Source organism: Aquarana catesbeiana, linkage group LG07 (genome assembly GCF_042186555.1).
Source record: "Aquarana catesbeiana isolate 2022-GZ linkage group LG07, ASM4218655v1, whole genome shotgun sequence".
Lineage (NCBI taxonomy): Eukaryota > Metazoa > Chordata > Amphibia > Anura > Ranidae > Aquarana > Aquarana catesbeiana.
In genome coordinates this window covers 200,821,169-200,893,257 of record NC_133330.1, presented here as the reverse complement: position 1 = coordinate 200,893,257, position 72,089 = coordinate 200,821,169, and positions in this window count along the sequence as shown.

The window sequence follows — 72,089 nt, the reverse complement described above, 5'->3', positions numbered from 1 at the left end:
GTAGCTTATTTAGCTGCCTGCGGTAGTGATAGGATCAGGAAAACACCACCAACCTTCTACAGGTAGCTTTAGGTGAACACTGAGCAGAGCTCGCAAAAAAATAACTTGTAGCTTATTTAGCTGCCTGCGGTAGTGATAGGATCAGGAAAACAACACCAACCTTCTACAGGTAGCTTTAGGTGAATACTGCACAGAGCTCGCAAAAAACTAACTTGTAGCTTATTTAGCTGCCTGCGGTAGTGATAGGATCAGGAAAACACCGCCAACCTTCTACAGGTAGCTTTAGGTGAACACTGTGCAGAGCTTGCAAAAAACTAACTTGTAGCTTATTTAGCTGCCTGCGGTAGTGATAGGATCAGGAAAAACACCACCAACCTTCTACAGGTAGCTTTAGGTGAACACTGTGCAGAGCTCGCAAAAAACTAACTTGTAGCTTATTTAGCTGCCTGCGGTAGTGATAGGATCAGGAAAACACCACCAACCTTCTACAGGTAGCTTTAGGTGAACACTGTGCAGAGCTTGCAAAAAACTAACTTGTAACTTATTCAGCTGCCTGCAGTAGTGATAGGATCAGGAAAACACCACCAACCTTCTACAGGTAGCTTTAGCTGAACACTGTGCAGAGCTCGCACTACACTAACTTGTAGTTTTAGCTGAACACTGTGAGGAGGATGCACTACACTAACTTGTAGCTTTAGCTGAACACTGTTCAGAGGATGCACTACACTAACTTGTAGCTTTAGCTGAACACTGTGCAGAGGTCGCACTACACTAACTTGTAGCTTTAGCTGAACACTGTGCAGAGGTTGCACTACACTAACTTGTAGTTTTAGCTGAACACTGTGAGGAGGATGCACTACACTAACTTGTAGCTTTAGCTGAACACTGTGCAGAGGTCGCACTACACTAACTTGTAGTTTTAGCTGAACACTGTTCAGAGGACGCACTACACTAACTTGTAGCTTTAGCTGAACACTGTTCAGAGGACGCACTACACTAACTTGTAGCTTTAGCTGAACACTGTGCAGAGGTCGCACTACACTAACTTGTAGCTTTAGCTGAACACTGTGCAGAGGTTGCACTACACTAACTTGTAGTTTTAGCTGAACACTGTGAGGAGGATGCACTACACTAACTTGTAACTTTAGCTGAACACTGTGCAGAGGTCGCACTACACTAACTTGTAGTTTTAGCTGAACACTGTTCAGAGGACGCACTACACTAACTTGTAGCTTTAGCTGAACACTGTGCAGAGGTCGCACTACACTAACTTGTAGTTTTAGCTGAACACTGTTCAGAGGACGCACTACACTAACTTGTAGCTTTAGCTGAACACTGTTCAGAGGACGCACTACACTAACTTGTAGCTTTAGCTGAACACTGTGCAGAGGTTGCACTACACTAACTTGTAGTTTTAACTGAACACTGTTCAGAGGACGCACTACACTGACTTGTAGCTTTAGTTGAACACTGTGCAGAGGTCGCACTACACTAACTTGTAGTTTTAGCTGAACACTGTGCAGAGGTCACACTAAACTAACTTGTAGCTTTAACTGAACATTGTGAGGAGGACGCACTACACTAACTGTAAATAGTCTAGCTGCCTGACTGTGGTACTAATAGGATCAAAAGAACACCAGCAATTTTCTTCAGGTAGCTGTAAATACTGTAACAAGACAAGCCTGCCTGTCAGTAGGAAGATAACAGGAACGGATCTAGCTAAACTGAATACAGTGTATATATATATATATATATATATATATATATATATATATATATATATATACACAACACCTGGGATGCATATATATACACAATACACTGTAAGTGCAGCTAACTCACTGACTGTCCTGCCTAATCTATCTAACTTAAATCAAATGACACTGTCTCTCTGTCTATCTCTTTCAACGCCGGAACACACACTACACAGGGCCGCCATGCAGGCGGCCTTATATAGTGTGGGGCGTGTACTAAATCCCCTGAGCCATAATTGGCCAAAGCCTCCTTGGCTTTGGCCAATTACAGCTCTCTGTTCAGACTGGTTTGGCCAAGCATGCGGGTCATAGTGCATGCTTGGCCAATCATCAGCCAGCAATGCACTGCGATGCCGCAGTGAATTATGGGCCGTGACGCGCCACACGAATTTGGCGCGAACGGCCCATATCGTTCACAATTCGGCAAACGGGCGAACAGACAATGTTCGAGTCGAACATGGGTTCGACTCGAACACAAAGCTCATCCCTATTCATCACACTGGGACTCTGTGTGTTATTGCTGCTGCACCACTCTGCACCCCACCTACAAGCAGCACAGAATTTAACCTAAAAATATTTTTTAAAACGGCCGCGGCACTTTCTGAGAGGATGTTATATAACGTCCAGTCAGGATCTTAAAGCCACCGCCCAGTCATCAGAATGCTATAGGCCGAACGGGAAGGTGTTAATCATCAGTGGTCTGTAGTACATACAGTACTGTGCAACAGTTTTAGGCAGGTGAGAAAAAATGCTGTAAATTAAGAATGCTTTCAGAACTAGAAGCGTTAATAGTATATTTTTATCAATTAACAAAATGGAAAGTAAACAAACAGAAAAAAAATCCAAATCAAATCAATATTTGCTGTGACCACCCTTTGCCTTCAAAACATCAATTCTTCTAGGTACACTTGCACACAGTTTTAGAAGGAAGAAATGTAGGTAGGTTGTTCTAAACATCTTTGAGAACTAACCACAATTCACCTCTATTTCTGAAAGCATTCTTATATATAGTACACTATATTACCAAAAGAATTGGGACACATGCCTTTTCACGCACATGAACTTTAATGGCACCCCAGTCTTAGTCTGTAGGGTTCAATATGGAGTTGGCCCACCCTTTTCAGCTATAACAGCTTCAACTCTTCTGGGAAGGCTATCCACAAGGTTTAGGAGTGTGTCTATGGGAATGTTTGACCATTCCTCCAGAAGCGCATTTGTGAGCCCAGGCACTGATGTGGATGAAAAGACCTGGCTTGCAGTCTTTGCTCTAATTCATCCCAAAGGTGCTCTATCAGATAGAGTTCAGGACTCTGTGTAGGTAAGTCAAGTTTCTCCACCCCAAACTCGCTCATCCATGTCTTTATGAACATTGTGTGTGCACTGGTGCACAGTCATGATAGAACAGGAAGGGGCTATCCTCATACTGTTCCCACAATGTTGGGAATATGAAATTGTCCAAATTGTTTTGGTATGCTCACTGGAACTACGGGGTTAAGCCCAACCTCTGAAAAACAACCCCGCACCATAATCCATAATCCCCCCCACCACCACCAAATGAGTTGGACCAGTGCATAAAGTAAGGTCCATAAAGACATGGATGAGCGAGTTTGGGGTGGAGGAACTTGACTGGCCTGCACCCAATATAACACATTTGTGATGAATTAGAGCGGAGACTGGGAGCCAGGCCTTCTCATCCATATCAGTGCCTGACCTCACAAATGCGCTTCTGAAAGAATGGTCAAACATTCCCATAGATACACTTCTAAAACTTGTGGACAGCCTTCCCAGACGAGTTGAAGCTGTTATAGCTGCAAAAGGTGGGCCAGCTCAATACTGAACCCAAGGACTGGAATGCCATTAAAGTCCATGTGCATGTAAAAGCAGATGACCCAATACTTTTGGTAATATAGTGTATACATACACAATGGGTAAAGAAAAGAATCACCCCCCCACCTTAAAATACCATTAAATTCTTCAGGAAAATCTGCTGCCCTCTGCCAGAAAGTTGTCAATGGGAAGAAGGTGTACCTTCCAATAGAGCTGCATGATTCTGAAAAAAATTTGAATCACAATTTTTTTGCTTAGAATAAAGGTCATGATTCTCTCACGATTCTCGGCATAACATCTTTCACATTATACGAAAAAATTGGGCTAACTTTACTATTTAGTTTTTTTAAATTTCACTAAAGTGTATTTTTTCCCCGAAAATTGCGTTCGAAAATCGCGCAAATACAGTGTGACATAAAATATTGCAGTGACCGCCATTTTAATCTCTAAGGTCTCTGCTAAAAAATATTTATAATGTTTGGGGGTCCTATGTAATTTTCTTGCAGAAAATACTGATTTTTACTTGTAAGCAACAAGTGTCAGAAAAAGGCTTAGTCTTTAAAGAGGGGCTCCGCCTGGGTAAAAAAATGTTAAAGTCAGCAGCTACAAATACTGTAGCTGCTGACTTTTAATAAATGGACACTTACCTGTTCAGGGAGCCCGCGATGTCGGTACCCCAGCCGATTTTCGGATCGCCTGTCAGGTGCTGCCACCGCCATCCCCGCTCTAAGGGAAACCGGCTGCGAAGCCGAAAGGTTCCCTACTGCGCATGCGCGAAGCACACTGCATTTTCTAATTGGCCCAGTAGCGGAGGAAGAAGGAGGGGGGCTGAACTTCAGAGGGACGGCGCCGCAGCGCCATCTCCCGGAAGTGGGGACAGGGACCTATCAAAAACAGGAGCAGAAGCAGAGGTTCTACTTTTGGATGGAACTGCGCTTTAAGTGGTTAAACTGACCTCATTTACAGACCGAAGTTCATCCCTTGATCTAAAAGAACCAAATGATACAAAGTTTTTTTTTATCTCAGCGCCTAGCAATGTTGTTTTTGGGGTTTTTTTGACAGTTGTGAGTGAGCAGAGAATGGCTCTGCACTTTTTACATGAATGAATCGTGGAAATTCCAGATTAAGATCGTGATTTTTTCCTTGTCAAAAGAAGTTTATTGAGTATACAATGTTATAAAGATACATAATGTAAGTTTACAAGGATCTATAAAGTAAGCTCATTGTTTTACAGTAGGGTTTATATAGGTAAATATCATGAAATTTCAAATATTAAACATTGGGTTCACGTAAACCTAAATTAAAGATATATATAATTTCCTTAGTTACTTTTGTAGGTATTTAAATGATTTATACCTACTATATATATTGTTTACAAGTAGAGTGTATATAGGTCAAATAAATTCTGATAATGAGCTTTAATCGTAAGGTGGAGAAAAGGAAAGAGAAAGAAGAAAAAGGGTTGAAAGGTAGAGGTATGGTCCACAAGGTTGTCCCGCTCGTCAGTTTATTATTCTTTTTAGTTCTCTTTGAAGCCTTAGAATGGGTGTCTCTGTAAGTCATTTAATCTGTTACCATGGCAACAGGACAGAGTCATTGAAGTTTGACAGGAACTGTTGTTTTATCCAAGGATGCCAAAGTTTTTCAAATTTTGGAATTTGATTTTGATCGATGGCTACCATCTTAGCATGGGACATTGTATTATTCATTCTGTGAATTGTTTCTGCTAGTACCAATGTAGGAGATTTCCATGCCTTGGCCACTGTTTTGTTTTGCAGCCGTTATTAGTTGGATCATAAGTTTGAATTGAGAGAGTGTTAACCATTCCGGTTTTAGATTAAGTAAAGTTAAATATGGATCTGGTTGTATTATTTTTTTAAATATTTTAGATGCAATCACGAACACTTCCTTCCAGAAGGTTTGGATTACTGGGCACGTCCACCATATGTGTAAATATGTGCCTATTTCTGGGCATCCTCGAAAACAAAGAGCTGAGGTATTAGGTGAATATTTTGCCACTCTAGCGGGTACAAGGTACCAGCGAGTTAGGACTTTATAATTTGTCTCCAGTGCTAAGATTTTGGGTGAAGATGACTTAGATGTGAGCCATATGTTAGACCAGTCCGTGTCTTCTAAAGTTCGTCCCAGGTCCTCCTCCCACCTCTGAACGTAAGAGGGTCTATTAAGATTTGCTACTCCATATAATTGATTATAAAGTGATGAAATTGTACCTTTAGCAAATGGATCTTTTGTACAGATTGATTCAAAAATGGATAATTGGGATAATGGTGTATCCCCCTTTAGGAATGGTGTATAGAAATTTTTGATTTGGAGATATCTAAATATCTCAGAGTTTGGTAGATCATATTTTTCTCTAAGTGATGGGAATGAAAGGAATGATTTAGATGCTATGAAGTCATTTAGTGTCTGAATGCCTGATGTTGTCCAAGCTTTAAAAGAATTTGGGTAGATCCATGCCGGATAAAAGGCCGGATTTCTGATAAAAGAAAGGAGAGGATTGTGTGGAGATTGTAACTGATATTTGGTTTTTAGTTTATCCCAGAAGGATAAGAAGTGTTTAGTTATGGGATTATGAATTTTAAAGCGGTCTTTAGGATCAAGCCATAATAAATTTGATATTAATAGAGGGTCATTTTCTGAAGCCTCTATAAATACCCATAATGGGATTTCCTGTTTTGCATGGTATTTGGACAGACTGGCCAAATGTGCTGCTCTGTAGTAGTTAGTAAAATTAGGGTATCCCAGGCCTCCTTTATTTTTGGGAAGATGTAGTGTGTGTATAGGTATACGTGGTTTAGAAGAGCCCCATATAAACGAAGTTGCTCTTTTTTGTACTATTCTCAAAAAATAGGAAGGAATTGGAATAGGGAGGACTCTGAATAGATAAAGCAATTTGGGTAGAATAGTCATTTTGATTGCAATAATCTTCCCTATCCAGGATAAAGGGAGTTGCGACCATTGTTTTATTAGATTTGTGATCTGTCTTAATACAGGAGGATAATTGGTTGAGAATAAGTCAGAATGAGATGCTGTTAAATGAATTCCAAGATATGGGATTGATTTTTCTGCCCATGTGAATGGGAGTGCAGCCCTAGCCGGGATCAAATCCATGTTTGTGAGTGAAATATTAAGCACTAGGCATTTCTTAGGATTAATCATAAGGCCGGATAGGGCTGCAAATCCATCAAGAGCTGGTATTAAGTTAGGACCAGAGACCTGTGGTGATGATAGAAAAAGTAATATATCATCTGCAAATATACATAATTTGTGTGTAATACCTCCTACTTCAATGCCAGTTATAGTTTGGTTTGTTCTGATGTATTGGCCATGGGTTCGAGTATAAGGGCAAATAATAAGGGAGATAATGGGCAACCCTGTCGGGTACCTCTTTCGATATTAAAGGCTTCAGATTTGTATCCAGCATATTTTATCTAGGCTTTGGGTTTATTATATAATGCTTTGATCCATGTTAAAAAGTGGGGTCCAAAACCCCATTTTTGTAATGAATATTGCATATATTGCCATGATACTGTGTCAAATGCCCTCTTAATATCGAGAGATAGAAAACATAAAGGGATTTTCCGTTTTTTAGCAATATGTGCCAATAACACTGCCCTGCGTATATTATCGCCTGCCTGTCTATTTGGCATGAAGCCTACTTGATCTCTATGTATTAATTTTCCTATAATGCTATTGAGGCGTTTTGCTATTATTTTTGCTAATAATTTAATATCGAGGTTTAACAGAGAGATAGGCCGATAATTCACACAGGAAGTATCATCAGAAAGGGGTTTTGGGATCATACAAACAATTGCCATTAGTGTTTCTTGCCGAAAAGAATGTCCATCTAGAAGTTTGTTAAAAGTTTCAGTGAGAATGGGAGAGAGTATTTCTGAGAATGTTTTATAGTATAAAGCCGAGTAGCCGTCTGGGCCTGGTCTTTTGTTAAGTTTTAGGTCTTTTATGGCGTTAGCAACTTCATCTATAGTTATAGGCTCATCCAAACTGCTTTTTTGATTCTGAGATAACTCAGGTAAGGTTATTTTTGAGAAGAAGGATTTAGCCTCTGTAGGATTAAATTCATTGTTTGTCTTGTATAAAGTTGCGAGATGTGAGTGAAATTTATGGACTATTTTAACTGGATTACAAGTGTAAACATTTTTTGATAATTTCAAACGTATTGGTTTGAAAGATTTGTTAGTTGAATTTAATGCCCGAGCCAGATATGTACCTGGTTTGTTTGTATTCATGTAGAAATTGTGTTTGGAGCGTTTGAGGGATTTATCAACTGACTCAGTGAGAAATAGATCGTATTCCAATCTAGATTTTTCCAGATGAGATTTTGTACTCTGAGATGGATTATCTTGAAATGATATGTAGGCTGCATTAAAATTGAGTTCTAGTTTTTTTGCTAGATTTTTGCGTTCCCGTTTAAATAGTGCCATTTGTCTTTGTATTGTACCACGCAAGACAGGCTTATGAGCTTCCCACAGTGTTATTGGGGAGATGTCTGTTGTATTATTAATTGATATGTATTCCTTTAAAGCTTGTTCAATGGCCATCTGATGTAGTGGGTGTTTGAGCATTATGTCCGGTAAGTACCACGTTGGGTCATGCGCTTTTGGTATGGCTGAGGCTATAGTAGTGTATACTGCATTATGGTCAGACCACGGAATCGGAATTATATCTGATGCAATAATTTCTGGTATCATTCCTATTGTTCGAAAAATATGATCTATTCTGGTGAAGGTTTGATGAGGGTGCGAGAAATAAGTGAATTTCTTTTTCATTGGGTTACTTTCTCTCCACGAATCTACCAGATTGTATTTGGAAAGAAGTTGAGAAAAAGGTAATCTAGAGGTTATTTTGGATGGTGTAAAAGGTGATTTATCTAGAAATGGGAGGAGGACCTGGTTCGAATCCCCACACATTATCACTGTTCCTATTTTGTGTGTATTAATCACTTGTAATATATGTGAGAGGAATGGTGTAGGTTGTTTGTTAGGAGCGTAGTAGGAAATCACCGTGATTGCTGTATCCATTATATAACCCATGAGTATCAGGTATCTACCTTCTGGGTCTTTAATTTCTGATGATAAGGTGAGTGGTGTGGATCGGTGAAATGCAATTAGAGTTCCCCTTTGCTTGGTACAGGCAGAAGCCGTGTAAATTTGTTGATAAAAAGGAGAAATATATTTTGGAGTAGAATCTTTGGTGAAGTGTGTTTCTTGGAGGCATACTATGTGAGCCTTCTTGTTATGGAAAGTACGGAAGGCTTCGGTCCTTTTTTGAGGGACATTTATTCCCTGAACATTCAGGGAAAGTATATTCAGTGGTGCCATGGCAACAGATCAATTAGTTTTGACTTACTTTTTGTTATGCAGAGCTGACTGCGCAGATCAACCTGTGTGGACTGAAGAGATGAATAGATAGAAAAGAAACCAGTGAATTCTGGAGTAAAAAGTAAACAAAAAACATATGAGATTAGATGATACATTGTATAAATTATTTTTTGCAGGTAATCACAATTTACCCGTGAAAGAGAATAAATATCTCTCTCAGGGGAATAAGTGCCTTCGTCACACTCTCACATAATATGGTTGGGAGAATGAGGAGGGCTAATGGGGGTACACGGATCTTCCGCTTACAGGAGAGAAGTGCTATGTCAAAAGACATCAAAATGATGTTTCATTAATTGGAGTGCAGAATATAGTTTTTGTTGAAATAATTTATTCCAGGGTGGTTGTATATGGTTAGTCTTGCCCTAGGCTAAATAATTCAGTTAGAAAGGTACTGTTAATAACTTTGGTATTGATGAAGATAGTTTGAATTATTTTGGGATTTTAACCCTTTTAGAGTAAACAATTACATATTTTATTCATATGTAACTGTTTAGATATGTTAACTCATAAAATTGAGGTTGTATTGCTTCAGATTAGAATAAACAAAAACATAATTTTAGGAATTAGTTAGGTAATAATATATTTGTTTTAAGAAAAGAAAGAAAAAGCTTCCATTACTTCTGGATTATTGAACATATTTGTCCTAAAAAGTAATAAATCTATTGTTATTACCTGATAATATATAACTGAACAAGAATTTCCTTATTTCACTTATATATTCTAAGGCTATATGAATCAGAAGTAATAAGAAATATAACTGGAATGTAACATGATCCCACACAGTGTGTGACTATCAGAATGCAGTTACATTCAGTTATAAATATAGTTTTTTTATAGAGAACCATCTCTTAGTATAATAAATGAAGAGATATCAGGAATTAGGATGTCAGTCCATTGAATCTTCTTGGTCCATGGATGATGTGGCATAACGGCCTCTTTTGTGAGAATGATGATTCCCATTTTGTTCTGAAATTTTCTGAGTGCTGCCTGAAGGTGAAGATGATGCCATTCTTCTGCGTGTGGGAGAGTTGCTGCTTGTGGGTTCTGTCAGATTTAATTTTAAAAGGGTTTGTTGTAGTTCATCTGCTGATCTGCTTCTATAAATTGTACCTTGGTAGTTAAATCTGACTGAAAAGGGGAAGCCCCATTGATACATAATGTTGTGGCGTTGCAGTTCCATTAGTTGGGGTTTCATGGATCGTCTTTTAGTAATAGTAAGTTGGGATAGGTCAGCAAAAATTTGATAATTGTGTCCTTGAAAATTAAGTTCCTTTTTTTCTCTTGCAGCAATTAGTATTTGTTCTTTCGTTCTGTAATAATGAAATTTTGTGATTATATCACGTGGGGGTCCATCTTTCTTTTTGGCTGTGAGGGCTCTGTGTACTCTGTCCAGTTCTAAACGTTCAATAGGGATATCTGGCTTTAGTTCTTGTAATAGAGCAGTAATAGTAGATTGCAGGTCTGTCACAGTTTCAGGTATTCCCCTTATGTGCAAGTTTGAACGTCTGGCTCTATTTTCGTAATCTTCGAGCTTAGTTTGAAGTATTAAATTCTCTTCTTTTAATTGTTCCAATTCTGTTATATTTACTTGGGTTGAAATTTCAATTTCATCCATTTTTATTTCTAAGGCTGCGGTGCGGTTTCCCAGCTCTCTTATTTCTTTGGTTAGGGTTTTTGTTATTTGATCTGAGGTTTGTTTTAAAGCCTTATGAAGCATCTTTTCAAATTGTAATAATATTACTGGGGATGCTGAGGAGGCTTGTGGAGAAGTTTGTGAGAGGATTTGTTCTGTATCTGACTCAAATGGAGAGTCTTGCTGTGACATTTTCTGTCTGTGAGAGCGCCCTGATGCTGTATCTTGTGAGGTGACTGGAGCTGCTTTAGTTGCAGTGAGTGCCTGTGAGCTCTTTGTGAGGTGATTTTTATTTCTGCCACGGTTTCCTCCCAGTACCATATTTCCTGCCCAAACTTTCACAGTTTGTTCCCTGGGGCAAAAAGGTTCAAATGGATACCTTTTGAGCCTGCAGACTCCGCTTTGTCCTTCTCTTCTCTCCTCAGCGGTGCGGAGCTCTAACAATGCATGTCTGCTCCGCTAGGCTCCGCCCATCTCCAAGATCGTGATTTTTTAACAATCGTGCAGCTCTACCTTCCAACATGGCAATGACCCAAAGCACACAGCAAAAATGACCACATGGTGGTTGAAGGAGAAAAATGTGAATGTCCTTACATGGCTTAGTCAGAGTCGAGACTTAAACCCCATTGAAAATCTGTGGAATTACTTGAAGAGTGCAGTCCACAAACAGTCACCATCAAATTTAACTGAACTTGAGCAGTTCTGCAAAGAAGAGTGGGTAAATATTGCAAAGTCTAGATGTGCAGTTAGTAGAGACATATCCCAACAGACTAAAGGCTGTAATTAAAGCAAAAGGTGGTTCATCAAAATGCTGACATAAGGGGAGTGATCCTTTTTCCAACTCAGTGATTCTGTTTTTGAATTTTTTTATTTTTTTATTTTTTTTGACATGTTGGTATTATATCTTTCACTTGGATGTTATAGCTAGTAAATACAGCTACAACTAGTAAATACATCTTCATTTAAGGCTGCAAAGCAACAAAATGTGATTATTTTAAGGAGGGTTTTTGACTAGATAGTCCTCGGTGCTGAAGAGCCAACCGTTCTCAGTTGGCTCTTCAGCACTTTGAGTTCTGCAAGCCCCCTTAGATCACCTGACTTGTCAGGTGATCCTGCACAGATCCCTGGGTCTTGTAGGCCCACGGAGCTTTCAGTGGGCACATGCGCAATGGCTCCTTGTGTCTGCTCACACGCTCGGTGACATCAGACGCCGCTCGCGTGTGGGGGGCATAAAAGGCCGGCTTCTCCGGCCATTCCTCCGCCGGTGGACAAGGATGCCCACACTTGCTATCTTGCTCAACTTGGTAAGCTTGCGCTTTATCCTCTTGTTTTGTGCGAAAGATATCCTTGCCAGCTTAGGTTTGGGACAACAAGTCTGACTCCATGCTTTTTCCCTTTTTCAATGCAGCCTCACCGTGCCTTATTTACCACCTATAGTGGCTGTATTCCTAGAGCCCTAGAGTATCATCATTTAAGTCACACTGGACCTACTGGTGAGCTTTTTTTCATTACTTTTATTACTTGCCCTACCATGTAGGCTTACTATGCCTAGTTAGATAATGCCTTTGACCCCATTTCTTATCTTTAATAATTATTTTTTGCTAAAGACAATCAATTTTATTTTCCAACATGTTTTCATTATCTTTCCTCTTTCCCTTTAGTAATCATTCCTTTGTGACTATTCTCCAACATTATTGTCAGCATACGGGGCACCCTTGCATATCTCTCATTGTTTTTATTAACATAAATTGTAAGTATTTTTGAGACTATGTTAGCCCGATGTTATTGCAGTTGAACATTTCTGGGTGCTCACCAAAATTATGCTATTCATACAATTTTCCTTTATTCTGCCAGGCTCCTTTTTTCGCCCCCTGCAGCCGCTTACTTGCGACACGGAGCCCTGATTTCACCCTGGGGGACTGCACGGGTTCACCCTGTGTGGCCAATTGGTAGGTTATTTACCATCTTTGGGACTGAGGTTCCTCTGGTGGGTGGGGATAATTGTCTTTGATGAGTAATTGTTGGGGTGGTCACCCCCTTCGGCGGTCTATTGTGTGGGGAAGCTTTTGGCCATGTCTGGTAACCTTTGAACAAGTATGTAATTTGGCTCTGTTTCGTGTGTTAATTTTATTTCATCTGTTTGAAATATACTCTGTTATAGTTTTTTTGACTACCTGTCTTTTTTATTTAAGATTCAGGTAATTAACACAGGTATAACCAACTATCCCTGAGGAAGCCAATGTTGGCGAAACATGTAGGATTCTCATACCTGTTAATAAGACCCGCCGCTACGTTACTGGCTGGGTTCCTGTTATATCGCAGTATATGACGGTTTTGTATCTTTTCGGTATTTGTTCACACCCTTGTTGTATCTATTTATTTTATACTCCTTTTTAACCTGCTTATTAATAAAATATATTTTTTATAGTTCTGCATTCCAATAATTTATTTTGGGCACCGTTATAATCCCCTTACTCTCTTCCTATTACTGTGATTATTTTAAATTGGGTGATTCTTTTTTATATAACCACTGTATATACAGTTGTGCTCATAAGTTTACATACCCTGGCATATTTATGATTTCTTGGCCATTTTTCAGAGAATATGAATGATAACACAAAAACTTTTCTTTCACTCATGGTTAGTGTTTGGCTGAAGCCATTTATTATCAATCAACTGTGTTTACTCTTTTTAAATCATAATCACAGCAGAAACTACCCAAATGACCCTGATCAAAAGTTTAAATACCCCAGTTCTTAATACCATGTATTGCCCCCTTTAACATCAATGACAGCTTGAAGTCTTTTGTGGTATTTGTGGATGAGGCTCTTTATCTTCTCAGATGGTAAAGCTGCCCATTCCTCTTGGCAAAAAGCCTCCAGTTCCTGCAAATTCTTGGGCTGTCTTGCATGATCTGCACATCTGAGATCCCCCCAGAGTGGCTCAATGATATTGAGGTCAGGAGACTGAGATGGCCACTCCAGAACCTTCACTTTATTCTGCTGTAGTCAATGACAGGTTGACTTGGCCTTGTGTTTTGGATCACTGTCATGTTGGAATGTCCAAGTACGTTCCATGCACAGCTTCCTGGCTGATGAATGCAAATGTTCTACCAGTACTTTTTTGATAATATACTGCGTTCCTCTTGCCATCAATTTTGACCAAATTTCCTGTGCCTTTGTAGCTTACCAATCCCCAAAACATCAGCGATCCACCTCGGTGTTTCACAGTAGGAATGGTGTACCTTTCATCATAGGCCTTGTTCACTCCTCTCCAAATCTAGCGTTTAAGGTTGTGGCCAAATGCTAAATTTTGGTCTTATCACTCCAAATGATTTAGTGCCAGAAGGTTTGAGGCTTGTCTCTGTGCAGTTTGGCATATTGTAAGTGGGATATTTTGTGGCATTTGCGTAGTAATGGCTTTCTTCTGGCGACTCGACCATGCAGCCCATCTTTCTTCAAGTGCCTCCTTATTTTGCATCTTGAAACAGCCACACCACATGTTTTCAGAGAGTCCTGTATTTCACCTGAAGTTATATGTGAGTTTTTCTTTGTATCCCAAACAATTTTCCTGGCAGTTGTGGCTGAAATTTTAGTTGATCTACCTGGTTTCAACAGAACCCCTCATTTTCCACTTCTTGATTAGAGTTTGAACACTGCTGATTGGTATTCTCAATTCCTTGGATATCTTTTTATATCCCTTTCCTGTTTTATACAGTTCAAATACCGTTTCCCACAGATCCTTTGACTATTCTTTTGCTTTCCCCATGACTCAGAATCCAGAAACATCAGTGCAGGACTGGATGAAAGATGCAAGGGACTGTCAGGAGTCCAGAAACTCATTGACCTTTTATACGAACAACACTAATTACAAACAAACAGATCACAGGTGAGGATGGTTAACTTTAATAGCCATTCAAACCCGTTTGTGTCAACTTGTGTGCATGTTATCAGGCCAAAATCACCAGGGTATGTAAACTTTTGATTAGGGTCATATGGGTAGTTTCTGTTGTGATTATGATTTAAAAAGAATAAAAAGTTGATTGATAATAAATGGCTTCAGCCAAACACTAACCATGAGTGAAAGAAATGTTTTTTTATCATTCATATTCTCTGAAAAATGGACAAGAAATCATAAATTCTGCCAGAGTATGTAAACTTATGAGCATAACTGTATAATTTACCGAAAAACTTGACTCAGCTAAAGCTTGGTTCAACATCGAATCTATAAATCCCATCCAACTCTTAGTTCATTACAACAGCTAGTAAAGGCTAAAAAAAAAAATGTAAAGAACAATTTGAGTAAATCATTGGGTAAGACATGAATGCTGTTCAGGGAACACTGTAGTTGTGCTAAACATAGACAGCCCACTGATATTACCTTACTCCTCATTCCCTGTATTTAACTGGAGCCAAATTTCTCAGTGCTTCTCACATGGGCAGTGGCAGGGTTTCTTCCTGAAGCTGTGCCATGTAACTTCAACTTCTTCTGATGAATGTATCACCAATCGGATTTACACTGCTAAAGCGGCCTTGAATCTGATTGCTGACAGAGATGGAGCAACTCATCCGAACATAATAGAACTCTATGATACATACTTTTTTTTTTATGTGAGAAGAAGCAAGGAGTCTGCATCTTGTGTGTAAGCAAAAGGGGTTCCCGGACTACTGACTATTTGGGGTGCAGTGGTCTGGTGGGATGGTATTTTTACTTTCTCACTTAGTGAAATAATGTAGTGAATCAATTACTATCAAAGCAAGAGAAGGGAGAGAAGCACCAGGTGAGTCCCAGTACAGCAATATAAATTTATTTAAGATAAAAATCAAAAATCATCAATGACAAGATAGGATTGTACTCATAGTGCTCAGTGGATGCAGGCTTGCCAACTCCAGGGAGAAAACAGAAACCTCCGGTATGATCCTTGGATGGTGAGCTGCGAGCGCCATGGGCAGTGGGGAGCTGGAGCCTCGTGAGACCTTGGGTCGACACCGGCTGGATAACTCGGCGTGAGGGTGATCTGAAACTGTAGACCTGGGAGCCGCCTACCACTGGAATCGGCCAATCAGAATGCGTTTCAGGAGCACGGCCATGCCTCCTTTATCAGCTGGTCCTCTGACATTAGTGTCAAGCTTAAATAGCCAGTGACGCAAAAACAGCTTCAACTGGATAAATGATTACAATGCTATAGAGCAGTCAGAGTATACATAAAAACATTATAAAAAACATTAAAAGTATGTTTAAGGAGATTTTGAATTCCTGGTATTAAAAAATGAACAATAGTAAGAGTTGGGACTTTGTGCTACATTTTTAAAATCAAATAAAATTCATATAAGCGCAATGTGATAGATGTTGATATATCTCTAATAGTATTGTGAATAGTATTGATTTTATATCCACATGTGTGCTGTCATTTATATACACAGAAAAATTACAAACAAAAATAATGTTGAAAAATAATGTGAAGTATGGAGAAATCTGAAGGAATACATATGCATACATGTGTATAGTAAATAGAATTAGTATTTGGAATGTGAGACTGAGGGAATTTTTTATGTGAAATTTTTTTATTAGAAAAAATATTATTAATTCATTTTGAATTGATTACCGGTATATCTGTAAAATAAAAATAAAACTAAAAGTGAAAATGAAAATAAAAATAAATTACTATCATAAGAAGGAAACAATTAGTGTTATTACTGCATGGACAAAACCTTTCACATTATTAAAAATTCACACTTCTCTCTCTGATGAGTAAGTGACATTAACAAATATAGTCTCACGTGATAATAACACTTATGCCCCGTACACACGGTCGGATTTTCCAACGGAAAATGTGTGATAGGACCTTGTTGTCGGAAATTCCGACTGGGTGTGCTCCATCACACATTTTCCATCGGATTTTCCGACACACAAAGTTTGAGAGCAGGATATAAAATTTTCCGACAACAAAATCCGTTGTCGGAAATTCCGATCGTGTGTACACAAATCCGACGGACAAAGTGCCACGCATGCTCAGAATAAATAAAGAGATGAAAGCTATTGGCCACTGCCCCGTTTATAGTCCCGATGTACGTGTTTTACGTCACCGCGTTTAGAACGAGCGGATTTTCCGACAGCTTTGTGTGACCGTGTGTATGCAAGACAAGTTTGAGCCAACATCCGTCGGAAAAAAATCCTAGGATTTTGTTGTCGGAATGTCCGAACAAAGTCCGACCGTGTGTACGGGGCATTAAAATTACACCAAACATAACCATTGTGTTAGTTTAATATATTGGACTAAAATAGCTTGATTTAAAAATCAAAAAAACTTTTTTTTTTAATCAGGTTTTTTTTTTTTTATATTTCATAACATTTTAAAAACAAGGTATTTTTCAAGGCTCAGACCTAGCCATTAGCACCTATTATAATTCTTATTTCATATCACAAAAGGATAAGAAAATAGCCAGTCCCTTCTCCCCCCTTACCGATCAAAGCTGATTCAGGCATTGTTCGGATCTCTGGCCAGCCGGCAGACATGCCAGCTGGTCGATCGGGTCTCCCGGTGGGACGGGAGAGCTCAGGCGAGCTGCGGAATGCAGCGGGAGGGGGGACATCCCCTCCCGCTGCTTATAATACCAGCCGGGTAGATCCGCTATTACCTTGAAAGTCCTCCCTTTGGAGATCCACTATACCCTTGCAAGTCCTCCTAACCATGTGTTGGTGGGCGCAAGCAGAACTCCCACAGCTTTGGGGTGCAGACACCCCCAGATAACCCTCATTTCACAGCGCCACATGTCGCACCTTGAGTTGTTATATGAGTAAATTAGGGTAGGATATCCCACCATCTTAGTGGGCTCCTTCCCTCTTGTTTCCCTTTCTTTTCCTTATGTGGCTTTACTATTGGACTCCAATATTGTTCACTTACTTTTTGCAGATTGCATCTGCTCCTGAGGAAGTGGAGTGTTCTCCACGAAATGCGTCGAGCTACATGGCTGCAACTTCTTTGCTACATCATGCTCATATGTGTTTGACTTTATATATGATCTATTGTCAACTATAAACCAATGTTATTACTGTATATTGAGATATATCTACACAATCAGCTTTTTAACCTATGTCCATAATTTCTCAATGTTTTATGATGCAGCCCAATCATGATGAATATGTTTTAATATTTGAATGAATTCATGCAATCACGGAATACAGTGTTTTTATACCACACTGTTGATGAGGCTCTTGAATAATACATTTTGCTCTCAACATTATGGTGTTATATTACATTATGTTACTATTTTAAGTATGTCTATATATAAATTATTGGTGTGTCTACTTTACTACCTATCACTGACATCGTTACGCACCTCATTTAAAGCCCCAACTCCCAACTTTTTTACTTTTTGTTTAGCCACATCAGTTGTTATTACAAGAAAATCGACCGTCCGCTCTAAAAAACAGTACCGGGGTGATGCGTAAAGCTGCAGGCATCACCCCGGTACAACCCCTTGAAGCCAAAGCCTGCATATTTGCGTTACGTCGGCGTAAAGAGTTAATGTAATATTTGCATTTGTCTATATGCAAACTTCACCTTCTGTAAAAAATACCAAAAACATGTCTTATTCCTTCAACACTCCTAGGATAAGGAAACGTGTCATTTAGGCAGTCTTACTAATTAAACTAGCCAAGGAGGAAACTTTCACAGTTATCATCCATCTTATCCATTAAAAACACTTGTTTATTTGTGATTCACAGCTTCCGTCTGTCCCGGTGTTGTGAATAAAACAGCAGTGTTGGCTATTCCAGAAGCACGAAGGAAGAACTATGTGTAGGAAAGATTAAATTCCCACATCCTGAAGATGTATTTTAGACTCAGAGTTTAGTTGCTGGACTTCTGTTAGTGGGTGATACTCTATCTGCTACCAGTGGAACAGCAGCAGCTGAGTAAATGCGATTTGCAAATACTCATTCTACCAAGCAAATAGTGAAAAATATTTGTTCAAAAAACTGTTTATCTTTTTCACATCAATCTAGTTTTAGAAATGAAATGCTTAAGGTGATTGTAGCTATATTAGTGCAATTGCAACAAATCGACTGAGTACTGTCCATGATACTTTTTATTTACACTAATGCCGCGTACACACGAGCGGACTTTCCGACAGACTTGGTCCAGCGGACCAGACTCCATCAGACAATTCGATCGTGTGTGGGCTCCAGCAGACTTTTTTTTCCCATAAGTCCGACAGACCTAGAAATAAAACATGTTTCAAATCTTTCCGATGGACTCGAGTCCGGTCGAAAAATCCACTCGTCTGTATGCTAGCCCGACTAAAACTAACGCTAGGGCAGCTATTGGCTACTGGCTATCAACTTCCTTATTTTAGTCCGGTCGTACTTCATCACGTACGAATCCGTCGGACTTTGGTGTGATCGTGTGTAGGCGTTCATTCGGAAAGTCCATTGGAAGTCCATTGAAAGTCCGTTGGATAGTCCGTCGGACCAGTCCGGTCGAAAAGTCCGCTCGTGTGTACGCGGCATAACAGTTATATCGTAACTAAACCCAAAAACATAATATATTGTAGCTTAGCAATTATTGGATATGGTGGATGCATTTGTTTTCTTTTTTCAAACTGTTATCCATTTATTTTCGTCTGCTGATTAGCCAGTAACACATCTCCTGTTTTAGGGTGGCTACATTCACTCCTCCACTGTATCTATGGTGGAACAACATAGCCACCCTTGGACAGCAGTGTCCAATTAGTGACAATCAATGGAAAGAGTCGTTTTGGATGAACCAGTAGATTTAGATTTTACTTTACACAAGCGACTAACACTTTAAGCTGAACTCCAGCTAACACTTATACCCCTTTCACGCTGGGGCGGTGTTGGCGCCAGCGGTAAAGTGCAGCTAGTTTTAGCTGCGCTTTACTGCTGTTATATCGGCGCTATTCAGCCATTAGCAGGGTGCTTTTAACACCGCTAACGGCCGAAGAAAAGGTTAATAGCGCCCGTGTTGTGGCACTGCCCATTCATTTCAATGGGCAGGGGAGTTGCAGTGTATACACCTCTCCCGCACCGCCCCAAAGATGCTACCTGCAGGACTTTTTTCCCGTCCTGCAAGCACATCCCCCAAGTGTGAAAGCACTCAGGTATTTACATTGGGGTGGCTTGAGAGGAGCTTTTCAGGTGCTTTACAGGCACTATTTTAGCACTAAAACGCCTGAAAAGAACCCGAGTGTGAAAGGGATCTTAAAGGTGAACTAAATACACAATATACTCGCCTTCCAGCATTGTGTTGGTTACATTCCTCACCATCCGTCATCATCTTATCCCCGGGTGGGGGTTTTTCGACCTCTTGATTGGCATATGCATGGCAGTCATTCATTCTGGCACAGCTGGAGTATGGCAGGAATGCAAACTGAGCTGCGCATGCACAACTCAGTGTGCATTCAATAGAAAATTGTGAGCAGGCAGGTAAGTGTGTATTATTGCAGAAGAGACCCAGTTTTCTACAGCTTAGGCTTGTTTCTACTTTAACCAGTTGCCGACCACCACACGACGATGTACGTCGGCAGAATGGCACGGGCAGGCAAAAGGACTTACAGGTACGTCCTTGCCTGTCCGCGGGAGGGGGGTCCGATCGGACCCCCCCCCCGGTGCCTGCGGCGGTCGGCAAATCTTCCCCGGCGATCGGAGGTGAGGGGGAGGCCATCCATTCGTGGCCCCCCCCTCGCGATCGCTCCCAGCCAATGGGATCATTTCCCTGCCTCTGTATTGTACACAGAGGCAGAGGAAATGATGTCATCTCTCCTCGGCTCGGCATTTTCCGTTCCGGCGCCAAGGAGAGAAGTCTATAATTTGAGTAAACAACACACACACATACAGTAGAACATGCCAGGCAAACATTACACCCCCGATCCCCCCCCCCCAGATCACCCCCCAATCACCCCCCCCCCCCGTCACACTGACACCAAGCAGTTTTTTTTGTTTTTTTTCAGATTACTGCACTGGTGTCAGTTTGTGACAGTTAGTATGGTAGGGCAGTTAGTGTTAGCTCCCTTTAGGTCTAGGATACCCCCCTAACCCCCCCAATAAAGTTTTAACCCCTTGATCACCCCCCCCCCCGTCGCCAGTGTCGCTAAGCGATCATTTTTCTGATCGCTGTATTAGTGTCACTGGTGACGCTAGTTAGGGACGTAAATATTTAGGTTCGCTGTCAGCATTTTATAGCGACAGGGACCCCCATATACTATCTAATAAATGTTTTAACCCCTTGATTGCCCCCTAGTTAACCCTTTCACCACTGATCACCGTATAACTGTTACGGGTGACGCTGGTTAGTTCATTTATTTTTTATAGTGTCAGGGCACCCGCCGTTTATTACCGAATAAAGGTTTGGCCCCCTGATCACCCGGTGGTGATATGCGTCGCCCCAGGCAGCGTCAGATTAGCGCCAGTACCGCTAACACCCACGCACGCAGCATACGCCTCCCTTAGTGGTATAGTATCTGAACGGATCAATATAAGATCCGATCAGATCTATACTAGCGTCCCCAGCAGTTTAGGGTTCCCAAAAATGCAGTGTTAGGGGGATCAGCCCAGATACCTGCTAGCACCTGCGTTTTGCCCCTCCGCCCAGCCCAGCCCACCCAAGTGCAGTATCGATCGATCACTGTCACTTACAAAACACTAAACGCATAACTGCAGCGTTCGCAGAGTCAGGCCTGATCCCTGCGATCGCTAACAGTTTTTTTGGTAGCGTTTTGGTGAACTGGCAAGCACCAGCCCCAGGCAGCGTCAGGTTAGTGCCAGTACCGCTAACACCCACGCATGCACCGTACACCTCCCTTAGTGGTATAGTATCTGATCGGATCAATATCTGATCCGATCAGATCTATACTAGCATCCCCAGCAGTTTAGGGTTCCCAAAAACGCAGTGTTAGGGGGATCAGCCCAGATACCTGCTAGCACCTGCGTTTTGCCCCTCTGCCCGGCCCAGCCCAGCCCACCCAAGTGCAGTATCGATCAATCACTGTCACTTACAAAACACTAAACACATAACTGCAGCGTTCGCAGAGTCAGGCCTGATCCCTGCGATCGCTAACAGTTTTTTTGGTAGCGTTTTGGTGAACTGGCAAGCACCAGCGGCCTAGTACACCCCGGTCGTAGTCCATTCAGCACTGCAGTAACACTTGGTGACGTGGCGAGTCCCATAAGTGCAGTTCAAGCTGGTGAGGTGGCAAGCACAAGTAGTGTCCCGCTGCCACCAAGAAGAAGACAAACACAGGCTCGTCGTGCCCATAATGCCCTTCCTGCTGCATTCGCCAATCCTAATTGGGAACCCACCACTTCTGCAGCGCCCGTACTTCCCCCATTCACATCCCCAACCAAATGCAGTTGGCTGCCTGAGAGGCATTTTCTTTATGTCCTCCCGAGTACCCCTACCCAACAACCCCCCCCCCCCAAAAAGATGTCTGCAGCAAGCGTGGATATAGGCGTGACACCCGCTATTATTGTCCCTCCTGTCCTGACAATCCTGGTCTTTGCATTGGTGAATGTTTTGAACGCTACCATACACTAGTTGAGTATTAGCGTAGGGTACAGCATTGCACAAACTAGGCACACTTTCACAGGGTCTCCCAAGATCCCAACGCATTTTGAGAGACCCGAACCTGGAACCGGTTACAGTTATAAAAGTTAGTTACAAAAAAAAGTAAAGTTAAAAAAAAAAAATATATAAAAAAAAAAAAAAAATAGTTGTCATTTTATTGTTCTCTCTCTCTCTAGTCTCTCTCTATTGTTCTGCTCTTTTTTACTGTATTCTATTCTGCAATGTTTTATTGTTATTATGTTTTATCATGTTTGCTTTTCAGGTATGCAATTTTTTATACTTTACCGTTTACTGTGTTTTATTGTTAACCATTTTTTTGTCTTCAGGTACCCCATTCACGACTTTGAGTGGTTATACCAGAATGATGCCTGCAGGTTTAGCTATCATCTTGGTATCATTCTTTTCAGCCAGCAGTCGGCTTTCATGTAAAAGCAATCCTAGTGGCTAATTAGCCTCTAGACTGCTTTTACAAGCAGTGGGAGGGAATGCCCCCCCCCCCACCGTCTTCCGTGTTTTTCTCTGGCTCTCCTGTCTCAACAGGGAACCTGAGAATGCAGCCGGTGATTCAGCCAGCTGACCATAGAGCTGATCAGAGACCAGAGTGGCTCCAAACATCTCTATGGCCTAAGAAACCGGAAGCTACGAGCATTTCATGACTTAGATTTCGCCGGATGTAAACAGCGCCATTGGGAAATTGGGAAAGCATTTTATCACACCAATCTTGGTGTGGTCAGATGCTTTGAGGGCAGAGGAGAGATCTAAGGTCTAATAGACCCCAATTTTTTCAAAAAAGAGTACCTGTCACTACCTATTGCTATCATAGGGAATATTTAAATTCCCTGAGATAACAATAAAAATAATTAAAAAAAAAATGAAAGGAACAGTTTAAAAATAAGATAAAAAAAGCAAAAAAATAATAAATAAAAAATAAAAAAAGCACCCCTGTCCCCCCCTGCTCTCGCGCTTATGCAAACGCAAGCGTTGGTTTGGCATCAAATGTAAACAGCAATTGCACCATGCATGTGAGGTATCACCGCGAAGGTCAGATTGAGGGCAGTAATTTTAGCAGTAGACCTCCTCTGTAAATCTAAAGTGGTAACCTGTAAAGGCTTTTAAAGGCTTTTAAAAATGTATTTATTTTGTTGCCACTGCACGTTTTTTTTTAAAGCATGTCATGTTTGGTATCCATGTACTCGGCCTAAGATCATCTTTTTTATTTCATCAAACATTTGGGAAATATAGTGTGTTTTAGTGCATTAAAATTTTAAAAAGTGTGTTTTTTCCCCAAAAAATGCGTTTGAAAAATCGCTGCGCAAATACTTTGTGAAAAAAAAAAAGAAACACCCACCATTTTAATCTGTAGGGCATTTGCTTTAAAAATATATATAATGTTTGGGGGTTCAAAGTAATTTTCTTGCAAAAAAAATAATTTTTTCATGTAAACAAAAAGTGTCAGAAAGGGCTTTGTCTTCAAGTGGTTAGAAGAGTGGGTGATGTGTGACATAAGCTTCTAAATGTTGTGCATAAAATGCCAGGACAGTTCAAACCCCCCCCATTTTGGAAAGTAGACACCCCAAGCTATTTGTTGAGAGGCATGTCGAGTCCATTGAACATTTTATATTGTGACACAAGTTGCGGGAAAGAGACAAATTTATTTTTTTTTGCACAAAGTTGTCACTAAATGATATATTGCTCAAACATGCCATGGGAATATGTGAAATTACACCCCAAAATACATTCTGTTGCTTCTCCTGAGTACAGGGATACCACATGTGTGGGACTTTTTGGGAGCCTAGCCGCGTACGGGACCCCGAAAACCAAGCACCGCCTTCAGGCTTTCTAAGGGCATACATTTTTGATTTCACTCTTCACTGCCAATCACAGTTTCGGAGGCAACGGAATGCCCAGGTGGCACAAAACCCCCCCAAATGACCCTATTTTGGAAAGTAGACACCCCAAGCTATTTGCTGAGAGGTATAGTGAGTATTTTGCAAACCTCACTTTTTGTCACAAAGTTTTGAAAATTGAAAAAAAAAAAAGAAAAGTTTTTTCTTGTCTTTCTTCATTTTCAAAAACAAATGAGAGCTGCAAAATACTCACCATGCCTCTCAGCAAATAGCTTGGGGTGTCTACTTTCCAAAATGGGGTCATTTGGGGGGGGGGGGGTTGTGCCACCTGGGCATTCCATGGCCTCAGAAACTGTGATAGGCAGTGAAGAGTGAAATCAAAAATTTACACCCTTAGAAATCCTGATGGCAGAGATTGGTTTTCAGGGCCCCGTACGCGGCTAGGCTCCCAAAATGTCCCACACATGTGGTATCCCCATACTCAGGAGAAGCAGCTAAATGTATTTTGGGGTGCAATTCCACATATGCCCATGGCCTGTGTGAGCAATATATCATTTAGTGACAACTTTGTGCAAAAAAAAAAAAAAAAAAAAATGTCACTTTCCCGCAACTTCTGTCAAAATATAAAATATTCCATGGACTCAACATGCCTCTCAGCAAATAGCTTGGGGTGTCTACTTTCCAAAATGGGGTCATTTGGGGGGGGGGTGGTTGTGCCATCTGGGCATTTTATGGCCTTCAAATCTGTGATAGGCAGTGAGGAGTGAAATCAAAAATTGACGCCCTTAGAAATCCTGAAGGCGGTGATTGGTTTTCGGGGCCCCGTACGCGGCTAGGCTCCCAAAAAGTCCCACACATGTGGTATCCCCGTACTCAGGAGAAGCAGCTGAATGTATTTTGGGGTGCAATTCCTCATATGCCCATGGCCTGTGTGAGCAATATATCCTTTAGTGACAACTTTTTGTCATTTTTTTTTTGTCATTATTCAATCACTTGGGACAAAAAAATTAATATTTAATGGGCTCAACATGCCTCTCAGCAATTTCCTTGGGGTGTCTACTTTCCAAAATGGGGTCATTTGGGGGGGTTTGTACTGCCCTGCCATTTTAGCACCTCAAGAAATGACATAGGCAGTCATAAACTAAAAGCTGTGTAAATTCCAGAAAATGTACCCTAGCTTGTAGACGCTATAACGTTTGCGCAAACCAATAAATATACACTTATTGACATTTTTTTTACCAAAGACATGTGGCCGAATACATTTTGGCCTAAATGTATGACTAAAATTGAGTTTATTGGATTTTTTTATAACAAAAAGTAGAAAATATCATTTTTTTTCAAAATTTTCGGTCTTTTTCCGTTTATAGCGCAAGAAATAAAAACGGCAGAGGTGATCAAATACCATCAAAAGAAAGCTCTATTTGTGGGAAGAAAAGGACGCAAATTTCGTTTGGGTACAGCATTGAATGACCGCGCAATTAGCAGTTAAAGCGATGCAGTGCCAAATTGTAAAAAGTGCTCTGGTCAGGAAGGGGGTAAATCCTTCTGGGGCTGAAGTGGTTAAGCAGTTACAGCAACAGGTTATTTTTCCTTTTGGGATAAAGGCTTTATTTACCCATTTCAGTATCAAATAGCTTGTTAATTGTAGTGATAGGCTGCATGTTGTTTTTATTTTTGGCCATAGTCACAATTTAAAGGACAGGCTTTTTTGGGGTGTCTCTGTGCTCTTGGTCCAAGCAGCATGTACACATAAAGACCCTAACTTTGTGTATCAGTAAAGCTTGGACCAAGAAGAAGGTAATGCATTGAAATCTTGCTATGAAAATGTAAAGCTGAATTCCAGAATAAGCAAATATTGTCTAAATACAAGAGTCATATGTATTCTTACTTGAGTCTTGGTGTGCTTTGTACATTTCTTCAAGATCTGTGCAGTAATCTCCTCTCCCTCTTGTAGTTTTCTCCAGACATACTATGTACAGCCAGTGATTATGTCACTGCTACCTTTACAAGGCAATATCTGGATTTGCAAAGGCATTTGGTGTACACAAAGTTTTATAACATTTGCAGCCATTAAGAAATATATTTAAATGACAGTCTGTGTGCCAGGAGTTCAGCTTTATTTGTTAGTGCAAATAAAAAAAGGATAAGGGACAGTACTCAATTGTTTTGTAGGTAATTGATCATACATTATACATTTAGATTTCTCTATTATATCCCTAATTAAATAGCTAAAATAATACAGAATAAACAATACAGTACAAAGCAGTGCAATGCAGTTCTGGTTCCCCTACCCCCTTGGTTACAGTAGGTGATTTTTAAAGTTACTGCGCTAGTCTGGGTTACAAATTCTTTATTTTTAAATATAGTATATTGGATAAAAAAAAAAGTAAAATTGACATCAAGTAAATACAAGTTTTAGTTAATAGGTATGTAGCCAAGTCCTGGGCCTCTCCAGGCCTAATGGTGACCTTCAGAGTTAGGGACAGCTGACATCCTTCTGTGTAGAGTGAGTTAAGAGGCATGGTGGGTGTAATGCAAGGTAAATTAATGGGTGCCAGATACTTCTTGAATGCAAAGAGATTTATTTTCTCTTGAACAGAACTGTGGGAGAGAGGATTAGGGCCAGGACACCCTTTAGTAGTTGCGATGTTAATTAGCAGACTCCGAGACTTCTATAGGTAGACAGTCATGCAGGGAAAGGCATCCAGCAAGACACCACATCCGCATGTGTAGACACGCTGTCTCCTATGGCAGAACCGTCACTTTGGGTTGGACTGCAAGCCGTAGTCCCAACCATACACTGCTCTCCTGCTTTTGGACAGGCTCTCGGACAGCCTAGCAGCCAGATGTCCCCGAGATAGTCCTTAGGCTCTGGCCTAGCAGCCCGGGGCAGTACAACACACGTCCACCCAGACAGCTGTCCAGGTGGCACAGAACCCCGATCACCTGACCTCACCTAAATAAATAGGCTCTCCCAGCAGGCCAAGGGACCCAAGAAGATCCCTGCCCATTGGCTGAGATACCCCATCTATTCCTAATCTGTCCTTGCAATGCCCTTGTTCTATCCAATGCCACCAGATACCTAGCCATCTAGTGACAGAAGAGAGAAGTTCAGCAATTCCAGAACTAGGATGGAATCCATTGATCTCCTATCAATTGGCCAAGGCAACTATACCTGGCAGATAATTTTACTAGCAACCCTGCCTAAACGTCAGGGTGCTACAGGTACATTACATGCTTATTCATAAGATTAAACAATACATTTTATACAAGCAAATATGATCATATTTAGAGCACAATCACTATTTCAAAAATAGTAGGCAAAGGTCAGGTAAGTTGAAAATAAAATAGTTCAATACGTTTCTAGATCTGTATTTTAGACTTTTCCCACATAAAGGTAACTAGGAGTAGGACATTAAAAGGAATGAGAACGGGGGGGGGGGGAGTAATTTTCCCTCTGTAGCAATTACTTGTCAAAGTTGTCAGATTTAGAGTGAGTTCCTATATAGTAACCAGGGTGTCCAAGTTTTAAAATGTTTGTCAGACTTGTTCTTAATAAATGCTGTAAGTTGTTCTATTAGTTGAATTGCAAAAACTCTTGCATGGCAATGTGCTAAGGTTACTTTTTTCCAGAGAGCGGGTATGCAAGCCTTCACCACGTTCAGGAGGTCTTTCATAAGTGAGTTTTTATAACGTTTGCATGATATTTGTGTATACTACAAAAAGTAGGTGGCTGGCGTATTCGGAAGAGACCAGCCTGTCAAATCTCTAATGGAAGTCTTGACAAAAGATCAGAAGTCTGCTAACACTGGGCAGTCCCAGAAAATATGTAGCTCCATTTTGGTCATCCATTTTGAAGCATCACCAGCATAAAAGGAACACCTGGGGATTGATTTTATGTAGACTTTAGGGAGTCTTATACATCTCATAAGTATTCTATACCCATTTTCTTGATAATTATTAGTTAACCACTTCAATACAGTGCATTTTCGCCCCCTTCCTGCCCAAGCCATTTTTCAGCTTTCAGCACTGTCACATTTTGAATGACAATTGCGCGGTCATACAACATTGTACCAAAATGAAATTGTTATCATTTTTTTCCCCACAAATAGAGCTTTCTTTTAGTGGTATTTGATCACCTCTGCGGTTTTTATTTTTTGCGCTATAAACAAAAGAAGAGTGACAAGTTTAAAAAAAAAACAATAATTTTTACCTTTTGCGATAATAAATATCCAATTTTTTTTTCTTTAAAACAAATTTTTTCTCAGTTTAGGCCGATATGTATTCTTGTACATATTTTTGGTAAAAAAATTGCAATAAGCGTATATAGATTGGTTTGGGCAAAAGCTACAAAATAGGGGATAGATTTATAACATTTTTATTTTTTTTTATTTTTTTACTAGTAATGGCGGCGATCTGCGATTTTTATCGTGACTGCGATATTGCGGCGGACATATCGGACACTTTTGACACATATTTGGGACCATTCACATTTATACAGCGATCCGTGCTATAAAAATGCATTGATTACTGTATAAATGTGACTGGCAGGGAAGGGGTTAACACTAGGTGGTGATCGAGGGGTTAACTGTGTTTGCTAGGGAGTGATTCTAACTGTAGGGGGTGGGGACTCACTAGGGGAGGAGACCGATCGGTGTTTCTCTGTACTAGGAACACACCATCGGTCTCCCCTCCTCTAACAGGACCGTGGATCTGTGTGTTTACACACACAGATCCACGGTCCTGCTGTGTTACCTGTAATCGCGGGTGCCCGGCGGACATCGCGGCCGCCGGGCACGCGCACTGGGTGCCCAGTGACACGGCGGGCGCGCGCGATCGCAGTCGGCGGCGCGCGCACGCCCCCTGGTGGGCTGGAAAAGCGAGGACGTCATATGACACCCGCCCGCCACGAGAGCTGCGCCCCCTGGCCATCAATTGACGGCCAGCGGTCAGCAAGCAGTTAATGACACTTTCTGAGCAAAAAATAATAATTTTTGGGTTTGAGAGAATGTTCTGCGTAGGTCTTCCAAATTAATTATGAAATTAGGTCCTTTTTGATGTTCTCTAGAAATTAACATGGAATATAATTGTGATAATGCATAATGCATGTCTAATAGGGACAGCTTGAACCAAAGAAGAATACCCCCCTTTCAGTGGGACTTTGACAGACCACCAACTCTTAAAGCGGGGGTCCACCTATCTATGCTTTTTTTTTTTTTGAGTTCATTCACAAACTTTTCTTCTCAGCATTACATACTCACATATTGTGTGTAATATGTCCGCCTGTGTCAGATTTTGTTGGAAAGAATAACTTATATTATTCACTGTAGGCGGTTTCCATCTTCATTGTGGGTATTTGAAGCCCACAAGCATTTATTTCCTGGATGTGGTGAATGCTGTGCTCCCAGCATTCACATGCTCAGCGGCATCCTGGGAAGCCTGAGACTAGCTCCCAGGAGTCTGGGAGAGGCTAGAAACACGCCTACTCCCACGGGAGGAGAACCAGGAAGTGCAAAGAAGAATAGAAAAATAAAAGATAATTATGGCGATTTAAATTTTTTTAAACGGCATGTCAGTATCTAGGCAAGGAAGAGAATACATACAGATATTGTTCAAAATTTGGGTGGAACTCCGCTTTAAGTCAAAAAATATATTTTAATGGTATACAGTAAAAAAGACGTACAAACGTCTACAACATATAAAAATACATTCCATACAGAAACAGAACAGAAGATTTCCAGTATTCTGATACCTTCATCAGGGGTTTGAGAGTTGAAGATGTTTCACAAATGTATAAGATCCAGTGGAATGACTCTGTGTTCAAGCAGCACTCAGAGCACCAGGATCAAATAAAATATTTCATGGACACCAGATCCAATCTGTATTGGGTGGATCTACTTAGGGCAGACGATCGTTGGAGCCTGTATAATAAAGGCTGCACAACAGGTGGATGAATATCCAACCGTCCCACAGTGGATGTGTCCTCTGGACGTCCAATGTGTGGGTGCCTTCCGTATATCTGTGCTCACACAGACTCAGATATCCCCCTGTATTTATATGACGGTGCGGAACGCCAGTGGATGCGTACTCGAATAGGGACAGCTTCTTCACAAAGTTTCTCAAATGGTGTAAGTGCTTGAATAGTTTGATATGTAGGAGGTAGTGATCTTAGGAAAGATCCAAGTCATGAGCAACAGATATAATCTAGATCAGGGCTAAAAGAGGCTTTAAAGTAGAAGTCCACCCTAACACTAAAATTCCTGCATCTACAGATATCCACGATCTAACACTAACCTATCTAGCCCTGTAAAGAAGAAATCAGTATACATACCTTTTTTGAAGCCGATCTGACCCAAGCCCACGTTGAGCTTTCTGCTGCGGCTTCACTGTGGAGGCGGATGCAGAGGACACATCTGACAATGAAAGCCCCATAGTAAGTCTATGGGTGACGTCACTCCCCATTCATTTCACAGCCATTGTCGGTTGTGTCCTCTGCAGAGCTTTCGCTGCTGGAGATTGGATCGGCTTCAAAAAAGATATGCATACCGATTTCTTATTTACAGGGCTAGATAGGTTAGTGTTAGATCATTAATGTCTGTAAATGCAGGGATTTTAGTGTTAGGCTGGACTTACACTTTAAGTCTTGCGTAACTCATTGGTTTATTCTGATAGGAACAGTGGAAAAGTTGAAAAATACCTTTGGCAGGCAAGGTATTAAGTTGAGAGTCTGAAGAATAAAGCGGAAATTGGGGTGGGCCAATAATAGGCAGAAGTGTACTAGGGTTTGGAAAGAAGAGGTTGTCTTGAAAATTGTTTTAATGACTTTATTGGTGGACCCAATTAAGGGATTATTTGTTTACTGATGGTTGGAAGTGGTATTCAGGCCAAACCTTCAAGGGGTAGGGAAAGTAAAGCAATCACGGTCTGATTGTTGGACGACCAAATGTCTGATTTTTGTCAAAAGGGCGTGTGCAGGATTTTGTCTAGCATACTAACTATCCGCAAACTGTCATTTGACAAACACATACGTAGTGACGTACTATCAGAGCATAAAGAGGAAGTTCATTTCTCAAGCCCCTTCTGCTAATTTCATGTTAGTAGAAGTTTGAGCGTTGATTTGCGATTTTCATCATACAAAACAAATGCCTTTTAAAATACGTTTGGCATAACTACATGCAAAGCAGCTTCATTATTATCCCATTAAAGAAGATGAGAATTTTGACATCAATTGCAGCGTCACAATGTTAATTCTAGATTACGAACAGTAGTTTACAAGACCGAACTCTTCCCAGTCGTTCCTGGATTCTGATCATGCGCGATTGTACTTTCGACTTTTGTGTGATGGATTTCTGTACTGACCATCCGAAAACCAGACAGTGAGTTCACATCAGACAAAAATTTTATAGCCTGCACATCCAGCTTTTGTCTGATGTAATAGTCAAATCATCTGTCGAATGCACCGTACTAACGATCCGAAAATCCGCAGACAGCTCGTCTTCAGACTTTTCCCTTCTGATTTTCGTACCATATGTACGAGGCCTAAGAGTCTCATTAGATGAACAGCAGAATGATATTTGACTAAATCAGGTATCCCAATAACACCTCTCAGTTTGGGAAGAGTTAATATAGATCTATTTATTCTATCTTGCAGATAGTTCTGTGGAAGATTGACTGGTAAAGTCTGTAGCAAATATAATACAGGAGGGAGGACATTAATTTTCAGAACGTTATTTCGTCCAAACCAGGTGAATATCTCTTTATTCCAGTTTTGTAGATCCATTCTGATTTTTTGGGGGATAGAGGGCAAAAATTTAACTAAAAAATGCATGTTAAGTTTGCTGGGATTAGAGTGCCTAAGTATTTAACATGATAGGAGGACCAACGTAAAGGAAAATTTTGTTGTATACACTTAAATTGAGGTGGGGAAAGGGTAATATTGAAGGCCTCAGATGTTGATATATTTATCTTATAATTAGAATGAGATCCATATGTTTCTAATTCCCGTAAAAGTATGGGTAAGTTGGTTTAAGGAGACAAAAAAAAAAAAAATAAGATCATTTGCATATGCAGCGACCCTATCGATGATATTACCCGTGTCAAGGCTGGTGATTTCAAAATTTAACCTAATGGAGCATAGAAATGTCGTGGTGCATGGAAGAGAATAATTGCTCCAATAGTGTAAAACCAGCGACTATTTATTGATAAAAAAAGGTAATGCACTTACAAAATCGTAGATATAAAAACTCAAAGAGTCTGTTGCGCCGACCGGTGCACAAAAAGACAGCCCGTTCCTACTGGATAACACGAATGGAGTCCGAGGTGACGTCAGCGCGTCGCTCCATGGAAACGTGGATTAGGACAAGAAAGGGCTCATAACCAAACAAAGAGAGCTGCAACGCTGGGCAGACCGACCCGCTGACGTCACCTCGGACTCCAATCGTGTTATCCAGTAGGAACGGGTTGTCTGTTTGTGCTCCGGCTGGCGCAACAGACTCTCTGAGTTTTTATATCTATGATTTTGTAAGTGCATTACCTTTTTTTATCAATAAATAGTCGTTGGTTTTACACTATTGGAGCAATTATTCTCTTCCATGCACCACGACATTTATCTGCTGATTCGAGCCCTGGTAAAGTGACCTTCTATTGCCGAGAGTTTGTCTGTCGTCCCGTGGAGTCGGTGTATAATACAACACACGGTTTCCCTGATCCTCTGTGATGGGGGATCATGGGATTTGGGTAAAGGCGTACTCCTGTTGATTGTGGTGGTAGATTTCACTCAACATCAGCAGACAACAATCTATTCAGAATTTATTCACTTATTTATGGACTATGATTTATCACTCACCGGTGTATGTCATATCACATTGTCTATTGATTACATGTTTTTTAGGCACTCATTTATTCATTTACTTAATTTTTTGTACTGTTTATTAACTTCACAGATTTATTGTATATTGGTTTTGGATTACATTATTAATCAGATAGAATTTTTGGTTAAGTTCTCTAATTCCCCATACACACGGTCGGATTTTCCAATGGAAAATGTCCGATCGGAGCGTGTTGTCGGACATTCCGACCGTGTGTGGGCTCCATTGGACATTTTGCATCGAATTTTCCGACACACAAAGTTTGAGAGCAGGCTATAAAATTTTCCGACAACAAAATCCGATCGCGTCAATTCCGACTGTGTGTAGCCAGTTCCGACGCACAAAGTGCCACGCATGCTCAGAAGAAATTTCGAGATGGAACAGCTCGGTCTGGTAAAATTAGCGTTCGCAATGGATACAGCACTTTCGTCACGCTGCAATGTAAAAAATGGTTTAATACAGCGCACTCTCTTCTTCTTTATAATGTGAGAAGAATGAAGTAGTTTTGCTGCTCATATTCACACAGACTTCTCAAAACTTCTTTCTTTATTATTTATCGTGATTCCCTCAATATATTTTGATTTGTCACATCTGACCAAATTTCTTTTTTGTTGTTTTATTTATTTATTTATTTTCAAGGCTGTTTTTTTGCTTTGTTTTGGTTTGTATTTTTTTTCAAGGCTGATCTTTGTTTTATTTTATTTTTAGTTTGACTCCATAATATTTTTGTGTGTGTTTTGTGTGTCAAGTTACCACAACACCATTATTATCTTGTATTATTTTATCTCAAGGAGATTGTTTGGTGTTGGTGTCCCTTGTTAATTTCACATTGTATTTTTGAAATGTTCCTGCCTCCTCACAAACTGTCCTTTTTTAAGGAAAACACACATAGGCGAGTATAATTGAAACAAAAAATCCTTTATTAAGGGCTCAGAACCAAACAAAGAGGGAGGCAACGCTGGAGAAACATCAGAAATTGGCAAAGCCTTGGACCCCCAGGGCAGACATCAAATCTTTTCCTGCAAAATTGGTGGCCTGAGGAGTCCATATCTAAGGCAGTCCAGTCTAGTCCAGAAGCCCCAGAGATCCGGAAAGCAGCAGATGACATCTGTGTCCCCAGGCTGTGCTACTACAAGAGGCTGCATCTTTTCCCAGGCCAGACTGGACCCAGGGTCATCACTCTCTGGTCTTCTTTCCACGCTTCCTTCCCGGCTGTGGCTCTGGTGTTGGAGATGTGGCAGGAGGAGGAGTAGGACCTGGAAGTGGAGGAGGAGGAGGAGTAGGACCTGGAGGAGGAGGAAGAGTAGGACCTAGAGGAGGAGGAGGGCTATGTGTGAGGTTACAAATGTGGGTAGCACATGTTTTTTGGCCCCTTAACCCCTTATTGAGAGCTTCCAAAATTAAGGACTCACACAGGAGTCATTGGCCCTCCTCCATCTGCAGCATTTTGCAGGCAGTTAGGCCAGCAAAGTCCTCCTCCACACTGTGGGGGCTTCTCAGGGCCTCTGTAGCCTTCCAAAATAGGCCTATGGCAGCCTCCTCCAGGTTACTCATCTTCCTGCCACTTTGTCTTTGAAGGTGTAGGGGAGGGACCAGGATATCAGGCAGCCTGCTTGGCCCGGCCACCTCCTGGCTGAGACATCCCTGTGTATGAAAAAGGGACATGGTTGTAGTTTTTGCTTCATCAATCACAATCAGAAATTAGTACTCCAAACTAACATCTAGTTAACATCATTGATGGGACAACCAGAAATATTTAGAGGAATGCTATACCTGGCTCAAGCTGGGCTCCTCCACATGTTTCTGCCTGGAAGGCCCAGGTTGGGCGTCAGAAGCCTCAGCTGGGGGGGAAGGAAGCGTGGAAGGAAAAGTGGAGAGTGCTGGCCTGGGTTCAGTCTGACCTGCCAGAAAATGCAGCCTGTCATAGTACCACAGCCTGGGGACATAAATGTCATCTGCAGCTCCTGATCTCTGGGAATCCTGGACCTTCTTGTGCTCCCTTAGATAAGTGCTCCTCAGGCCACCAATTAGGATCTTCAAATAGGTGATATCTGCCGTGGGGATCACCGTCTTCACAAATTCCAACAAATTATCCAGCGCTGCCTTCTTCTTTGTTTGGTTCTTATATTCAGGGTGGTTTATCTGCCACATACAGGGCAGCTCCCTGAACATATCAATGAAGATGGCCATAAAGTCCTCATCTTTCAAGATATCTATTTTCACTGCAAGACACAACACAAGACAAACCCTAATGTCAGCCTAAAGTCTTCTAAACTTGTGCAAATACAGGCCTCAATCTAGAAGCAGTATAGGCCCAATGTTAAATCTTACCTTCGTAATGCGCCTCCATTACTCCTTCCTCCGCTCACAGATCGTACGTACTATGCACACGTGTTACGCTTTATAGACACTGCGCATGCATGAAACTCCGCCCGCCCCTGACGTTCTTTCTAGTCTATTCCCCGCCCCTTCTTGTTCAGCGCAGTGGGGAAGAGCACATGGCGGAGTCAGAGCAGGTGTCTGATATTTACACCAACGAGGAGGAGGAAAGCCCGGAGCCAGAAATGTCCCGATCCAGAAGGAGACGATATAAGGCATCAAATATGTTCTTTGGGGAGATATTGGAGATGGTCGACATAATGAAGAGGGCCGACTATGATGGAAAGTATGGACCTTACCCCAACCCCAATGTCCGAAAGGCCAAGATAATGGCGAAAGTGGTCAAAAGTCTGCACCGGAATTTTGGGGTACGTTGATCGAAAGATCAGCTCAGGAAGCGGTGGTCGGACCTAAAATTAAGAGAGCATGAGCAGTACAGAAAGATCCGGAGAGTGCTGCAAAAAAGTAAGTAGTTGTGCTGTGTTCCTATTCTTTTTGTGTTTATTACGTTCGTGCTGCTCCATGTGCTTTTCTTAACTGTTATTCAGTTTAAAATGTCAACTTTCATGTTCATGGGCACATTACTCGTTCGTATCAAACATTTTTCTTTCGGCCTATAAAACACCATTGTTTTGGCCATATGCATTTGCCCACATTTTTTAGGGCCTACTTGTCTGAAAATAATTTGGTTGTGTAGATGGGTTTGTTACTAGAATGAAATGCAAACTAGATTCTGTGTAAGGAGAGGACACTCAGCAGCTGTTTAGACATCTGGACGCTGGAGCACTAGTGTGGGACACAAGAACACCCTTTTTATTAGGGGGCCCACACAGGTGCTCCAGTGGATACTATAGGGGTGTCTCCATCTGTGAAGCTTGTACAAAACAGGTAAAGTATTGAAGCTTGACAAAGGACACTAAAAATTCTACATCTTGGAACTCAGCCAAAATAGACAATTGTACCCCACTTCCAAGCAATGTTTCATATTTATAGTTCTTCCCTCAAATATCTGTGTGCTAAGTATACCTTTTTTTTTTACATAGGGGAGAAAAGACTTGGAGGACACCCCTCATCCGAGGAGACCAGAGAGCCCCCACCTCTGGAAGAAGGGGAAATCCAACCAAGACAAGAAGAGCAGGAGGAGGAAGACGTGGTGGAAATTGGCACCACAACAGGTGAGTGTCTGCGACCACAGGCTCAGGTAAGAGATGGATGCCGGCATATTTATAATACATTGGTTTTTTTGGTTTCTATCTTTTTAGGTGATCGTGATGTTGTGGATCCAGATCCTTTCACCTCGGAAAGTGCACAGATCCTGATTGGGGAGATCATGGGGTGTAATAGGGACTTGGAAAACATCAAGAAAAACATCAATGATGTTCTTCAAAAAAATAAGAACATCATTGATGTTTTGGGGAGAGTTTAAAACCCCTCCAAATCCCTTTGTTTTTTGGTGTGCTACAATTTTAACATTTTTTGTCAAATAGTAGAAAAGCCAAATTTTGAGGCACACAGTGTGTCAACATGTGCTATCTGCCATCACGGGAGATCAATGGACGCGTTTTGGGGGTGCAACCCCTTCCTCAATAATAAAGTAGCTGAGAGGAAGGGGTTGCTCCCCGAAAACATGTCCCTTGATCCCCCGTGATGGCAGCTAGCACATGTTGACATTCGGCTATTTGTGTGCATCTTCAAAATTTGGCTTTTCCAGGGGTGACTTCACCCCATCTGAACACAATATCAAACCCAGTTTGTAAATACTCATGTCTTATATTGCCTTCAAGTTCTACCAAATGTGAACTTTGTAAGTTCAAGATTTGTGTCTTTCTTGTTGGTTTTAAACATGCCTGTTTTATCCTAAATGGACATTTCTACTTTTTCTAATGCAACCCCAAAAATTGTTATACAACAAACATGTTGGTTTGTTTTAAAAACCTTTTCTAAATGCACATGTGATTGTGCAGGTATTAAAAAGATTATTAATCAAGAATGTGTGGATTATTGTCTCAACGCTACAACACTTTTGTGGTGCTCTAATTGCTGCTTTCTGTGACAATGGGGGTTATTTCCTAAGGGCAAATCAACTTTGCACTACAAGTGCAATTTCAACTGCACTTGTAGTGCAAAGTGTCTTTGCCTTTAGTAAATAACACCCAACAGTGCTTTGTAAGGTTACCTAATCATGCCATTTTCAGGACTCAACACATTTCTGTCAGGGTCAGCTAAAACAAACACAAGCAGTAAATGTCACCAAAGATTTGCTTAATTTTTTTTTATTTGAAAAAGGTTTCACACATTGTCTGGCATATTGATAGCTCCCCTACCCGCAAAGAATTCAAGGTATCTTAGCCGGACATCACGGGCACTCAGGGGGGGCAAGCCAGGACGGCCACTTTCAAGCGCCGTCAGGGTTGTTTCATTTTGAAGTCCAGCCTCAGGCCCAACTGAGCCAGCATAGTTGGCAGAATGTTGCCGTAAAAAGTTGTGTAGAACACAGCATAAGATGGTCCCCCAGCGCAAACGCTTCATCATCAACGAAGACGAATGGGAGTCCTTCCACATTGTCTTCTGAAGGTGGCAAGTCCAAGCTGCCATTCTGGAGATGCCTGTAGAACTCCGTCTGGGTGATGACATCCGGCCATTCTTCCCCACGTCCTCATACAGGAACTCATAAGTAGCCGACACCACCGCCAACATCACAATACTATTGAACCCCTTATAATTATAATAGTACGACCCCGAGTTGGGGGGTGGGACGATGTGCATGTGTTTCCCATCAATTGCCCCTCCGCAGTTAGGAAAGTCCCACCGCTGGGCAAAGTGGGAGGCCACAGTCTGCCATTCCTGTGGCATGAAAGGAAACTGTGGAGTCAAACAAAAAAAAATGTAGTCATTTTGCACATAAACAGGGAAAGCTGATTAGACACAAACATTCTTGGCCAACATCAAGATAACATTTATTTGAGGGAGTTTTTAAAGACCAAAGTATAAGGTACACCTATCAGATCCCCCCCCCCCCCCCCCATGGGCCATTTCTAACATTTTAGGGGGGGGGGGAACTCTTGGACAGGTAACCCTCTCCACTTCATTGAGAGATGAATGCCTAAATAATGTGTATTACTTTGAACAGCCCCTCCTTAGTTACACTATTGACAGCCCACTGGACAGGTAAGAAGTGTCATAATACAAAGATATAAATACACATTGTACACATTTGAGCACATTTGGACATTCTGCTATTACCTATCAAGATAATAATAGTATACAGAAACTTGAAACAATATCATTTGAAAGTATACAGGCAGGCCCTTGCATTACATGCTTTGGGGAAGTCATCCATAAATCTGACCACAAAAGAGGTGGGTATAGTGTGTATGGGTTTGGCAAAGTCAGCAGATAGATGATTGAGGGGGTGTTTGGGGTAAAGCACTACTATGGAGCTGATAAAATACATTGTTAACTGACTACATGAGGTGAATACAGGGCCAGGAGACCATGCTGGGGAGGTAAGTGAAAGCAAATATGTATGAAGGACAACAAAAATAATTACATAAAAATCCAGCATGCATGAGGACAAAGGGGACATTCACAGCATATTACAATCATGGTAATTAGGGAATGAGGAAAGAAATACAATACATTAGCAAACATTAAATACAATAAAATGTGATATTAAAGGATACAATTCTTACCTTAATATACTCCTTCTGCAGGACCTGGATGATGGCAGAACAGGTCTCTGGGATAATGATCCCCAGAGCCTGGGGGGAGATGCCTGTCGAGAACTTCAAGTCCTGCAGGCTTCTCCCCGTCGCCAAGTACCGCAGGGTGGCGACGAGCCTCTGCTCCGGAGTGATGGCTTGCCTCATGCAGGTGTCCTGCCTGCTGATTTAGGGGGTTAGCAAAGCCAACAAACGGTGAAATACGGGGTCCGTCATCCGGAGAAAGTTCCTGAAATCATCAGGATTATTCTCACGGATCTCACGGTGCAAAGGCATATGAGAGAACTGGTCACGCTGAAGCAACCAATTCTTGGTCCATGAATTCCTCCTCACCCTGTTCATGGACTGGACTTGTGTCAAGGTAAGGACCCCAACACCAAGCCCCCGCACAGCACGAACTCTGCGAGGAGTACGTATACGCAACATGGCTAGAAAACGGTCGGCTGCTCAGAACGAAGTAACAGAACGCACTGAAGAACAGCAAGGCCTGTGAAGAGCGACCTGAAAAACAGAAACGAACGAACAAGAACACAATGACAAGTCAATTGTACTCGCTGCACGCACTGAAGACCAGATACAAACCCACAAGCACAAACTGAACAGCAGAAAACGATCTGAAAACCACGAGTCTGAAAAAGCGCGAATCGTCTCTCACCAAACTTTTACTAACACGAGATTAGCAAAAGGAGCCCAAAGGGTGCCGCGCTTGGTTCTGAACTGGCCTTTTCTAGTCTCGTCGTACGTGGTGTACATCACCGCGTTCTTGGCGATCGGAAATTCCGACAACTTTGTGCGACCGTGTGTACGCAAAACAAGTTTGAGCCAACATCCGTCAGAAAAAATCCATGGATTTTGTTGCCGGAATGTCCGATCAATGTCCGATCGTGTGTACGGGGCATAAGGGTAGCGCGATTTTTTTACTTTTTCTATTTATGAGTGTATTGATGTTGTACACAATTATTGCAGCTCCCGATGTGGTGGATGGCTGGTAATTATCTTGCCACCACCCCTTTAGTTTTTTAGCTTCCTATACTTCCCATAGCGCAGTTTTTATACTTTTTTCTTTAATATAATGAGCTATGGTGGACTGTAATTGAGGTGTAGAGTCTTTATTTTGCAGGCGTAAGTTATAGACAGTAAATTGGAATAATAGGACCAGAATGTGGAAGCTATTGAAGGGGAATCATTAAAAATTGTTTCTGACACATTTTTTGTTTGTAGTATGTAATTCCTAGTTCTTATATTCCGTAGGGCTCTAGCTAATGGCTTACTTGGTTTGTTACCCTACTCACAAACGGTGCGTCTGCATCTGATTAATTTTTCTTTAGCCCTATCAGAAAGCAGCTCATTAAGTTGGTCTCGTAGGGAATTCAAATTTTCTTTAATATCCTGTGCAAGGGTCTGCTTGTGAGTACTTTCAAGCACCCTGATGTGTGTAATCAAAGAATCAATTCATCTGTTTTTTTTTTTTTTCTCTGAGTAACTAGTTTTATTAGAGTGCCCCTTATGAAGCAATAATGTGTTTCCCAGCACGTGAGAAGGAAAGAGTCAGTACTAGAGTTGGTAGAGAAAAACAAAGTGATGTATTGGAGAACTTGTGATTTAAAGGTGGTATCTGGAATCAATATTAATTTAATTGCCATTTCCATTGTTTGTATATCTTAGGGCCCAAATTTAAGGTACAATGTATAGGGGTGTGATCGGAGATAGAAAAAGATCTGATCGATGAGGACTTGAGAAATGGGATAGAGGGTTGATCAGTGAGTATATGATCAATTCATGAAACGATATTATGAGATGTAAAAAAGTATGTATAACCCCAGGGGTGATTAACTCGCTAAGTATCAATCAATTTATAGGAGTGAAGAGATTTTTGATCCTGCATAGAGCAGAATAGGATAGGAGAAACATCAATTAAAGGGTCTATAACCACATTAAGATCACAGCCAACGATATGTGTACCCTCTCTATGCTGGGCAATGGGTTCCAGAAACGGACCAATTGTTGAAATTTGTTTGCCAAAGTGACCTTGCAATTATATATAGAACCTTTTACTACCAGTAGGCATCCTTCCATGTCTTGGAAAATTTCCGTCTCTTGCCAGGGAATTTGATTAAAGAGCAGTATTTATACTCCTTTGGATTTAGAATTGGAAGAGATGCTATGATACACATGAGAATATCTGGGACTGAACAGGTTAAGACCTGCTCAGTCCCAGATATCCTCATGTGTATCATAGCATCTCATAATAACGCTTCCAAAGCGATCGTACGATAATCTGATCATTAGTACACAACTTTTGAGAGCCGATCGCCACAGTTCATCCGAAATTACCTGAAGGACAGGCGTGAAAATTTTTCTCGTACGATTTTAGATCATATGATTTTTGTTTTAATCAGTGCAGTATTCATACAAAAATACAAAATAAATACAGTACAACACATTACATCACTAACAAATTTTTATTATGTCGTATGAGAATCTTTGTAACCTTAGTAACCTCCTATGTTTTATATGGAGACTAGGATGCAAAAAAAAAAAAAGGACAATCATTCGTCCGATAATCTCATCATGTGTACCAGGCTTTAGGAGTTCTGTCCAGGCCAAAATGTGTTTCCTGAAGAAACTACTTGAGCTTTAATACGTTTTAAGTTTAGATAACAATTTAGAACATTTTTCTGGTATGTTCAGTCCATGAACAATGTAAGAAGTATACTGTATGGATAGCATATGGGAGATAGGGTGTTTATCAGCTGTTACAAAAGAAAAATCTTCCTGACATACTGATAGAGCGGTAGAACCTAGTGGAAAGAGAGTAGACTGGGTAGGGGATAAAATGGAAAAAAATGGGAACTTAAGGGGATAGGAGGGGGAACCAAACAGCACTAAGAAGGGTTTGTCGAAGAGGATCAGGAACACACTGAATAATGTTCAGAATTAAGATGCTCCAAATTTAACCCACTTATAAGGTGGTGGAAACGTCTATGTGGGGGAGGATAATGCAATGTAGATATGGTGACATGTAGGTTGCAGAGGAGATCTGAACCGAAACATCAAAATGCAATCTGACTGAAAACATAGTATGCAATGTGTCATTTAGTAAGCTTTCGGCAGTATGACCAGTCAGTATATTAACAACTTAACTGAAAAATGAAAACTGAAATAACCGTTACTATATAAACTTTTTTTTTTCTATTTATTATGATTTTTATTGACGTTTTGCATCAATATTAACACAAACACAATCTTTCACATAGTCTTCAATTACGTCTCTCTATTCCTAAAAAAATCTACCACATTCTATATTATCATAGAGAGGCCCGCATATATATTTATAATCTCCTATAAGGGGAATAATTCTTGAGACATCTATTCCATAAACCCAACCCCCAGCCACTCAGAAATAAAAAAAAAAAAAGGAAAAAAATAATTCTCTCTCCTCTCTCCCCCATCATCTCCACCCACGCCCCCATGCCGCAATGATCTAATTTACTATGCAACCCACTTTCAACAACTCCCTCATCTTTGAGGATGCACATAAAGATTTCCATACTGCAACAAATTTCTTGCTGTTGTCATTTATCATTGTAGTCGATTCTTCCATTCTTTGTAAATACTGCATTTCCTCTACCCACTCTGCTTTTCCTGGGGGGGTCAAGAAATCTCCAAAATCTTGGTATTACAGCCCTTGCAGCCGACAAACAAAAGCGTAGGAGTCCCTCCTTGATCCCCCTAGCAGAGCCTGGAAGGTTATGCAGCAATGCTATCTGCGGCATACAAGCAGCTTCTCTATTCGTTATAAAATTATATACCTTGAATATAGTCATCCAAAAGGGTACAATTCTTGGGCATGTCCACCACAAATGGAGCAATGTGCCCAGACTTTTGAGGAAATATTCTGTGCAAGCCTAACCAGATATTAATACCATGTTGATATTAGTTTAAAGTTTTTTCTTGTACTTTACTAACTAAGGACATGTTATGTGTCCACGTAAATGCTTTATCTGGTGTCTTCCTGTGAGATTGTACTCTCCAATTCCCTTTCCCACTCAGCTATGTAGCTATGGTACTCTTGGGGTTGAAGCAGAGAGTAGTAGAGCATAAATGGTTGAAATTGGGCGGGAAAGTATTTCAGTTTTCTCCTGCTAACGAAATGTGAAATCTTTCTTTAGGACATTTACCTCCCCTTCTAATAAGGATACAACCAATGCCTCTGTTTTATGTACACCTTATTCACCTTAAAGTTAGTGACAATAGAGAGGACATTGAATTCTTTTCACAATGCTGGAAAAGCAATGTGGGGCTTTGCAACAGGTAACAAACAATAGGCACATTTTACATTCCAAATTACTAGGGGTGCACTGAATGGAAATTTTGATGCCGAAACCGAAAACGAAAATGACCGTTTAAAAAAAAATATTTATATATATTTTATATACAAATGTATTATATTCTACTTTTTAATTACCGTAATATCATCAATTTAAATTAATATAAATTTATTGTTGGCTATTATTGGCACCTTTAGTGCAAGAAAAGGTCAAGAAAAATACAGTCTGCAGTCTCTGACCAGCTTTTGTTTCATGTCCTCAGTCTCTGTAACCATCTCTTGTATCATGTCCTCAGTCTCTAACCATCTTTTGTATCATTTCTGCAGTCTCTTACTTAAACTTAAACACACTGCTAATAGTATTAGCCAATTTCCATGCAGTGCACCTCTAGCAGACATGATACAAGAGATCAATGCAGCCTCGCCAGTGCAAGTCACATGCAGTCTCACCAGTGCCCGTCATATACAGCCTACCTGTGCCCAGCAGCCTCACAACTGCCCGTCATATGCAGCTAGGGATGGGCCAAACGGACCCCTGTTTGGTTCACACCAGAACTTTCGAACACCATAAAAGTTTTGACCCGAATAAGGAACCCCATTAAAGTCAATGGGACCCAAATGTCAAAAATCAAAAGAGCCCATTTTTAAGGCCTATATGCAAGTAATTGGGGATACAATGGTTATAGGGGTCCGGGTCCTGCCCTGGAGGACATGTATCAATAAAAAATAAGTTTGTGAAAAACGTCATTTTTAAATGAGCAGTGATTTTTTGATTTAAAGTGAAAGCCTAAAAATCTAAAATTCCTTCCAATATAGTGCCTTGGGGTCCCCTTATGCCGCGTACACACGAGCGGACTTTCTATCCTACTTGGTCCGGCACACTTTCCGACGGACTTTGTCCGCCAGGTGCGCCGGACTTTAAAACGGACGGACTTGCCCACACACGCCGGGACTTTCCGGCGGGCTAAGTCCGCCCGTCTTTCCGACGGACTTTCGCCGGAGTTCCGGCGGACTTTCAGAATGAACGGACTTGCCCACACACGGACAAGTCCGTTCATTTTGAACGTGACTCAGGTGCGACGGGACTAGAAAAGGATGTCAATCTTGCCGCTTTTATCGGCGAGATTGACACCTTGCTAGCCCCGTCGCGGGGCATACCAGGCCCTTAGGTCTGGTATGGATTATAAAGGGGAACCCCGCTACGCCGAAAAAACGGCGTGGGGTCCCCCTAAAATCCATACCAGACCCCGATCCGAGCACGCAGCCTGGCCGGTCAGGAAAGGGGGTGGGGACGAGCGAGCGCCCCCCCCCCTCCTGAACCGTACCAGGCCGCATGCCCTCAACATGGGGGGTGGGTGCTTTGGGGGAGGGGGGCGCCCTGCGCCCCCCCCCCAAAGCACCTTGTCCCCATGTTGATGAGGACAAGGGCCTCTTCCCGACAACCCTGGCCGTTGGTTGTCGGGGTCTGCGGGCGGGGGCTTATCGGAATCTGGGAGCCCCTTTAATAAGGGGGCCCCCAGATCCCGGCCCCCCACCCTATGTGAATGAGTATGGGGTACATGGTACCCCTACCCATTCACCTAGGGAAAAAGTGTAAGTAATAAAACACACTACACAGGTTTTTAAAATATTTTATTAAACAGCTCCGGGGGGGGGATCTTCCTCCGGCTTCGGGGGTCTTCTTCCGGCTTCGGGGGTCCCTCCGCTTCATCTTCTCCCGGCGTCCGGTTGGTTCTTCTCCGCTCTCCGGCCTCTTCTCCCGGTGTCGCAGGTCTTCGGCCGGCCCCTCCGCTCTCTTTATGTAGCTCTATTGCGAGCGGAGGTCCGGACTTCTGGGCTTCTTGGCTTCTTGGCTTCTTGGCTTCTCTTCTCTTCTCTTCCCCCAGATGTTGACACGACGCTCTCTCCGGCTGGACTGGTCTCTGAGGGCTGCGTTGTGACTTATATAGGCGGAGACCCCGCCCCCATATGATGTCACAGTCCTTGGGCATGCTGGGACTGTGACGTTTTAGGGGGCGTGGTCGACCACGCCCCCTAAAACGTCACAGTCCCAGCATGCCCAGGGACTGTGACATCATATGGGGGCGGGGTCTCCGCCTATATAAGTCACAACGCAGCCCTCAGAGACCAGTCCAGCCGGAGAGAGCGTCGTGTCAACATCTGGGGGAAGAGAAGAGAAGAGAAGCCAAGAAGCCAAGAAGCCAAGAAGCCCAGAAGTCCGGACCTCCGCTCGCAATAGAGCTACATGAAGAGAGCGGAGGGGCCGGCCGAAGACCTGCGACACCGGGAGAAGAGGCCGGAGAGCGGAGAAGAACCAACCGGACGCCGGGAGAAGATGAAGCGGAGGGACCCCCGAAGCCGGAAGAAGACCCCCGAAGCCGGAGGAAGATCCCCCCCCCGGAGCTGTTTAATAAAATATTTTAAAAACCTGTGTAGTGTGTTTTATTACTTACACTTTTTTCCTAGGTGAATGGGTAGGGGTACCATGTACCCCATACTCATTTACATAGGGTGGGGGGCCGGGATCTGGGGGCCCCCTTATTAAAGGGGGCTCCCAGATTCCGATAAGCCCCCGCCCGCAGACCCCGACAACCAACGGCCAGGGTTGTCGGGAAGAGGCCCTTGTCCTCATCAACATGGGGACAAGGTGCTTTGGGGGGGGGGGCGCAGGGCGCCCCCCTCCCCCAAAGCACCCACCCCCCATGTTGAGGGCATGCGGCCTGGTACGGTTCAGGAGGGGGGGGGGCGCTCGCTCGTCCCCACCCCCTTTCCTGACCGGCCAGGCTGCGTGCTCGGATCGGGGTCTGGTATGGATTTTAGGGGGACCCCACGCCGTTTTTTCGGCGTAGCGGGGTTCCCCTTTATAATCCATACCAGACCTAAGGGCCTGGTATGCCCCGCGCTCGCCGCAATAGGAAGATTTGTTTTTCCTATTGCAGCGAGCGCGAGATGCAATACCATCCCCTCGTGTCGTATTTGGTCTGTCGGACCAGCCTACACACGAGCGGGCTTTCCGTCGGACCAGCACACACACGAGCGGACTTTCCGCCCGAAACTGAGTCCGACGGAAAGATTTCAAACATGTTTAAAATCTAGGTCCGGCGGGCTTTTGGGAAGAAGTCCGCCGGAAAAGTCCGCCGCCGCCCACACACGGGCGGATTGTCCGGCACACTCTGGTCCGCCGGACCAAGTATGCCGGAAAGTCCGCTCGTGTGTACGCGGCATTAGTCTACCTGTAAAGTGGCAGATCTGTACCATGTCTAGAATCTGCTGCAGCAATAATTGCATTTATAAAGCCAAAAAAAAGACATTTTCCCTGCAAGCTACCTTTATTTTGCTCAGCAACAACTGGGGAGCCAGTGTGCTATGATATGCACCTGTCAAACAGGTGCTGAAAAATTGGTCTTTGGGTGTTAATTGTGCCCATGAAACCTATACCAAAAACATTCTTCCAGATGAAATGATTGAACACCCTCAAAGCTAGGCAGCCTCGAAGTCCTGCAGAGAATCCACATCCCAAAAAGGCTTAATCAGTGACATCGGCATCAGGGGCTTCATAGCTGGTAATCCAGGACTGATTTATTTTTATAAAAGTCCAACGGTCCATGGAGTCTGTGGACAGACTCATTCTATGAACAGTAACAAAACCTCCTGCAGCACTGAATGCCTGTTCTGAAAGCACGCTGGATGCAGGGCAGCCCAACAACTCAATACCATACTGGGCCTGTGGTCTATTCTCAGGACCCAGTAAGTCAGTGGATCGTCAGCTGGAAAGCTCTCATCTCTGTTTTGGCCCCGAGGTAATCGTCCAGCATGCGATGCAGACGCTGTCGATGGGATGTGGAAGCTGACAGCCCTGGGCGGCGAGGACTAAAAAAATTCCGAAATGCCTCACTTAGGCGGACGCCTTCTCCAATGCTCCTCTCTTGACCAACAGAAGACTCAAAACGACATTTTCCACAACACTGTAACCTACTGGAGTCAGCAAAAACGTCCAAAAAAATACTCTTTAACGTGTCCTCAAGAGATTTTATCTTCTGCACTCTGTGAAGACGGGATGAGTTCTGAAACCTTCCCCATATAACGGTGGTCCAGGAGGGTTGCCAACCAGTAATCATCCTTCTCCTTTATGACATGTATTTTTGGGGCCTTTCTCAGGCTTTGAAGCATTAGGGTTGCCCATGCACCTCAAATTTGCAGAGGCTTGAGAAGCAGACTCCTCAGGGTCACTCAGGATGACAGCATCTGGAACTTCCTCCTCCCAGCCACGTACTACTCCCAAGGGTCCTAGGGTTGGAAAGCCATTGCTTACAGATTGACGCATGTCTTCCTCTTCTTTGAAACCTATTCTGTGGCATAGGAATGGTGGTGTCTGAATAAAGTCTGCCTTGAGAGGAAAGGAAGTCCTCCTCTTCCTCCTGCTGCTCTGCCTCCAGTGCCCTGTCTATATTGCCACGCAGAGTCTGCTCCAGCAGAAACACAACAGGGATTGTGTCACTGATGCATGCACTGTCACGGCTCACCATCCTTGTGGCCTCCTCAAATAGTGACAATACAGTGCATGCATCTTTAATGAACAGCCATTGGCGTGGCCGTCAATGAGTACTTGTGCCGTATTCGCACATGTACTCGTTGACGGCCCTCTGCTGCATGTATAGCCGCTGCAGCATTGACAATGTCGAGTTCCATGGTGGGCATGTCACAAATCGGGCGGTTTACGGGCAGGTGGATTTCCCACTGAATTTCAGCCAGCCGAGCACTGGCTGTGTATGACTGCCTGAAATGGCTACAGACTCTTTTGGCCAGCTTTAGCACATCTTGCAAACCTGGGTACATATTTAAGAAATGCTGCACCACCAAATTGAGGACATGTGCCAGGCATGGCACATGTGTCAACTTTCCCTGTCTAAGGGCAGACAGGAGGTTTGAGCCATTATTGCACGCCACCATTCCTGGCTCCAGCTGGCGTGGTGTGAACCACCTCTGGGTCTGTCCCTGCAGAGCTGCAAGAATCTCTGCTCCGGTGTGGTTCCTGTCCCCTAAACACACCAGCTGAAGCACTGCATGGCACCTTTTAGCCTGACTCTGGGAATAGCCCTTTGAACGCTTAGGCGTGGAGGTGGCTGAGGAGGAGGGGGTAGAGCTCACAGGTCTGGCATCATCCCCACCAGTTGTATGGAGACGTGGGGGCACAACAAGTTGCAGCACCAAGCCCTGTCTTGCATCCTTTTGAGTTGCAAGCAGCGTTACCCAGTGTGCTGTGAACTAAATATATTGTCCCTGTTCATGCTTGCTGGACCACGTGTCAGCAGTAAGGTGAAGTTTTACGGCTGACTGCCTTGCCCAACGATGCCAGAACTTTCCCTTCCACGTGATGGTAGAGAGATGGATCGGCCTTAAGTGAAAAGTAGTAGTGACTGGGAACCTGCCATTGTGGTACAGCACATTGTGCGAATTCACAGAAGGGGGCAGAATTCACCAGGCAGAAGTTGGAGAGCCGACAGCTTTGACAAGCTTGCATTTAGATGCTGGGCATGTGGGTGGCAGGGACTGTATTTTTTTTTCCCGCTGCAGCAGATGGGGCAGAGAAATTTGCTGGCTACAGTCTACAGCTGGTGGTGTGCTGCTGGCAGATGTGCTGCTAGGACCTGGGACAACCTGTGCTATACCATCATCCCTGTCAGTGGAGGCTGCTGAGAGGTAATGACTCAGTATAGCAGGGGCAGACTGAAGTGGGTAAGGAGGAGGAGGGACAGATTTGTGCCCCTTTTTTGGGGCTTTTAGGTGCTCTTGCCAACGGGCTGAGTGGTTGGATCTTAAATGCCTTGTTAAGCATGTGGTACCCAAATGGTTGGTCTTTTTGCCACGTTTGATATACCTGAGAAACAGTTTGCAGATAGCAACAGTGCGATCTGCTGCAGATGTGCTGAAAAAGGCCCAGACAGCTCAGCTTTGGGGAGTGGGCTGGGAGATGACAGCTGCAGAATGTGATGGAATAGGGTCGCTGCTCTCTACTCTTTCTTGATGTTGGCCTCCTTGGGGTTGTAATGCCTAACCTTTAGTTTCCTCCTCTGTTCTATCTGGCACTCAAGTCGCATCAGTGACATCATCATCATCATCTCCATCTCCTCCATCTTCATCATTACCACTGGAGACAACTTGGCAATATGCTGCGGCCTGGGGAACATGAATGCCAATTTATCTACCAGTGTTCCTCCCTCTTTCCAGGCTCATGTTCCTGTCATCCTTAACCTCAGAACCAACATCTGAATCCAGTAATGGCTGGGCATCATCAAGGAGCAAGTGGCTGACGCTGTGGACAAATAACTCTATGGCAGGAATCGATATGAACAAGGAGGCAGGTTTATCCACTGCAACTGCAGGGGACTGCACACTTGTCTCTGCTTGCATGACAGAGGATGAGGGGGATGAGGAAGGTTTAGTAAGCCAGTACACCACCTCCTCTGCATGCAAACTCACTAAACAGAGGAAATGATGCCCTGCCTGAGGACTGACCACCACGTCCACCTTTCCCTGTGGATACATTTGTTGCTGGCCCCCTTACAGTGCCAAGGGAAGGTCTGCCTCTGCTTGTTGTCCTCCCAGACATTATTGGGAGGGAGGGGGCGGTGCTTATAAGCAAATGTAAAGAAAAAGTTGAAATCTGTACGTAGATGCACTTTAATCAGTGTAAAGAGGTGTTTAGTGCACTTTAATTTGAGCACTCACACTACATAGTCACACTCCATGACTACACTATAATATACTGCAATATAATGCGCCAAACGTACAGTGACTCACAGAACTATATGGCATTATACTGGCAGTAATGCACACAGAACTATATGGCGTTAAACTTGCAGTAACGCACACAGAACTATATGGCGTTAAACTGGCAGTAACGCACACAAAAGTAAATGGCGTTAAACTGGCAGTAACGCAATCAAATAGACAGTGTTCAACCGTCACTACACTGATGCTATCAGAACTGTCCCTACTCTAGCTGCACACTATGCAAAGCTGAATGATGGTTCTCCTCACTACACTCACACTATCCCTAGACTGACACTAAATTAATTGACACTGACAATTGAAGCAAAATAGTACAGTGTAGCACACTAACTAATAGCACTAAACAGAGCCCTGTTCTATCTCTCTCCACACCGAAATCACCCTGAAAATGGCTGCCATTGAAAGAATACTTTTATACTGTGGGGCGGGAATGAGCCATGATTGGATAAAGTCATGATGACAGTGTCCAATCATGACTCTGACAGTGCTCTGTACCCTGATTGGGTGAAGCTTTCACTGGTTCAGCCAATCAGGGCTTGCAATGCACTGTTCAGTGCCGCAATGCATTGTGGTCGGTTCAGGGGGGCCGAACGACTCGTTTGTTCGGCTGTTCGCTGAGCGTCTGAACAGCAAAAGTTTGGCCCGAACCTATGCTTGGGCAGAACCATTCGCCTATCCCTATATGCAGCCTACCTGTGCCCAGCAGCCTCACCAGTGCCCGTCATATGCCCTGCCTGTGCCTAGCAGCCTGATCAGTGCCCGTCATATGCAGCCTGCCTGTGCCCAGCAGCCTCACCAGTGCCCATCATATGGAGCCTGCCTGTGCCCAGCAGCCTCACCAGTGCTCGTCCTATGCAGCCTACCTGTGCCCAGCAGCCTCATCAGTGCCCATCATATGCAGCCTACCTGTGCCCAGCAGCCTCACCAGTACTTATCATATGCAGCCTGCCTGTGCCCAGCAGATTTACCAGTGCCCGTCATATGCAGCCTGCCTGTGCCCAGCAGCCTCACCAGTGCCATCATTTGTAGCCTGCCTGTGCCCTGCAGCCTCACCAGTGCTGGTCATATGCAGCCTGCCTGTGCCCAGCAGCCTCACCGGTGCCCATCATATGCAGCCTGCCTGTGCCCAGCAAATTCACCAGTGCCCGTCATATACAGCCTGCCTGTGCCCAGCAGCCTCACCAGTATTGTCATTTGCAGCCTGCCTGTGCCCAGCAGCCTCACCAGTGCCTGTCATATGCAGCCTGTCCTATTTTGTAGACGCTATAACTTGTGCGCAAACCAATCAATATACGCTTATTGTGATTTTTTTTTTTTTTTTAACAAAAATATGTAGAAAAATACATATTGGCCTAAACTGATGAAGAAATTTGTTTTCTTACATTTTGTTATTGGATATGTATTATAGCAAAAAGTAAAAAATATTGTGTAGTTTCTCTTTTTTTGTATAGAGCAAACAATAAAAACCGCAAAGGTGATCAAATACCACCAACTACCGCTCACTGGATAGTTTCTCTTTTTTGGACCATTCTCTGTAAACCTAGATGGTTGTGCATGAAAATCCCAGTAGATCAGCAGTTTTTGAAATACTCAGACCAAGCCTTCTGGTGCCAACAACCATACCACGTTCAAAGTCACTTAAATCCCCTTTCTTCCCCATTCTGAACTTCAGCAGGTCATCTTCACCACGTCTAGAGGCATAAATGCATTGAGTTGCTCCCATGTGATTGACTGATTAGCAATTTGTGTTACCAAGCAATTGAACAGGTGTACCTAATAAAGTGGCCGGTAAGTGTATATTGTAATGTAATTTCCAGTAAGCTCTGTTATACACATTCCTATGCATATTAGTGCCTTGGAAAGACTTAATAAATGAAAACATCAGTATCAGCAGATAAGTCGGCTAGTCAGCATTGAGATGAAATGATGTAAAGAAATCACACAGGGACAGGCTGGGACGATGACACACTGGTGGATTAGGTTTGACCTGTATTTTACATTTGCACATGTGTGAGCAAGGACTTCCTATAGCTCCTTCACAACTCTATCCACTGGAGAATTTAAACTATGTGAGCTCCATTGCAAATGTACTTGTAACACTGCCAGCAGTGATGTTCCTGTTTGCCAATCTAGTCCCTGCTTGTAGAAAACCTGCACAGCTACTAGGATCATTGTTTGCAATGCAATCCTAGTTTTACCCAGAGAGTAGTGTTACAGACACAGCATAACTATACTATTCTATGCGGTTCACTGTACTTTTTTTAATTCAGATTTTGTGGAACTGTGATCTCCCATTAAACAGAAAAAATATTTGCTGCAGTACTTAATGTTAAATGCATCTGCATTTACAGTTTACTTTTAGTCCCCTGTAAAGTCCTAGAAATGGCAGTTGGTCCTGCCAGTAAAGTCAACCTTCCTGTGATGGTATAGCAATAATTACTGCACAGCTTCTGAATTTAGAGCAAAGTTGCCATTTTCAAATAGATTGCGCCTTCATATACCAATGGCAGTGTTGGCAACCGCCCGTGTTTTTACAGGCAGCCAATAAAAAGAAGGACATTTTTTCATGCCCGTAAATACTAGTAAGGTGAAAAGCCAGCCAGTAAAAATATGCGAGCCTGTGACACGCTCGGCTCGCAACTGTGCATGCACAGTTCCGGACCGGAGCCGTCCGAGAGTCTCCGATGATCATTCTGACTCCGAGTGCTGCTAATTGTACCCTCCCCCTTCCCCAGTGCACCTTTTTTTACTTTATCACAGGTGATGTCGGGGACGTAAAGGGGGGAAGTTTACACAGCCTGCAGTTGAGGACGGACTTCAGCCTACCAGGAGAAAGTAACCTGGCTGGGCTGAGCAACATGTAGTCTTGTCAGAGGTTTGTATTAGTGGGCAGGAGGAGGGGGGGAGAGGGTAGGCTTTCTGTAGCAGGGCTCCTGTTTGAAAAAAAAAATTGGAAATTAGGGTGCTCAAAACTTCATAGTAGCAAAAAGTCTCTATACAAAAGTCCAATCATAATGGTAGTGACGATGGTATGGAGAAATCTTCAACACTAATGGCTGCAGCTTGGCAGAATGAAGCAAAATCTATGAAAACATAAGCAAACAAAAGGTGCCTCTAAGTGCAGAAGAAAACATGTTTTAATATCCCAACTGGGTTAAGAACACTTACAGGATAGAGGAATAAAACAGGCACATCATAGAAGTGTATGGATGCAGCATTGGAAAGGGTGACGGCGGGAGAAGGTTTTCAGACTGATGGATGTGTGACACACTGGATCAATCACAGTCTGCAGGATGAGACACTGGAACGCTGTAGGAACTGACGTCATCCACGAGGAGAGGAGAAGGACCCGGAAGTGATGTCAGTGCTGAAAGACTAGAAACCAGCCTGGACCGCAGCGCAGAGCGGAGGAAGTGAGGTCATAAGAAAGGGATGTGTTTCGGAACCCTAAACGGTTCCTTTGTCAACCTATGACCATAGCAATGACTGGGCACAATATATATACAATGGGACGGCCATGGGCGTGTACAACTATACAACTGCTATATACAATATCTTTCTCCAGAATGCTACTTTATTTTTATTTCCATTTTTTATTATGTCCACTTCCTGTTTTTTTATTGTTGTACCCACCCATGGCCGTCCCATTGTATATATATTGTGCCCAGTCATTGCTATGGTCCTAGGTTGACAAAGGAACCGCCTACAGTTCCGAAACGCGTCACTTTCTTATGACCTCGCTTCCTCTGCTCTGCGGTCCAGGCTGGTTTCTAGTCTTTCAGCACTGACATCACTTCCGGGTCCTTCTCTTCTCCTCGTGGATGACGTCAGTTCCTACAGCGTTCCAGCGTCTCAATCTGCTGCGGACTGTGATTGATCCAGTGTGTCACACATTCATCAGTCTGAAAACTTCCTCCCGCTGTGACCCTTTTCAATGCTGCATCCATACACTTCCATGATGTGCCTGTTTTATTCCTCTATCCTGTAAGTGTTCTTAACCCAGTTGGGATATTAAACCATGTTTTCTTCTGCACTTAGAGGCACCTTTTGTTTGCTTATGGGCTCCTGTTTGAGGCTGTTATATTTTTTGTTTGTTTTTTTTTTGTGTGTGCACTGCTTCTGGAGGGAGGACGTTTTCTGAGATCTCCCACAATCTCTCTACCCATTACCTGCTCACCAGTCCAGTACACAGGCACAGCCTCCTCTCCTGTATTACCATCTCATGCGTCTGTGAGCTCCTGGGGCACTACAAATCCCAGTATGCCAGGAGAGGGGAGACAGCAGCAAAATTATAGATCAGGCAGATTTTTAGATGAAAAGTGCTGGTGTACAGTGTCTGTGTGTACAGTGTGTGTGTGTGTATACTGTATGATCCATGTGTGCCTGCTGCCGCTCAAGAAAAGTCAAACATGTTCACGTTTAACGCGTGCTGTGATGGTGAGCGGCCATAAATGTCCATAGACTGGAGAAAAATGTCAGTAAAAAAAGCCACTTGTTGCCATTTGGAAGCAGCTGAATGGTTAAAGTGTTACTAAACCCAGGACCCTGCATTCAATATATCAGGTCTCCCACAGTACACAGAACATGGAAATGTGATTTATTTTAGTAATTATAAATTGCTAAATACCTTTTTTTTCTTCAGCAATATACTGTAAAGCAGTCTTGTGACTTCTATTTAGTGTCTGGTTAAAGCTTGTAGGAGGAGTTTTCATTCTACTTTGATTGTCCTATGAGGTTGCGCGACCCCTGACCCTCTGCCTGGACAATGCTGATTGGCCCTCTGCTGATCACATGAACCCGCCCAAGAAAAAAAAAAACTCTCTAGCAATACACACCAAACTGAGCATGTGCAAAGTGACTGTAAAGGCTCTGTCTTATCAGGAGTTGGATTGGGGACAATAAAAGAAGGGGAGGATCAGAGGAGACAGGATCAAACAGCCTTTTTACACAATGTGGAGGATTAACCCCTTAGGTTCCACAGTGAGTATAACAAGCATGCTTTACCACATATACCGACTGGTTTTACCGTTGTGGGTTTAGTAATACTTTAACTACTGAGCTCAGCCTAGCATCTGGCAGCAGGGCAGCTGTACAGTGACAGTATGGCGCACATCAGACATGGCTTTTATTCACCCCCCCCCCCCCCCCCACTGCCCAATCTGAGGCTGAGCCCAGCAGTTCACCATTCAGCTGCCTCCACAACTGCACATACTCAGCTTGGCGCCAACGACAAGTGATTTTTTTTTAAAGGCCTTTCCCGCCAGCCACCTGCCACGCCAAGGACCAAGGTGAAAAGGTGTGTAAGGGGACACTGATGTAAGGGGGCTCTGATGTAAGACAGCACTCTGAGGGGACTAAGCAGAATCTGATGTATAGGGAGAAAGCTGGAGAAAGTGTCTGCAGGAGCCTGACATTTCACCCTTGATCCACTAATCTACTGATCACGGGTGCAATGTTTTGCAGGCCCCTGTGTATAAAAAATGAATGCACATTTTTTTCCCCTGCGATGTGCATCCATTATTATTTTTGTTCTTAAAGGTGAATTTAGCCTTTAAATATCAAATGTATTGACTTATAATAAGAGTTTCTGTCATATTTCAGGTTGTCAGTAAAAAAATCTCCCCCGCCGGTACATTTTCCATGTTTTGTCAGTAAAATAAGTAATCGAGGTTGGCAACCCTGTCTAATGGGAAACAACAATTTTCAGGGGGCATGTCTCTTAGGATTGGCACTGCTGATTGACAAGCTTGTAGCTTGTCTGTCAGCATCTGGCCCAACCTAGTCCTGGCTACTTCTTTCTGAATTGACAGCTCTCCCACTGTTGCTGGAAGCCTCCCACTGTGAGCTGCAGCCTCTGGGAACATGTGAGACACAAATGAAGGAGGATTTGCCTAGTCAAGGAAGAAAATGGATTCTTTTATTTACGGTACTTTATGAGGCTGGTCATACAGGAGTCTTTAGTTACTTTAAGGTTTTATTGGAAAGTATAATAGAACAAGCAGTGAGGGAGCCACATAAATACTCTAATCAGCAAAACAGAACAAACAACTGCAGGAAGTGTTGTGGAGTCAGGAGAGAAATAATTATGACAACCTAACAAATCTAACAGAATATCATATTATGAAATTTGCAGAACAGGGAACAGTGAGAACTTGTAAAAATATGAAAAAAAGAAGAGAACCAGAAAGATAAACAAATAAAGAGTGGGGGAAGTTGGCACTTATTAGCTACTACTGTATTGTCTTTTTAGTAGGAAACCAAAACCTGGGGTCTGACCCTCTCCTACAGAAAAAAACAACTAAAAAAACAAATGTTTTTGTCACAGATCAGCAACAAAGCGGATCTGAAACGCTATGTAGTTAAATTTACCATGTAATCTCTCTTACCTTGTACTGCATCCTACTATTATCAATAGGAATTGGAGGTATAGGTTTAGCCAGGTTCCATCCCCTGATTGACATAGTGGCTACACAGCCAGTTCTCACCCAGGCCTTCATAAGGCCAACACCCAAGAGTAATAGGCTAATTTCATAGCGCAAGATTTCAATCTGTGTTAGCTCCTTTGGTCCTGCATTCCTGGTTACTGACTTTGTCATGTATTTGACCTTTGGCCTGTCCCTGTTTCTGAATTTGCTGGTCAACTTTGTACCACAATCTGGTTCTAACCCTTGGCTGGTTTCCTTATGCACAGGTATGCCCAAGGACAAAAACTGGTATATTCTCCTATAAAGTACATTACCCCTTGAGTCTCAGCACTTTTATAGGCTCACATCCTCTCCAACTCTCCAACATGCAGATAGCACTGAGGTCTACTATCCATTATTGTCCATGACAGTTTTGACTAGAGGTACGCTCCAAATCTAAATATGATTTATGCATTTGCTATGTATTTCTAAAAGCAAATCACTATGGAAAAGCACCACTAGAATTCCACCTCAGTGGCAGTTTATAGGAGGTTTCCTTAATATTGCATATATTGAACTTTTTTCATCAAGCTCCTGTTGGAGGGACTGCGGTTCCAAAGGAATTCTATTCTATTCTATCTATTGTGGGAGTGTAAATCTGTGAGGAGCTTCTGGAACTCAATATTCTCCTTATTAGCCAAAATTACAGGAAATATCCTTTCTCCTAATCCCGCCTTAGCCCTTCTCAACCTGGGGATCGACAATATACCCACACAACATAGATGTGTAATCACCCATGTCCTCATAGCAGCATGCCTAACCATTACATCTAACTGGAGAACAGATAAAGCACCTAATTGAATCGACGTAATAAATAGAGTAAAAACCCAACATCTCCACGAAAAGTTCTTTGCTTACTCAACTAATTCAATCTCTCAATTTACAGTAAAATGGCTTATATGATCCACAAGATTTCCAGAGACTCCTCTTTGATATACTGGCATTACAACCAGCATAAAACTTAATTATGTTTAAGAAGTTTATTGGTGGTAAACTTTAGTTTTTATTTTTATTTACCTTATTATTCTGTTGTTCTATATTCTTACCTATTTAATTTTTCCTTAGTTGGATTCTTGACATGACAACACCCAGTCATATACGTCCTTAGCCTACTGTCCTTTATGTATTAGGATCAACAGCATATATGTCTCCATCTATAGTAGCATGACAATAGGCACACATACTTATATATATAACTGGTGAAATATTGAGCTATGACGGGTAGCTGTCATATTGTTATATGTACATGGAAAATGTTATTTGTTAAATTGCAACTTGTAACTTGCTAAATGTATTCTTTAATAAAAAATAATTGAAGTGAAATTTTTTCATCAAAGCCCCTAGATTATTTTCCATTGGAGCATGGCGCCTTAAAAGAAGAATATTGGATAATTGTAAGTGTGAGTAAAAAGTGGTAATGCTTCCATCTTGGATCATGTTGGTATTTAACTTCAATATAGTCAAAGAATGAGAGACAGAGCTGTCTTGGGGAGTTCAGATAAAGTTTATGTGCTGATAATAGAATAAAATCAATAGCAGGGATCTCCTAGTATATTATAATAGACAATAGAATTAGATGCTGTATCCTCTTAAGAATTTTTTTTAAAAATTATAATTTTTTGATCATCTCTATCGGAATGCCTATCTGCCCAAGACTGTAAGAAAATCTGCATTTCCAAATGCGTAAAGTGATATTCCGTTTTTTTAAATGTTCTAGAGTGCCAACATTTTCTTATCTTGTATTCCAGATGCATGTTGATCTGTTATGTTCGTCTTCCCTACATTCTTATCTATATTTGGAGAAAACTGTGAAAAATGTGTGGTCTTCATCCCAGGGGTTGAGAAAAGGATCATATGATCCTCTAAATGGGCCTCGAAATCCAAATAAACACATAAGTATTGCCAATAAACCAGCATAAAAAGCCTTTTTTAAGCTCTAGGCCTAGCAGAAGATCTTCATCACAATGGTAGTTTGCATCATGCCAGGTTGAGTCCACATTGCTTGCCAAGTAGGAATGATTCCTCTTTGTTCAGACGGTATTAATTGTACTGATGCCCTGTACACACGATCGGAATGTCCGACAGAAAAAGTCTGACGGGAGCTTTTCATCGTATACTACGATCGTGTTTGCCTCATTGGACTTTTTACGTCGAAAATTCTGACAGACCTAAAAAGAGAACATATTTCCGACGGAACCAATTCCTATCAGGAAAACTGCTTGTCTGTATGCTGTTTTGACGTACCAAAAACGCATGCTCTGAAGCAAGTACGAGACGGAAGCTATTGGCTACTGGCTATTAAACTTCCTTTTTCTAGTCCCGTCGTACATGTTGTACATTACCGCATTCTTGACGGTCGGACTTTGGTGTGATCGTGTGTAAGCAAGACAGTTTCAGTAGGAACTCCGTCGGGAAAACCTTCAGAGTTTATTCCGACGGGAAAACCGGTCGTGTGTACAGGGCATAACAGAAAGAATAATCTATTTGCTATTTTTTGTGAAAGTCTTAATTAAAAAAAAACAGATGAATATGTTACAGAGAATAGGATCCTTGTTTTGTTTTAATTTATGGAACTCCAGTAGGATTGATGATCCGGTCATAATCTTCATTATAGAGATTAATATCTATAGAAAATTTGTCCAAGATATGAAAAAGTAACCAGTTGCAGGCTCTTTTGAGTTTCAAACTGTTTCAAAGAATCCAAAACTTCTTTCTTAGAAAGAGTTTTTTTGAGAGAACTGTTCTGTCAGATTTTTTTGCTTGTGGCCTAACTGGGCAGATTCCCCCTCACTTCCTGTTCCTATGTGCATGATATAACTGGGACAGGAAAGTACAGACAGCAATAAAAATATTGTCAGAAGTTCTAATCCTTCCCCATTCTACTGAAAATGGGTTATTACCTGCATCCCTATTGTAGATTCTTCCCATTACTCCCAATCCTTGACATGTAGTATGAAAAAGAAATCATCTCAATAAACACAATGCTGCGCTGGAAACATGATGTATGTAACAAACGGTGATACAAAAGTGATTACAAACTGATAATAAATAAATTAATGATAAAGTTAATACATTGATAAAAAGTTCATGCAAAATATTATGAAAGTCCAAACACCATAAGAAGAGTCCAGGATGTATTATATAGGAACTTTGTGTGTCCTAACTCCACTCACAGAAGAAAAAACACCCCATGTGCTCTTACACCCAGTGGAGATGTCAGCTTACCATAAGATGTATGACTCTCAGTCAAAAGAGAAGTCAAACCATGCTTATGTGAATGAACTCCTATTCTCAGAATCAAGGGTCTATTCTCAGACCTCCTTCCATACATTCTTCATCGTAGATGGTCCCCGGGAATGAAAAGAAGACAGAGCGCCAAGCTCACACAGTGTGAAATTCTTTGAAGATGGTTTATTTTGATAAAAAATGCATTTATAAACGCTAAAATCACTGTATAGTAATCGGCCGCAGCCAGAACTCCAAACCCCGATACAATGTGGGAACAAGAGGGACATGGTGATGTCACAACTTATGATTATGACCTACATACGTTTTGTCATAAATGGGATCATCAGGAGCCCAGAAAGCCGCAACCAGTCACCACTGAGTTTAAATACACAAATAATTAAATAGGAGGAGCACAGGAATCCAACACAGACCTCTTAAGAGAGCATGCACCCAAATATACCATCTTGTGGCTATATAGGAGATTGCATTCCAAAGTAAAATAAAAGAGAAAATAAGGCACAAAAAACTCATTGGAAAAAAACCCATATGGCGATGTTACTTCAAATGCTTCAAACCAATAATTGTCTTATATGTGTATATGTATATATATATATATATATATATATATATATATATATATATATATAGTACATGTGGTCTCCCCTTTACAAACTGGACAGAATATATACAATAAACATAATGTAAATATAATAAAATAAAATATTATATACAAAAAATATAAATGCGTATAGAAAAAAAATGAAATAAGAGTGAATACCAAACACAGATTTTAAGATGGGTCAACTGTTACTAAATGCATTGACATCCCACGCAATGTTTAACCCATGAAGGGAAAAAACTTTCAAATCATAAATCCTCTTTGTTTCTAATTTTGATATTTCCCTTTTAACAAAACTACCTCTGCAATGTGGGACGTATTTATCAATGCCTAAAAATATGGTACCCGAAGGGTCCTTATTATGGAAACATGCATAATGCTTGGACACACTGGGGGTTATTTACTATAGAGCCAAGGAGCTAATTAGCACAAATTACCACAAATTTGCGCTAATTAGCGCTTATCACGGTAATTCAGGCTAATTAGCGCTAAAATGGTATTCACTATAGCGCTGGTGAGAAAATACTCCCAAAATCGAATTTACTATAGTTCCCTGAGACTAAATAGCGCCCAAATCCTTACTCTGCTAAAAGCTGGAGAATTGCACATAGAGATAATGTTTAGAGCATGATATAATTGCCTAAATGGTACTGAAATATGCGGTATATTATTTAAAGATAATCTGCTTAAACTGTGTGAAAAAGTGATTTCTACACTGAAATATCTTTAAAAGTCTGAGAAGAGATAAATTCCCCGTTTTTGTGCAACTAGATGCCAACACAACTGAGCATGCTCACGCCTGCAAATAGCTCTCATTTTAGCTCCAGTGTCTTTTTTACCAGGTGCTATAGTAAATACCAAAATTAGCGCTTGGTTAAAATGCATTTTTGAGAAAGAAAATCGGCGCTATTATAGTCCAATGCAAGTTTCAGCCATTGATTGTAATGGTACAAAAAAATACTTTTAATGTTGAAATGAAATGTATCTTTCTCTGAAATAAAAGTTTCTTGCAACAATGTTGCTGCTTCCATTTTGTTTTTTCTCATCTATTTTATTTTTAAGAATGCTAGAATGTGGAATGTTTTGATGTTTTGGTAAAATATATTTTTCTCTGTCACTTTCATTTGTTGCTCTTCATCTCACAAAAATCTTTACCGAAACTCACATTCAAAAACGCATTTTTACATGGTATTGGTTTGGTATTTACAATCCACAAACAATACCATTGCTGAAGCAAATTTAAAATGAGTCACAATTTTTTGTGCTTTTTATTATTTCCAATAATCATATTTTGAGCCCAAAAATTGTGATATGTGTACCAACATCAGAAATAAAAATGTAATTCTCAAAAATTTGACGATAATATCACTATTCACTACTAATATCACTATACACTCACCCACAAATAACCCCCAATGTTTGTTAGCACTAATCGTGTCCAGGGACTTGGACATTTAAAATTTTAGGGTTTATACTACACAGGTACATATGCTTAGAAAACAGTTACTTTGTTTATGTGGATGCAAATAGACTTCGATCTTTGGCCTGTAGTTGGAGATTTTATGCACATAGCCAAGGGCTAACACAGTTGCAAATAGCATTATGTGTTCCTGCTCATCAGGTGCAATCACTTTAGACATACATGAAGAGACAGATTGAAAGATACTGGTGGGTGTGTACTTCTATTGGGCGTGTGTCCGTGTGCTAACAATACAACATCTCTTATATAAAGGGCTGCAGTAGAGCGGTCGTTTGGCCTGAGAAGGTCAGGTTTTTTGCTGTGATTTGTGGGGGAGAAGAAGGAATGATCATGTACATATTGACAAATGTCCAACTAGTGTTGTTTGCTGAAATTCTTGTGCATTTTTTCCATCAAAAGTGGGTTTTTGTGGCCATGCTTTCAATGTTGTGTGTGTACTGTTCCTGTCTGACCATGCAAACATGGTTTGGAAGTATCTGCTGACCTTCTACTCTTTGATCTCATTGCTTAATCATGTACACGGAAATGCAACTTCCAGCAGAACATGGTCTCCAATGTATGTGTGTGGATTGTGGGGTGGTGGGTGTTATGTTTTGAATAACTGCCTTTTTTTAATATCCTGTTGGAATGCTTTGTAAGAATGACTGTTAAGTATGTTTCTATAATCTTGCAGATAAAAATGTGATGTGTTGCCTGTTTATACACTGAAAGTAAAGCTGTGTCCACTCTAAGGTTTCAACAAATTTTAGATTGTAAGCTCCTATGAGCAGAGCCCTTAAAATCCAATTGCTAACTGTTTTGCTAAATGTAGTGTAGCACCATGTATCCTGTAGAATTTTTTTTTTTTTTGAAGCTAGTAAATGAATGTACAAAATTTTGTTTCTGCTGGCAAAATAAAAGTACATTATTGAGCTTGTTTGTTGTGTTTTTTTGTTTTTTTTATGTTTTCTTTCTTTTAATTAGTTTTGGGAAGTGCAATATCTTTTTTATATCTTGCATATTTAAATTATATTGGTGTACCAAAAAAAACAGTCTCTTTGCCCTGGTTCACATTGATGCTACTTTGAAATCGTGCTACTTCACTTGAAGTAGCGCGATTTCAAAGTAGCAAGGTCAGCGTGATTTCAGGTGCTACTTGATAGACATCTGTGTGGCTTCATACACAGATGTCTATTGAAGTCACACCTGAAATTGGCAATAGTGCAGGAACTACTTTTGCAAATCGGTGTGGTGTCACAAAATCTGTGTCGCATCGATTGGAACAGTACCATTGCCACCAATGGGCTGCAACTTGTCATGTGATTTGAGCTCTCAAATCGCATGACAAGTCGCTCCAATGTAAACCTAGGCTTCAGCACACCTGCAAGTAATATATATAAAGATTCCACCTTTATCACTAACAGCTGTAGAAAATTGCGAGTTATAAATTCAGCTGGTGGATTGGCAGTGTTGTATGTATCAGCTCTGGTTCACATTGGCGCGATTTGACATGTCAAATCGGTGGCAATTGCACCGTTCTAATTGGTGAGACTTTGGGGTGCGATTTGTATTGATATCAGTGCAGAAACTTTCCCCAATGTCTCTGATATTGCCCCCAGAGTTGGGACTGATATGCGGGAATGAAATTGTGCAAGTTCAGCTGAACAATTTCCTCCCGCTGTCAGTGTGAACCAGGGCTCAAACTGGGCCTTTGTCTTTGTAATTCACCTGATGCTATCCCAGGGACACCATTTCTTATCAAACTCCCTTAAGTTTACCTTCAAATATCATATGTAGGAATACAGATTTGCATATCTGCAAATAAACAAAAATAAAAAATACTAATCGTGGTTGCGATCAAATATTCGCAGCTGCGATCAAAAGAGTGTGGTTTCACCTTCTGAGCCGGAAATGAGTTATTGTAATCACCCGGAAGTTCCTGTGCTGGTCAGGATCTCCATCTAGGTGGACATGGCGAGGTCTCTCTTTAGCAAAGAGGAGGTGATGCTAATTTGCCGGGTAAGTGTAGGATATGTACTTGTGCTCACTCAATGTGGGGGTGGATGTGGTAGTTAGATTTGGTGTGGGTGGGGTTCATTGATTTGTTTGACATTGCCACACATTTGCTTCTGTCCCATTTGCACACATCACTTCCTGCATTTGTTCTGCTAATGTAAATCAGTAAGGACTACAAGTATAAATGAGAGCTCCTTTTATTAAAATATATATGACTTGTTTCACAGTTGGGTGACTTTTCCAGCAAATTTGGACCTCTGAGTTGCATGATAAGATGTACCCTATGATTCTCAATGATAACCACTCATATCTGTCTTTAAGTTGCACCAACTTCAAAGTAGTCCTTGTACTACTTTGGTGTGACTTTCATGTGACTTGAGGTACATAGGGCGCAATATTACACAGGCATTCCCAGAAGTTGGGGCCAAGTTGCAACGGCAAGGCACTACCTTGGTTTGACTTTGATGCGATTTGAGGTCCATACTCTACAAGATTACACAGACATTGCTTCAAGTCATGGCAAAGCTGTGCAATTTTAAGGTCGCACAAGTGCAAATGGGGCCTTTTTCAAAGGTGTGATCAAATTCTGACACTTTTTGATTACATGAAAAAAATTTTTTTTTTTTGCAAGAACATTACTTTGAACCCCCAAACATTATATATTTTTTTTAAGCAAATGCCCTACAGATTAAAATGGTGGGTATTTCATTTTTTTTTTCACACAGTATTTGCGCAGCGATTTTTTTGGGGGAAAAAACACACTTTTTTAAATTTTAATGCACTAAAACACACTATATTGCCCAAATGTTTGATGAAATAAAAAAGATGATCTTAGGCCGAGTACATGGATACCAAACATGACATGCTTTAAAATTGCGCACAAACATGCAGTGGCAACAAAATTAATACATTTTTAAAAGCCTTTAAAAGCCTTTACAGGTTACCACTTTAGATTTACAGAGGAGGTCTACTGCTAAAATTACTGCCCTCGATCTGACCTTCGCGGTGATACCTCACATGCATGGTGCAATTGCTGTTTACATTTGACGCCAGACCGACGCTTGCGTTCGCCTTAGCGCGAGAGCAGGGGGGACAGGGGTGCTTTTTTTTTTTTCTTTATTATTTTTTTGCTTTTTTATCTTATTTTTAAACTGTTCCTTTCATTTTTTTTTTTAAATCATTTTTATTGTTATCTCAGGGAATGTAAATATCCCCTATGATAGCAATAGGTAGTGGCAGGTACTCTTTTTTGAAAAAAATGGGGTCTATTAGACCCTAGATTTCTCCTCTGCCCTGAAAGCATCTGACCACACCAAGATCGGTGTGATAAAATGCTTCCCCAATTTCCCAATGGCGCTGTTTACATCCGGCGAAATCTAAGTCATAAAATGCTCGTAGCTTCCGGTTTCTTAGGCCATAGAGATGTTTGGAGCCACTCTGGTCTCTGATCAGCTCTATGGTCAGCTGGCTGAATTACCGGCTGCATTCTCAGGTTCCCTGTTGAGACAGGAGAGCCAGAGAAAAACACGGAAGACGGTGGGGGGGCATTCCCTCCCACTGCTTGTAAAAGCAGTCTAGAGGCTAATTAGCCACTAGGATTGCTTTTACATGAAATCCGACCGCTGGCTGAAAAGAATAATACCAAGATGATACCTAAACCTGCAGGCATCATTCTGGTATAACCACTCAAAGTCGTGAATGGCGTACCTGAAGACAAAAAAATGGTTAACGATAAAGCACAGTAAACGGTAAAGTATAAAAAATTGCATACCTGAAAAGCAAACGTGATAAAACATAATAACAATAAAACATTGTAGAATAGAATACAGTAAAAAAGAGCAGAACAATAGAGAGAATAGAGAGAGAGAGAGAGAACAATAAAACGACAACTATTTTTTTTATTTTATATTTTTGTTTGTGGTTTTTGTTTTTTGTTTTTTTTTTTACACTTTTTTTTGTAACTGTAACTTTTATAACTGTAACTGGTTCCAGGTTCGGGTCTCTCAAAATGCGATGGCATCTTGGGAGACCCTGTAAAAGTGTGCCTAGTCTGTGCAATGCTGTACCCTACGCTAATACTCAACTAGTGTATGGTAGCGTTCAAAACATTCACCAATGCAGAGACCAGGATTATCAGGACAGGAGGGACAATAATAGCGGGTGTCACGCCTATATCCGCGATTGCTGCAGACACAACATCTTTTTTGGGGGGGTTCATTGGGTAGGGGTACTCGGGAGGACATAAAGAAAATGCCTCTCATGCAGCCGACTGCATTTGGTTGAGGATGTGAATGGGGGAAGTACGGGTGCTGCAGAAACGGTGGGTTCCCAATTAGGATTGGCGAATGCAGCAGGAAGGGCATTATGGGCACGACGGGCCTGTGTTTGTCTTCTTGGTGGCAGCGGGACACTACTTGTGCTTGCCACCTCACCAGCTTGAACTGCACTTATGGGACTCGCCACGTCACCAAGTATTACTGCAGTGCTGGCTTGACTACGACCGGGGTGTACTAGGCCGCTGGTGCTTGCCAGTTCACCAAAACGCTACCAAAAAAACTGTTAGCGATCACAGGGATCAAGCCTGACTCTGCGAACGCTGCAGTTATGTGTTTAGTGTTTTGTAAGTGACAGTGATCGATCGATACTGCACTTGGGTGGGCTGGGCTGGGCTGGGCCGGGCGGAGGGGCAAAACGCAGGTGCTAGCAGGTATCTGGGCTGATCCCGCTAACACTGCGTTTTTGGGAACCCTAAACTGCTGGGGACGCTAGTATAGATCTGATCGGATCAGATATTGATCCGTTCAGATACTATACCACTAAGGGAGGTGTACGGTGCGTGCGTGTTAGTGCTACTGGCACTAACCTGATGCTGCTTGGGGCTGGTGCTTGCCAGTTCACCAAAACGCTACCAAAAAAACTGTTAGCGATCGCAGGGATCAGGCCTGACTCTGCGAACGCTGCAGTTATGCGTTTAGTGTTTTGTAAGTGACAGTGATCGATCGATACTGCACTTGGGTGGGCTGGGCTGGGCCGGGCGGAGGGGAAAAACGCAGGTGCTAGCAGGTATCTGGGCTGATCCCGCTAACACTGCGTTTTTGGGAACCCTAAACTGCTGGGGACGCTAGTATAGATCTGATCGGATCAGATATTGATCCATTCAGATACTATACCACTAAGGGAGGCGTATGCTGCGTGCCTGGGTGTTAGCGGTACTGACGCTAATCTGACGCTGCCTGGGGCGACGCATATCACCACCGGGTGATCAGGGGGCTAAACCTTTATTCGGTAATAAACGGCAGGTGCCCTGACATTATAAAAAATAAACGAACTAACCAGCGTCAACCGTAACGGTTATACGGTGATCAGTGGTGAAAGGGTTAACTAGGGGGCAATCAAGGGGTTAATTAGGTAGTATATGGGGGTCCCTGTCGCTATAAAACGCTGACGGCGAACCTAAATATTTACGTCCCTAACTAGCGTCACCAGCGACACTAATACAGCGATCAGAAAAATGATCGCTTAGCAACACTGGTGAGGGGGGGTGATCAAGGGGTTAAAACTTTATATGGGGGGGTTAGGGGGGTACCCTAGACCTAAAGGGGGCCAATACTAACTGCCCTACCACTTCTAACTGTCACAAACTGACACCATGCAGTAATCAGAAAAAAAAAAACTGCTTGGTGTCAGTGTGACGGGGGGGGGGGGGGTGATTGGGGGGTGATCGGGGGGGATCGGGGGTGTAAAGTGTGCCTGGCATGTTCTACTGTGTGTGTGTGTGTTTGTGCACTCACTCAGATGTCTTCTCTCCTCGGCGCTGGAACGGAAACTGCCGAGCCGAGGAGAGATGACATCACATCCTCTACCTCTGTGTACTACACAGAGGCAGGGGAAGATCCTCATTGGCTGGGAGCGATCGTGAGGGGGGGGACACCCCCTCATCTCTGATCGCTGCCAGACCAAAGGCGACTGCCTCAGGCATGGGGGGGGGGGTCCGATCGGACCCCCCGCCCGCAGGAAGGCAATCACATACCAGGTACGTGATTTTGCCTGCCCGTGCCATTCTGCAGACGTATATCTGCGTGAGGCGGTCGTCAACTGGTTAAAGGAGAATTATTCCAAACAAAAAAACATATTTTAGTGTAGGACCCACTAATTATGGGGTACTTTGTCGCAGTAAGTGGGTTTAGCACCATATAGCAATATGGTGTGACCAAATCCCCATATTTTTGAAAATGTCTTTTTGAGAATGTTTAGGTGTTTTTAAATTAGCCTTGCTGGAGGTGAATCTTTTTGCATGTGTGTGCTGTAATAATTCTCTTCTATTGTATGGTCTTATGGCTGCACCAGCTTTAGTGAGAAGGTGTGCCCCCCAAATATCTTGTTTGTGTATTGTATGGATTCTGACCAAATCCTTTTGGGATAGGAGCACCCTAATCCCTCATTAAGTACCTCTCATTAGTGTCCACTTGTGTCATAGGTGGAGACCTTTAAATTCTCCCATTTAGAAGAGTGTAGCTCTCATGGTTCAGAGAAGCAGGATCTCACAAATCTATGGAAAGTGTAGGACCCACTAATTATGGGGTACTTTGTCGCAGTAAGTGGGCTTAGCACCATATAGCAATATGGTGTGACCAAAATCCCCATATTTTTGAAAATGTCTTTTTGAGAATGTTTAGGTGTTTTTAAATTAGCCTTGCTGGAGGTGAATCTTTTTGCATGTGTGCGCTGTAATATTTCTCTTCAGGCTGTGTAAAAGTCTCACACATATGGTATCGCCATACTCAGGAAGAGTAACAGAATGTATTTTGGGGTGTAATTTTTGCTATATAAATGCTATGTGTTAGAAATATCTTATAAATTGACAACTTAAATTTGTTGTATGCATATGCTGTGTGTGAGAAATAACCTGATAATTTGACAATTTTGTAAAAAAAAAAAAAATAAAATAATCTTCATTTTGCAAAGAATTGTTGGAAAAAATTACAACTTAAAAAAACGCACAATGCTACTTAATTAATACCTTGGAATGTCTACTTTCTAAAAAGGGTCATTTGGGGGGTATTTGTACTTTCCTGACTTATTAGTGTCTCAAGAAATGAGATTCACCTGATGTACTGAAGGCCTGATCAGATGTGATCAATTTTCAGTGATTAGCACCATAGTTTGTATACTCTATAACTTTCAGAAAGACCAAATAATATACACTAATTTGGGTTATTTCTTTGTTTATTTTAATTCGCTTGTGCACTGAAAAAGTAAACATAGCTGGTGGATGGTAGGTTGGCTGGCATTTGAACTCGTACCGTGAGTGCTGTGGAGACATCTGAGCAGGCCACTAAGCCATTCTAGCCATGCTAAGTACGAGACCTGCATAATAGTGTAGTATTATGAACATAAATAATTACCGCTTTATAGTCACCTATATTAAAAAATAAAGAATAAAAATCACGAAAGAAAACAACATACAACAAATAGGTAACCTAAATGTTTAATACATGTAACTTTACAGAATAGCAGACATTACTATGTAATAATCATTCATAACTGCATTCGTTAGCAAAAGAAGGAAAAAAAACTAGGAATACTAATTGCAATATACATCAATAGATGCACACGAGGTAGAGCACATCTCACATAAAAATGTTTCTTTCACATACATGGATCATGGTTACAATGCAGTGCTATATAATAACTTAGTGGAAATTTGCATTTGCATATACGTGGAATCACTAATTAGCACTGATTTCAAATGTGTTTGTTTGTTTGCTGCTAATAGTGCTCATTTTCATTCCCATTCACCTGTTAAAATTTTCAATGAGCGCTATTATTTGCAATAGTGCCCAGTACTTCCTGGCGCTATAGTAAATGGCCTGGAAAGCCCTTCCTAATGTTGGCCACATGTTCTCCTAACTGCACATGGAAGGCCCACATAGTCTGGCCCACGTATTGCATTCCGCAAGGGCACTGCAATAAGTAAACAACAATATGCGTGGAACAAGGGATGAAAGATTTGATGGAGTATGTCCCTGACGTAACATTAGGCTGAAATGATGTAATCTTTCTACATCCCAATCTATTAATGCGACAGATGCTGCATTTTTTTACAAGGATAAAATCCTTTCATATCATGAAAAAAAAACGATGTGGCCTATAACATTGGGGGCCAATTTATGTTTTAAAGAGGGAACACCTTTAAAGAGGAGTTATGGTCGATCTGGGAATAGGTGACCCAAAATACAATTGGTTTTAAGAACAGGCCAATGTCGCTTCAGAATATTGGCAAACGCACGATGTTGGATAGAAAATGAAGTAACTAAAGAAGCAAAAAAATCTTGATTAGTCCTAGGTACCGCTAAATTGACATTATTTTCAACCAGCAATGCGTTCCTATCCAAGGTACGTATCTGAGAGACAGTGCCATTCAGGGAACTCTCCCTATACCCCTTCTCGAGAAACTGAAACTTTAGGGTCTCTGCTTGAACGGTAAAATCTTAAACTCAAGTACAATTCTTCCTAAGATACAGAAATTGACTCCAGGAAACAGAGGTAAGCCAAGATTTATGATGGCAGCTATTAAGAGGGATGAAGGAGTTCCTAACTGTGGATTTGAAATAAGTACTAGTGATTAAATGACCATCTTCCACTTTGTTGTTAAGATCAAAAAAATTGATCTGATGGCCACTTACTTCAAAATGTAGCACTATAGCCCCATCTGTAGCATTAGGTTCCCACATAAACAAATCCAACAAAGGCATGTCATTATCTCAGGAGGATATGGTTTATATACCTCCTTTACAGAACCAGTTGAGGTCTGGGGAAGGCATAAACGACATCCTCCTTCCATTTGGCCATTATTAATGTTGTAAAACTGGGGGCAAACTTGGCCCCCATAGCAACCCCTTTATTCTGTAAATAATATTGTCCCTGAAACCAAAAATAGTTGTGGGTAGCCAAAAATGATAAAGGATCCATAATTTAAAAAAAAAATGTATACTAGGGATGGTGTTATCTTGATTAAAAAAATATACTACAGCTTCCAGGCCCAATTAATGAGGCACAGTGGTGTACAGGGACGACACATCAGCAGTAACTAGTAAGAGTCCCTTCTTGTATTATATTTGTCCCAAAACTTGAAAATTATGGAATTTTAGTAACAAAAGGTTGTAAATAGTGATCAACATACTTCCCTGCTCTAGAGGTGATGGAATCAATGCTACTAATGATGGGGCGGCCTGGGGGATGGGAGGGAACAAGGAACAACCATTCTTTTATAATTAGAACACCCATATTAAAGCCTCTAGTAACTAGACTGGAAAAATCTTTCTTATAATTAAAAGTGAGATTATTCCATAATTGAATGTAAGTATCCGAATCTGAAAGGATCCTATACATCTACTCCAAGTAGTATTGTTTAGCTAAGACCACGATACCGTCCCCCTTATTGGCGAGGAGGATGACTAGATTTTTTTTGCACATAATTGTTTGACACCATTCTCCAATATTTTGTCTATTTTAGGTTTAGTGACAGCCAAAGCCTCTAGATCCTTTAAAACTAAATCATGGAAGACACCAATAGAGGGCTGACACACCCCTGGCGGATTGAAAAGAGATGCATTGCTTAAATTAGAATGATTAACTGGAGTAGACGCTATTATTCTGTTTGGTCAATAAATACCTTTTCACATCAAGCTTTCTAATGAAGTTATGCACATCCATAAAGGTTTGGAATTTATCCAAACCTTTAGGAGGAGCAAATTTTAGACCACAATCCAAAGTGAACTTTTTATCATCAGTTAGAGATGTTTTACTGGGATTAAAATCACCAGCTCCTATTACACCCGTCTTCTTTTCGGACTGAATTCTCCTTCCCCCTCGGATTACTCTCTTTTTTCTACACCCCTTTTTTGTGATCTATTTGCTTGTCTGAAAACCCCAATTTTGGCATCTATTCTGTTCTTGCTGGTAATAAGAACCTGAATATGGCCTGTCCTTAGGACCCTCATAATAATTCTGTGATGAGTAATTCTCCTCAGCCCTAGAATTATTCCACTATTCTCTCACTTTACAACCTCTTGTTGCTATAAAACCAAAATTTCTACTTGATACTAAGCACACGCTCAATGTTTTGGGACAAATACTGTATAA